The sequence below is a fragment of the Brassica napus genome, chromosome A8 (genome assembly GCF_020379485.1).
Source record: "Brassica napus cultivar Da-Ae chromosome A8, Da-Ae, whole genome shotgun sequence".
Taxonomy (NCBI): Eukaryota; Viridiplantae; Streptophyta; class Magnoliopsida; order Brassicales; family Brassicaceae; genus Brassica; species Brassica napus.
The window spans coordinates 13,021,584-13,092,654 of record NC_063441.1 but is presented as its reverse complement, the minus strand read 5'-3'; the positions used below and the strand labels follow the sequence as shown (position 1 = coordinate 13,092,654).

The 71,071-nt window shown below is 33.0% G+C and overlaps 8 protein-coding genes and 3 pseudogenes across 13 annotated transcripts in view; 4 read left to right on the top strand and 7 right to left on the bottom strand.

The window, feature by feature from the left end:
- Positions 1-4,887: 4,887 nt before the first annotated feature.
- Positions 4,888-8,038, bottom strand: LOC106421710 (acetylserotonin O-methyltransferase). Its single transcript, XM_013862549.3, has 2 exons — positions 7,182-8,038; positions 4,888-5,507 (listed from the first exon to the last, which is right to left on the bottom strand). The coding sequence occupies exons 1-2, from the start codon at positions 7,962-7,964 to the stop codon at positions 5,184-5,186; spliced, it is 1,107 nt and encodes a 368-aa protein (XP_013718003.2). The 5' UTR covers positions 7,965-8,038; the 3' UTR covers positions 4,888-5,183.
- Positions 8,039-20,001: 11,963 nt separating this feature from the next.
- Positions 20,002-23,939, bottom strand: LOC106421752 (annotated as a pseudogene).
- Positions 23,940-24,399: 460 nt separating this feature from the next.
- LOC106421772 (cytokinin riboside 5'-monophosphate phosphoribohydrolase LOG5) lies at positions 24,400-26,433 on the top strand. The gene is made up of 7 exons (XM_013862594.3): positions 24,400-24,581; positions 24,677-24,774; positions 24,885-24,915; positions 24,996-25,095; positions 25,498-25,568; positions 25,690-25,833; positions 25,954-26,433. Exons 1-7 carry the CDS (start codon positions 24,474-24,476, stop codon positions 26,086-26,088), a joined length of 687 nt encoding a protein of 228 aa, XP_013718048.2. The 5' UTR covers positions 24,400-24,473; the 3' UTR covers positions 26,089-26,433.
- Positions 26,434-30,149: 3,716 nt separating this feature from the next.
- On the bottom strand, positions 30,150-32,095 carry LOC125576933 (annotated as a pseudogene).
- Positions 32,096-35,035: 2,940 nt separating this feature from the next.
- BNAA08G10810D lies at positions 35,036-35,918 on the top strand. The gene has a single exon (XM_013862611.3). The coding sequence runs from the start codon at positions 35,075-35,077 to the stop codon at positions 35,846-35,848; it is 774 nt and encodes a 257-aa protein (XP_013718065.2). The 5' UTR covers positions 35,036-35,074; the 3' UTR covers positions 35,849-35,918.
- On the top strand, positions 35,861-37,506 carry BNAA08G10800D. Its single transcript, XM_013862610.3, has one exon. The coding sequence runs from the start codon at positions 36,740-36,742 to the stop codon at positions 37,472-37,474; it is 735 nt and encodes a 244-aa protein (XP_013718064.2). The 5' UTR covers positions 35,861-36,739; the 3' UTR covers positions 37,475-37,506.
- Positions 37,507-37,936: 430 nt separating this feature from the next.
- Positions 37,937-40,817, bottom strand: LOC106421807 (serine/threonine-protein kinase BSK1-like). 2 transcript variants are annotated; one of them, XM_013862628.3, is made up of 9 exons: positions 40,376-40,817; positions 40,167-40,302; positions 39,917-40,050; positions 39,718-39,823; positions 39,517-39,602; positions 39,230-39,418; positions 38,997-39,161; positions 38,806-38,919; positions 37,937-38,366 (listed from the first exon to the last, which is right to left on the bottom strand). In XM_013862628.3, the coding sequence occupies exons 1-9, from the start codon at positions 40,706-40,708 to the stop codon at positions 38,112-38,114; spliced, it is 1,518 nt and encodes a 505-aa protein (XP_013718082.2). In that variant the 5' UTR covers positions 40,709-40,817; the 3' UTR covers positions 37,937-38,111. The 2 variants fall into 2 exon arrangements, with proteins under 2 accessions (XP_013718082.2, XP_013718083.2); XM_013862629.3 differs by having other exon boundaries at positions 39,772-39,823.
- A 1,693-nt stretch (positions 40,818-42,510) lies between these two features.
- LOC106421806 (protein ALTERED PHOSPHATE STARVATION RESPONSE 1) lies at positions 42,511-46,113 on the bottom strand. 5 transcript variants are annotated; one of them, XR_001284254.3, is made up of 5 exons: positions 44,529-46,113; positions 44,294-44,448; positions 43,995-44,218; positions 42,971-43,915; positions 42,511-42,868 (listed from the first exon to the last, which is right to left on the bottom strand). XR_001284254.3 is itself a non-coding variant. In XM_013862625.3 (4 exons), exons 1-4 carry the CDS (start codon positions 45,703-45,705, stop codon positions 43,198-43,200), a joined length of 2,274 nt encoding a protein of 757 aa, XP_013718079.2. In that variant the 5' UTR covers positions 45,706-46,113; the 3' UTR covers positions 42,511-43,197. The 5 variants fall into 5 exon arrangements, 2 of the variants coding, with proteins under 2 accessions (XP_013718079.2, XP_013718080.2); XR_001284255.3 differs by having other exon boundaries at positions 42,511-42,799; XR_007315810.1 differs by having other exon boundaries at positions 42,975-43,915.
- A 1,324-nt stretch (positions 46,114-47,437) lies between these two features.
- On the top strand, positions 47,438-52,196 carry LOC125577386 (annotated as a pseudogene).
- A 7,666-nt stretch (positions 52,197-59,862) lies between these two features.
- LOC106421808 (protein HIGH CHLOROPHYLL FLUORESCENCE PHENOTYPE 244, chloroplastic) lies at positions 59,863-62,192 on the bottom strand. Its single transcript, XM_048738828.1, has 7 exons — positions 61,691-62,192; positions 61,518-61,616; positions 61,242-61,436; positions 60,767-60,859; positions 60,587-60,682; positions 60,362-60,502; positions 59,863-60,262 (listed from the first exon to the last, which is right to left on the bottom strand). The coding sequence occupies exons 1-7, from the start codon at positions 62,075-62,077 to the stop codon at positions 60,086-60,088; spliced, it is 1,188 nt and encodes a 395-aa protein (XP_048594785.1). The 5' UTR covers positions 62,078-62,192; the 3' UTR covers positions 59,863-60,085.
- A 7,916-nt stretch (positions 62,193-70,108) lies between these two features.
- Positions 70,109-71,071, bottom strand: part of LOC106421820 (isocitrate dehydrogenase [NAD] regulatory subunit 1, mitochondrial) — a gene marked incomplete in the record, with an annotated part of 2,129 nt that continues 1,166 nt past the window's right edge. The window contains 3 exon segments of the mRNA NM_001315823.1: positions 70,109-70,577; positions 70,664-70,742; positions 70,827-71,066. Coding sequence (NP_001302752.1) covers positions 70,303-70,577; positions 70,664-70,742; positions 70,827-71,066 — 594 coding nt within the window.

Sequence of the window (71,071 nt, the reverse complement as noted above, 5' to 3'; positions counted from 1 at the left end):
AGTAAAAAAATCTTGGTGAGAAAGTAATCAAAACTTGATGAGGAAGCTAGGTCTCTCTCCCCACCTATAAATAATTTGATTTGGACCAACACAAAGCAACAGAAGAAAATATAAATGGAAATACATAGGCTGTAAGCAAAGGGAAAGAAGACTTAACTCCAACTTAAAGATCAAGAAATTATCAACCATGATCAAAACCGTTCAAGAAAATTTCCGCAACCATGAATCGAGGTATCCACAAATCCTTCTTATAAATCTATTATGTGATTAGTCTAAATGTTAAAGATCTTGCGGTTTATGTAAAATAAAGTTTACACTACTGGCTCTACCAATCGCTTCGGCTTGCTACACCTCTCTTTTCTTCCAGCAGTTTGACGGATGCCCGCCTTGCCGTTGTTAAGTCACTTGCGAACCGGAGAAGTCAAGAGGAGAAAAGCATATGGAGAAGATGGAAAGGAGAAAGATGTTAGAGAGAGGCAAAAGAGAGGACAAGAGAAGCTGGGGTGGCGAAGAAGACCAGTACAGCAAGCTTACCGTCGATCTCCTCCAACGGAACAGAGATCAGATGTTGGCGGCGCAAGGGTTAAAAGGTATTTGGGGGAGAGACTCTAGAGAGAAAAAAATTTCTATCTCTGTCTCTCTTTCTCTATTTTTCTGAAACATAGATACACTCTTGATTACCATTGCCCAAAGTGAACCAATGATACAGTACAACACTATCGTTCACACTTTACATTAGTTGTCAGAGATGTACTACCACTAATCCAATTATCACAAACGTTTTGACTTCTTAACGGAAACGGTACTGGTTTAGCTCTTCCTCAGCTAAGTCGTTTTGTATCGGAATACAAAGATAAAAAATAACTTGTTAGTATGAATTCAAACTCAAATGCAATATAGGACAATCCAGTATATATCATATGTATATTTCTCAAAAATATATCATATATAGTTTAAGAAAAAAAAACAATTAAAAGCAAATTACAAGTGAAACTGTGCAAGTCCGAATGAAGCAATAAGATTTACTAAAAGCATGTGAAAATACAAAGAGAAGACACAATAAACTCAACATGGCTGGTTTTCAAACAAGCCTTGATTATTCTGACAACACAATCACTCAAACTTAACTATAACTCCTCACACTTACTCTCACATAACGATACTCATAACTAAATATATTTAGGTTTAGCTCTTCCTCAGCTTAGGTTCACCCCCTTTCATATCCTTCATCTAAGGATACGCGATGATAACACAGTGAACATCATCAATGTCCCTAACTTCATATCTAGCAAAACCAGCTTCGTTAAGAACAAAGTCCCACTCTTTCAGAGTTCGTTCTTTGCCTGTGGTTGTGTGAGCCATCTGAAAGTTCAGGGACTACCAGATATAAGAACTAAATCACAAGATACCAAGAACGCTTTCTTGTATATTAGAAATCTGTTAAACAATCTTTCTATATCTGTTTAATCCGAATTACTCTCAGTCACACACGACTAGAGATGGACCAATTCCTAATCTATCAGAACAGAAAGCACGAGCTACACTTTGGAGTACTCATCTTTCTTAAGCTCTCAAGAACAAACCTCTTGCTCTAGCTTTTCAATCAATAAACGGCTAACCTCGATCTATCCAAAGTAATCAGGTTAAATACCCTTAATACAATACCCTAGTTGCCTAATTATTGTGATAAGCCCAAATCTTTCAAATCTTCTTTGCTTCACGCCAAAGTAACATCTTGGAACCAATGAGACATTGACACGTCATCGTCTCATAACCGACTTGTAACAGCAAGTTACACTTCCTATATTATGCATAACACATCCTCTGTTTCTCAATTCGACAAACTCCTTTTCTTGAGCTTACACCATCATCGCTATATCAAGCATCAATCTGACATACTCTAACTTTTTATCTCTTTCTTCCACCATCATCGTCTTTTTCGTGTCTCTGATTATAGATTCCACTATAAACACTTTTCCAATATTTGCTTCTTTGCAATTCTTCGATATTTTAATGCAATCTTCGTCTCCCCAATCGTGTAACACCCACTATCATCATTTTCCAAATATTACGTAAATTAGAATTTAGACCACGTATTTGATAAACAAACTAATATCATGCTTTGAAATATGAACAAAGCTTTGTAGTATTTATATTAACAAAATATATATATATATATATATATATATATATATATATATATATATATTTATAACGGAACATATAATTTTAAGAAAATCCCGTTTTATTTTATTTTCACAAAAATAATCACGAAGAAAATGACCAAAATAATTTTTATTAAAGAATAAAATATATTTTTATTTTAGTGTTAATTAACCTAGACTTAGGGTTTATAGCTAAAGAGTGGGGTTTTTGGGATAAAGTTTTAAATTTAAAAAAATAAATATTAAAAATTTTAATATTAAAAAAAAATATTTTGGTTATTTTTAGAGGTTATATTTGTGAAAAAATAAAAATTTTAATATTAAAAGAAATTATTTTGGTCATTTTAATCATATAATTTCGGCGTCCACCAAAAAATGAGAGTAAATCAGAGTAATACTATAAATAATTAACAATTTAAGATGGTCTAATTCAGATGAAAAATATAGTGAACGATTTAAGATGGTCTAATTCAGCTTAGTTTTATGCTGGAAAATTGAATTTTCTTTTGTTTTTTCTGTTTCTTCACCTTTTCGTTATTTTAGAAAAAATGAGAGTAATTCAAAGTAATACTATAAATAATTAACTTTTTCGTCTTTACTTCTTCCATTTTTTGCTTACTCTAAGCTACTCTAATTTTATTACCAGCCACACCCGATATGTAAGAAAATATCAGCTAAAATATCTGCACATCATCAAATTATAAAGAGAGGCTTATTGTAAGAGGGTGGGGGTGTGATCTGCGTAAGCTCGTCGCCGGACGAGAGTTGATTCGTCGGTCCAACAAGAAAGTGGGGGCGTGTGATATGCCTCATTATGAATGGGCTTTTGGGCTTCTTAGGCCATGAACAACAATGGTATCTCAGTGCGTTTCTCAACGAGAATTCGGGCAAAAAACACGAACTTTTCACGAATTGCCAAAGAAAACCTGTACTCGAGCCTGGCCAAAAAAATCATTTACTTTTATTGACTTTTTTAGTTTATTAATAAACTTAAGATTGACTTGCCAATTTAGCACACCGTGAACTCACAGTTAACACAGTGTTAACTAGACGTTAAATGTTAGCGTTAAGTGAAACGACATCGTTTCATCTCATTTGAAAACGACATCGTTTTACATGATTTGAATTTAAAAATATGTAGACCCCTGGATTCGAACCTAGGTTGATTGGTCAAATGGCAAGGTATTTTACCACTGGGCTACTGGCAATTTCAATGTACTTACTAACATGTTTACTTTTATTTGGTACATATTAAATATAAAATATTCTCTAAAAACTTAAAAAGATCTTTAAAATTCCAAAAAATTGAAAAATAAGAATTTTTTTATAAAATTAATTATAAAATTAAAATTGAAAATAAAATTTATTTTTCTTTTTAAAAAATAAAACTCTTCCAAAATTTTCTAAAAAATTAAAACGATCTTTAAATTCCAAAAAATTGAAAAAAATAAAGAATTTTTTTTTATAAAATTAATTTTGAAACTAAAATTGAAAATAAAATTTTATTTTTCTTTCAAAAAAAAAAAATTTTATTTTTCTTAAAAAAATAAAAAATCTTCCAAAATTTTCATAAAATTAATTTTGAATTAAAAAAATTGAAACTTTTGGAAGATTTTTAATTTTTTGAAAAGATTTTTTTTTTATTTTCTATTTTAATTTCAAAATTAATTTTATAAAATATTTCTTTGTTTTTTCAATTTTTTGGAATTTTAAAGATCTTTTTAAGTTTTTAGAAAATTTTGGAAGAGTTTTTATTTTTTTAAAAGAAAAAATAAAATTTTATTTTTAATTTTAATTTCTAAATTAATTTTATAAAAATCTTCTTTTTTTTTTAATTTTTTTGGAATTTTAAAGATCTTATTAAGTTTTTAGAGAATTTTTTATATTTAATATGTACCAAATAAAAGTAAACATGTTAGTAAGTACAGTGAAAGTGTCAGTAGCCCAGTGGTAAAATACCTTGCCATTTGACCAACCAACCTGGGTTCGAATCGAGGGGTCTACATATTTTTAATTTCAAATCATGTAAAACGACGTCGTTTCACTTAACGCCAACAATAAACGACGTCATATTTCTGTTAAATTTGTTGACGGCGTGCTAAATTGGCAAGTCAGCGAAAACATTGTTAATTAATTTTAAAGTCAATGAAAGTTTGATGTTTTTTTGGTCGACCCATAAGTTCATGTTTCTTTTGAGGGTTTTTTTGGCCGAATTCTCGTTTCTCAACATAAAAGTATAATAATTTACTCTGAATTAGACCATCTTAAATCGTTAATTATTTATAGTATTACATAAAATGTATTACATAAAATGAGAGTAAATCAGAGTAATACTATAAATGAATAGTAAAGAAAAAGAATGAAGAACACTTCTTGGTAAGGAGACTTTTAAAAATCTAGAAGAAGTTTTCCTTCCATTTGTTTTCATTATATTGGTTAAATTCTATTTGATTTTAAAATTTATATTATACTACTAATTTTTATTGGTTAATATGGGAAGAATCCTACCACTAATGATGCTCTTATGAACCAAAGGATATAGCACAACACCATCGTTCACATTTTTAGTTTTGAGAGATATACCACTAGTCCAATTATCAGGCATGCCATTTATCACAAATGTTTGGACTTTTCTCAAAGGAAACGGTTTTGTTTAGCTCTTCCTCAGCTAGGATTCAACACTTCCATATCATCCATCTATTAATTGAAGAAAAAAGAAAACTAAAAGCAAGTTTTTTTTTTTTTTTTTTTTTTGAAACAAACTAAAAGCAAGTTACAAGTGCAAGTCCGTAGGCCAACGAGAATATTAGAAATATATGAAAATACAAAAGAGCAAGCAAAATAAACACAACATGGCTGCTACAGTGGTACTGAAACAAGCCTTAATTATTCTGACACAGCACAAGCATTCACACGTAACAGAAACTCATCACACTTACCAACACGATAATCGTTTCTCGAATGAAATTTTGGTTTAGCTCGTCCCCAGCTTGGATTCAACCCTCTCATATCCTCCATTTAAGACCGATACGCGATGATAACACACTGAACATCATCAATGTCTCTAACTTCATATCGAGCAAAGCCAGCTTCGTTAAGAACAAAGTCCCACTCTTTCAAAGTCCTTTCTTTGCCTGTGCTTGTGTGAGCCATCATCACCATGTCAAGCATCAATCTGACATGCTCTAACTTTTCATCTCTTTCTTCCACTATCATCGTCTTTTTATTCTCTCTAATTACAGATTCCACTATAAACACTTTTCCGATATTTGGTGGGACCGCTTCTTTGCAATTCTTCAATATCTTTATGCAATCTTTGTCTCCCCAATCATGTAATACCCACTATCATCATTTTCCATATTTAACGTATATTAGACCACGTATTAGATATACTAATTATTCGTGACAAAAAAAGATATACTAACTAATATCATGCTTTAAAATATAATTGAAGCATTGGAGTATTTATATTAATAAATATATTTTTAAAGGGCTCTCGTATAAAGATATAATTTGGGAAAGAAAGTTCTGTCAAAATAATTTTGGAGCTGTACATTAGATAACCCAATTTCCAATAGACACATATGTACACAGAAACATGTTTCATTGGACACTTGAGCCTTCTTCCAATGGATTCTCGATCTCTGTTTTGACAGATCAGCGCTATCCTATGACTATAGTAATCTGGTTATAGATATATGGTCTACAATAGGGTGTACTACGTTATAATCACCCTTCAATTTGTCAATAAATAACGCTGTAAGATTATTATACTATTATTCTTTTTTCTTTTTTTTTTGAAAAAAACAATAACCATTGGCCCACTAATATTTCTCTATCATTCTTTTCTTACTATTAATATTTTTCATTTATTACATATAATAAAATATTGGCATGAAATTTTTTATAACATATATCATGTTATTATTTCTGATAACACGCGATATATATATGCAGAAAATATATTTTAGTTTACGAATTTTAAACAGATATTTTGACTACCTTGAAAAAGGTGTTTGCTTTTCAAAAGGGTGTCTCTTCGGAGTATTGGTTAGTAATATCTGGGAAAAGAGTGGCATGGTTGCTTTAATTATTTGACACTGGATAGTGGTCGCCATCAATTGACTGGGAAGTTTGGTATCATATCATATTATCATGTCCCAAAGTATTCTTGTTTTTTTTCTTGGAAGATGGTAGAAAATAAATGGATTCTAATATATTTCAATATTTAAGAGCATCTTTTAACGCAGAGATGTTGCACGGTTCTTAACTAAATTTTTAGCTTAAAAAAAATAAAATTAATCAAAAAGCAGGAGAGAGAGAGCAAATATAAGTTCTTGTTTTAAGTTTTTTAGATACTATGAAAAAAAATCCTACAGCTGTCACTAAACTAAAATATTAACTGCTCAGAAAAAATTAAACATAAAAATGCAAATAAAATAATAATAATTTTGTCTTTTAAGATATTATCACGGTCTACAACGTGCTTTAAGATTATCTATATACCAATCAAATAAATAGCAAAGCCTGTAATTAACTTCTTATTGTATGAGAACTAATACTTCTCTCCATGCATGTATTTTAAGTCTGTAAAATATTTAACAAAAAGTCTCTTTAATTCTACAATAGATATACGAATCTAATAAATTAAAATAACGTATATTAATGGAACAAGTATATTAAAGCAAACAGACAATCCAATTACACTCGAAACAATAGAATGCAAACACAAAGGTTATATGTACAAATCATAACTTTAAGCAAAGAAAAAACAAAAAAAACAAATCATAACTAATTTATAGCTTGATTAGTACTCGAGTTATTGCAAAGTGAAAAGAATAACTATATTTCGAACAACAGGATACTTAAAAGATTGTTAATTTTAACATTTAATCGTTTTTTATGTTGTGTAAATTGATTTTGAGCACTAAGTGAGAGTTGTGAGAAAAGGAAAAATAAAAGCACTGAAATGTAATAGTTAACCAAAAGCGCATAGATTATGTGAATGAATTTAACCTTGATGAAGACGGCGTCACACTTTGGAATAGAATCAAACATATCGCCTCCAACATTTTCAACACCATCCAAGACTTGAGCAACGTCGATAACATGAGGAAGATCAAAGTTAAATCCTTTGATCCAAGGAAACTCCTTCACCAATATTCCCACCGCCTCTCCGTTACCACCTCCTACATCCACCACCGTAGCCACGCCGTTAAACAAGTCGTGACAAGCTCGGGCAACACGTGGTACCACGCGTCTTGTGTCACAAGCCATGGCCTCATTGATCATCTCGCTAAAGCACGGATTATCCTCTGCTAAAGCCCACACGTCCTTATTGTGCACAGCATCAAACGGCGGTGGATGTGAACCGTTGACCGGAGAAGAGACAACTGAGCTCAGTCTTAACCACGGAGCTAGCATCTCGTGACTTGTCTCGAAGAGAACAAAAGGAGCTAGCGATTTGCCGTCACGTTTTGTGATCATCATGCGGCGAGAGAGTGGCGTGTTAGTGTAGCCTGTGGTTAGACCATCTTTTATGGGGACTTCTTTGAAGATTCCTTGGTGGACAAGAAACCTCATTATACGGCGGAGATGTGATGGAGAGGCAGAGACTCTAGAGGAGAGCTCAGCTAGTGTCATGGGCTGTGAGGAAGGATGGTTTTCAATGGCTTCTGGAATCTTAAGATCGATGGCACATTTTGCAGCTGCTATATCTGCAAACCCAAAGACATATCTCCATATGTCTAGAGAAGCTTTGGCTTCTTCATCTACTAAGTTTCTTTTACATTCTTCCATTTTGTTTTTAACTCTCTTTTGTATTTTTTTAAAGACTGATGATTTGGGGTTTCAGTGCTTAGGGTTTTTTTATAGTGTGTATAAAACGAGGGCACACTAGTAGTTTTATCATGTACAGACACACAACAGTATTTTCGGGACCAGGAAAGGAACCCACGTGTTTCACGTGGATTTAATGTTCTCGGTCAGTATTGCACTAAAAACTTTATTGATTCATTTTCTTTTAACGAGGATGGAAGATCTGACCACTTGTTAATTTATTTCGTTAGTTAATCACTGGTGTTTGCCGACTATTGTTAGATTGAATCTTCTGTCTTTCAGTCTTTGTTTGGATTTTTGTTAATAAACTGTGAATCCGTGATGTTAAATAAGTATCCCTTGATGAAAAATATTTGTTTTGTTTTTGTTTGTGTGTGGAACTCCTATCAAAATTTATAAAGACTTTTAGTCTCAAGTAAGTTTGGAAGAAAGAAAAGATATAGACATGATAATTTAGCAAAAAAATAAAGATATAGACATGATTGATTGTCAAAATTTTGGAGTTATAGATAATTTAGTTATAATTCTAATAAAATCCGCCTTTTAATAATTTGAGGTTATACAATTTTTTTACAAAAATTAGAAATTAAAATTCAGTGCTTTATATGTAGATAATGATACTAGTCGATACAAAAGGAATCAGCAACCTTTAGTGGGTTACTTAGTCTACGTATAAGTATAACTAATGACATAACGCTAATGATCATGTTTATATTGCCTAAATGAGGCTTCAACCTCGCAACACATCTTCCTACCAATATACCCAGCAAACCCTGCTCAAGGCCTGTCAGCCAATTGAAAACATATCAGTGTAGCTGCCAAATATGGCCGTCGTGATTATATATAAATTCAAGGGCTAATTTTTTTTTTGTTTTTTGAACTAAGGGCTTTCAATTTAAAACTTAAACTATTACAAGATAAGATTGGAAATATTCTTATAGTTTGGAAAAGCTGGAATGAAACAAGTTTCATGTATGAGTGAATCTCAAACCAATGAAACAACAAAGGCTGAGACTTAATAAACCATTAATAGTAAGAAAGACACTAGTTAATGATAGGAGCCACGGCCTCGTCGGCCACGGTTTCCTCTCCCTCGGACTGTTTTTTATTCCATGTTTTGGTACTTGATGGGAGGCTTTGACTCTCTCCCACCTCTAGTCAAGCTGAACGAGTTTGAAAATTCAATTTCAGCTTCATCCACTTCTTCTAACACTGTAAAACGAGAAGGACTCGCAAAGGCACAATGATTAGTTGTCGTGGTTAAAGGATCAATAACAGAGAACTCTAGGACCTTGTTCTTGATAGTACTTGATGGAGATGTTTCCATAATCTGTGAATCAGTGGGAGTAGACTGTGCATCTACTAATGTGGAGAAAGGAGAAACTGAGTTAAGGGCTGAATTGAATGACAAGAAGGAGCAAGGGCTGAATTGAATGAATTCTATTGAAATCACATGCATGTACATCGACCAAATCTATAATTCTAATGCAAGTTGATTTATGAAAATTCCTTTAGTCATTTCAAAATTTATCGCATGTCAATTTTCTTTTGTCCTATATTCAGTAAAATAAATCATAAGCAAAACATATTATTAGATACCAATTTGTTTTGGTCTTTACAAAATTATGCTGTAAAAGTTATGTGAGCAAATCGAATTTGATTCCATTGGTGCTATTTTCATCAAAATATTAAGGGCTGTTTATTAGAGATTGCGCTTAAGCATGTTCAGTTTCCTTCATTATAATTTACTGTAATTATGCTAAGCCTGATATCACTGACACAACTTGTGTGAGATTTTCTAAAAAAGAATGTTTTGCCGTGTTTATTTTCACTAAATAAATGCGTACCTAATTAAACCACTGATTAATTAAGAATATAGTTAACAATTTGCCATCAGATATTTGACGTTTTGTAACCAGATACTCCATCCGTTCCAATATATATGATGTTTTAAAATAATTATTTTATTTTAATTTACATGAAATTTTAAGATTTTTAGATTAACTTTAATTTTATTGGAAATTATTCAACCAATTATATTTTACAGTTTTTTTATAATTGGTTAACTTATTTTAAAATTATATCTTAGAATATTCTTTTAGAAAAAAATGTAATTTTCTTAATCTTAGTGCAATAAGGTAAAACATCAAATATTATGAAATTATAAAAACAGAAGGAGTATATTATTTATGGTTTTATATTGCATGACGATTTAAACAATCGAAGCATTGTATCTGGTTTCGATCCCTGAGTAAATATGTGAAAGACTCGGGAGTTAACCTTTTAAGTTGTTGCATGACGATTTGGAATAATCTTTGGTTTTTGGAATAATCTTTGGTTTTTTAAACCAAAAAAAAAATCTTTGCAAGGTTCAATTTATAAGTTTCATGAGATAACGACACATATTAAATAAGTGAGAAGCATACGAGTAAAATGATATTTCATACAGTACAAAAAAAGACTTAGTTAGCATCAATTATTTTTAATATTCGTATTAATTATAAATGATGTAAAATAATTTTACATTATTTAAATAAATGATTATGAAAGTGGTGATGCAAATAATGTACATCACTTGATTGATAATTGATGTAAAAATATTAAATATTTGAATCAGTATTTATAGGGGAAATTATATGTTTACCACTTTTATGGTACCACTTTTCATTTTTACCACTACTAATGAGACATTTTCAAAAATACATTTTTCATTAAGTGACAAAAGACTTTTATAACCTTGTTATTTATATATATAATAAATTATTATTTAAATAAAAATAAAAATAAAAATAACAATAAAAATAAAAATAAAAAAATAAAAAAAATAAAAAAATAAAAAAAAAAAAAATAAAAAAAAAATAAAAAAAATAAAAAAAAATAAAAAAATAAAAAAATAAAAAAAATAAAAAATAAAAAATAAAAAATAAAAAAATAAAAAATAAAAAGTAAATTTTTTTTTTGAAACATACTTTTTAAAATTCGAATTTTTTTTTATTTTTTTCGAATTTATTTAAAAAAAAATTTCAAATTTCTTTTTGAAAAACGGAAATTATGTTTGAAACTATTTTTAAAAAAATTTTATATATTTTTTAAGTATTTATATATTTATTAGAATCATAAATTTCACATTCCAAAAACCCTACCCCACCCCTCAACTCTAAACCCTAAGTCTAGATTAGTTAACCCTAAGGGTATAATTGTATTTTACCCTTCATTAAAAGTGAAGGTAAAAGTGGTTAGTGTAAACATGAAAAGTGGTACTATGAATGTGGTATTTGTGGCAATTTCCCGTATTTATAAGCGTTGTCAATTTATATCAATTATAATAAAATGATGTTAATACTTATATCAGTTTTTAAAATGAGGCTAGTCTTAACATCATTTAAAATAATCGATTTTAATTATTTATTTCATCTATTAATAAATGAAGCAAAATTAATATTGGATTTTTTATTGATTATCATTTATAATTATTAATTTTAGTTATTATTATTTGTATTTAATTGATGTTAAAATCATTTCAATAGATAAATTTATGTAAGTAAATAATAAATAAAAATATTATTAAATCACCATTTCTTATTTTCTTTACAATGAAGATACAATCTGTTAAAAAAGAAGAAGATACAATCTATTGAAAAAGAAAAAGAAAAGTATAATGAGAAAAATGAAATCAAAACAGAATTCGTCACAAAATTCTTCAATATCTATCTTCTTCCGTTGCGAGCCTGCGCCTACAACACACAAAAAAAAATCGATATTAGTTCCGACTTTGTAACCCGAAAGTGACTAAAGTAACATAACTCACTCTGTTGTTAGTGAATTGGTAATATCTCACCGACGACACAGCACCGGAGTCGTCTTCAAAAAAAAAAGAAGACACAGCCGGAGTTTATTTAGATTCCATCTCTGAAAATTTCCAATTAAAAAAGGTAACAAAGTCAGAATTATAATCAAACGCAAATTATTAATATATATTTTTTTTTTGTAAGCTAACAAATTATTAATATATCCCAACTCAGGGCCGTCTAACAGCACGCGCAAGTGGAGCGGTCGAACAGGGTCCTAAAATATAAAAATAAAAAATTTAAGGATTTTTCAAAATATATAGATAAATTATGGTAAGAAACTTTAAAATTTTAGATATAATGCTAAATTTAGAGCTTATAATTAAAAAAAAAATCAGACGAAGTTATTAAATTTTAAAATTACTTGATAAAATGTACGATTAAAAAAAAATTTGAACAGAGCCTAAAATTAATTTGAGACGGCCCTGTCCCAACTCATAAACATCACTTTTTAATTCCTAGAAGAAACCAAATCCAAAACAAACATCAAATTTGGGAATTCTCATTAACTAACTCAGAGAATGGAAATCACGAAGTATTCTCATTAATTAACTAACGGCCCTGAACCTCCTATTCTGGACTCGGAACCCGAGACAGTCGAATCTCCGTCAAAACATCCTTTGGCTATAGAGTGTGGTGATACACAAGCTCTATCTTGCCACGAGAAGTCTCCATCTGCCATGGCGGATGAAAACAACAACACTGTGACTGGCCAGGAGCAAATGGTTACCCTAACTCCACCGGTACCAGAAACAAACCCTCCCCAGAATGAGGCTAAGCTTCAATCAACTGTGTGGAGAGACAAAGTTAAGGCTGGGTCTCTGTTAACTTGGAACCAGTTGAAACTCCGTTTACACTAGCTTCTGGAGAAGCCTGTGTCCGAATCCCTAACTCGATCATCGAGAAGAACCGCAAGTCATGGGATAGCTTCATCATTGGTCAATTCTACGAGGACGCACCAGCAAGGGGAGCAGTCCACGCTATCGTCAATGGTATGTGGAGCAAGCAGCGTCGGGACATATCTGTCTCGAAAATGGAGGGTAATGCATTCCTCTTTCGTGTTCCTTGTCCCAATACCCGTAGATGTATCTTGGGTCAGTGCCTATGGCAAGTGGACGGGCAAACGATGTTTGTTGCTAAATGGTCACCAGGAACAAAGCCTGAGAAACCATCTCTCTCAACTGTTCCGGTTTGGTTGGACTTCACTGGAGTTCCACTTCAGTTCTTCAATCAAGATGCCCTCAAAGAGATTGCAGGTCTGGTAGGTCACCCGCTATACGTGCACCCGTCAACAATTAACCTTACAAACATTGAAGTGGCAAAGGTCTATACTGTGATTGATCCTCGCAAGCCTCTCCCTGAAGCGGTGAATGCTCAATTCGAATCGGGCGAGGTCTTCCGTATATTGGTTTCGTGTCCTTGGCTTCCATCCCTATGCAGTCATTGTAAGAAAGTTGGCCACACAATTTCTAAGTGTCCTTCCGCTCCTCCGAAATGTCCGGCCTGCAACTCCGTGAAGCATGACATAAATTCTTGTCCAAAGAACAACGCAGACAAACGCTCTGAGGAACGTAAAGGGAAAGCACCTATTCATAGCCAACTTCCGATTGTCACAGGGTCAGGCAACCCTCCCGCTCGTGTTAGTTCAGAGGACCTCCGGAAGAAGCACTCATCAGTTAAGAAGACTTCCTCACAATGGGTCAGAACAAACAGTGTTATGCAGCTACCCAAGGAAGGAATAAACTTGGATCCCCCCTTGGGTTCGAGAAGAAACTCTAAGTCTCTACCTATTTCATCTCAACATCCCTTATCTGATCAAGACAAGGATAACTTCTGTATTGACCTGAAAGCTAGTCTCTTTGATGGCAATAGGAAATGCTCTGTTTCTCCTTCTATTACCTCAGAGTCAGAATCTGAACCTGAAAGTTTAACTAACGATGAGGACACTCTGGATGAGGACCAAGAGCATTACACAACAGTGATTTCGAACAGAAAGAAGAAACTGCTTAGAGCTGCTGCTAGGGCTGGAGGCCCTTTAAACCTCTAAATGTTTCATTTCTATGGATAATTCTCCCTCTATGGATATTTTTTGTTGGAACGTTAGAGGGTTTAATGATAAAATAAAACGTCGCGGATTTAGAAAATGGATGAGGAGTAATAACCCTATTTTTGGTGGTCTCGTTGAGACCCATGTCAGTAGTGTGAAGGCTCCTTCTATCATAGGTAGGACCTTCTCAGGTTGGCGGTATGATTGTAACTACGAGTTCTCGGATTTGGGAAAAATTTGGGTCATCTGGAACCCTTCTGTGACTGTCTCGATTCTCCATAAGTCGTTGCAGTCTATCACTTGCAAAGTCAGACTTCCCTTTGTTTCGACAGAGTTTGTGGTGACGTTCGTGTATGGTTCTAATTGTCGGAAAATGAGGCGTGAGCTGTGGTCTGAACTGGCCTTTCTTTCTTCATCTTCGTGTTCTTCGGGGATGCCATGGCTGATTCTTGGTGATTTTAATCAAGTCAGATTTGCTTCTGAGCATTCTAGATCTGGTGGATTTTCTTCTTCCAGAGGTATGCGTGAATTCAATCAATGTCTGGCCACTACTTCTCTCTCGGACCTTCAATTCTGTGGCAACGCTTTTACCTGGACGAATAACCAAGGCTCCTCTATCATCTCAAAGAAATTGGATAGGATTCTTGTCAATGATGAATGGCTTAATGCTTTTCCAAATTCTCTGGGAGTATTTGGGGATTCAGGGATATCTGATCATACCCCCTGTTGTGTCTTCTTGGATTATCTGAAGCCCAAGCCAAAGAAACCCTTCAAGTTTTTTAGTTTGTTGAATGATAATCCGGAATTTGTAATCTTGCTAAAGGAGTGCTGGGATTCTCTGCAGTTCTGTGGTTCTGCTATGTTTAAAGTCTCGAAAAAGCTAAAGGAACTCAAGAGCATCATTCGCACGTTTAGTCGAGACAACTACTCAGGTATAGAGAAACGGGTTCAGGAAGCTTTGGGTGACCTTATTCAACTTCAGAACACTCTATTCAATTACCCATCTCCCCAAGCTGCAGCAGCCGAAAGGAACGCTCACGCCAAATGGGCGGTTCTTGCTAAAGCTGAGGAGTCCTTTCTCTATCAACGGTCAAGAGTTAATTGGATAGACAAAGGTGATATGGGTTATGCGTTCTTCCATCGTTCAATCCGTTCTAGACTTTTCCAGAATCAAATAATTCTTCTCTTCGACGAGAACAATGGTATCTTGGAGACAAGAGAGGAAATTATGCAACACGCGGTAGCTTTCTTTGAGCAACTTCTCGGTGGGACCAGCTTCCAAACTACTGTCTCTTCTAATGAGATTGCCTCTCTAATAAGTTATCAGTGCCCACCAGCTAGTTTTGACAGCCTTGCAGCTCCTTTTTCCCGTGAAGAGATTAAACAGACCTTCTTCTCCCTCCCGAGAAATAAGTCACCGGGTCCCGATGGATACCCGGCTGAGTTTTTTACGGCAAACTGGAATATTGTTGGTACTGATCTGATTAACGCAGTGACAGAGTTCTTCACTTCGGGTAAGCTACTTCAGCAATGGAATACAACTATCCTCACGCTTATCCCAAAGAAGCAAAGCGCAGTAAAGATTACCGATTTTCGACCCATATCTTGTTGCAACACTGTGTATAAGGTAATCGCAAAGCTTCTTGCCAAGCGCCTGAAGCAGATCCTACCTGATGTCATCTCCAATACGCAATATGCGTTCATTCCGGGCAGGTTACTACTTGAGAATGTGTTGATGGCTACAGAGCTGGTACAAGGATATAACTGGAAGAACATATCCAAACGCTCAATGCTAAAAGTGGATCTCAAAAAAGCTTTTGATTCCCTTAACTGGAGCTTCATTATTACCATTCTAGAAGCTTTGGGCCTGCCTCCCTATTTTATAAATCTGATCAGTCAATGCATTACAACTACCAGATTTTATGTGGCTGTTAATGGGGAGTTAGGAGGTTATTTCAAAGGAACGAAAGGCTTGAGACAGGGTGATCCCCTATCTCCCTACTTATTTGTACTATCAATGGAGGTTCTTGCTCAGATGTTGAATTCGAGCTATAGGACAGGTCTGATCGGCTACCATCCGGCTGCCTCCAATCCGCCAGTCACTCACCTGGCCTTTGCAGATGATGTAATGATCTTTTTTGATGGGCAGGTGTCGTCGCTCAATAACATCTCTCTTACGCTGGATAGATTTTCTGAATGGTCGGGTCTCTCAATGAACTTGAGTAAAACAGAGCTTTATGTCGCGGGCCTGAGTCAGACAGAAACTTGTGACCTTACTTGTTTGGGTTTTTCTCTTGGCTCGCTGCCTGTGAGATACCTAGGTCTTCCTCTGATGCACCGCAAGCTCAGAATCTGTGACTATAGGCCTTTAATTGACCAACTGAAGGCGCGGTTCTCCTCCTGGACATCTAGAGCCTTATCATACGCAGGAAGAAGAGAATTATTATCCTCAGTCATTCATGGAACAATTAACTTCTGGTTCTCCACCTTCCTCCTTCCTAAAGGTTGTGTTAAAACAATTGAATCGCTGTGCAGCAGATTTCTTTGGAATGGAAACATAACCGAAAGGGCAGCAGCTAAAGTATCTTGGACATCAGTTTGTCTTCCCAAGTCTGAAGGAGGACTTGGTCTTCGTGAACTGAGTATGTGGAACAAGACTCTATATCTAAAACTGATCTGGCTGCTCTTTGCTGATTCTGAATCACTGTGGGCTCTTTGGACGAAAGTGCATCGTTTAAATGGTCAGAATTTTTGGAGCATTGATGAGGAAAAACAGTCATCTTGGATATGGAAATCAATCCTTAAACTTAGGCCTCTTGCTGAACAGTTTCTAAGATGTGTCCTTGGCAATGGGATGAAGGCAAGTTTCTGGTTTGATAACTGGTCCTCCATAGGGCCTCTCATAAAGATAACAGGGCCTTCGGGGCCTAGACAACTTGGAGTTCCGCTATTAGCAACAGTGAGCTACGCCTGCTCGTCGTTTGGATGGAGGATCAGACCTGCTAGATCTGCTGAAGCCGAACAAATCCATTTAATGCTATGCAATATTCCACTGCCTTCCATGTCATCTGTTCCTGATCACTATGTTTGGCAGGTTGGTGATGACACCAGCGAGGCTTACTCTACACGTCTAACTTGGGATTCGCTTAGACACCATGGAACTACTCAAGGATGGGAACATAAAATCTGGTACAGCGGTCATATTCCAAGTCATGCTTTCCTGATGTGGGTCGCTCAATTGGACCGTCTACCGACAAGATCCCGCATTGCTTCATGGGGTCAGCAGCTAGACACATCTTGTTGTATTTGTCAGAGTTTCACAGAAACCCGAGACCATACTTTCCTGCGTTGTGATTACAGTGAGCAGATATGGAGATTAGTTCTAAAAAGACTTGGATACAGACCTGTCTTGTTCCACACTTGGACAGCTCTGCTTGAATGGTCAGTCATCAGGGACAACACAAGCTCTGTAACTCTTCGTCTCTTGGTAATTCAAGCGACCATCTACAGAATCTGGTATGAGAGAAACGCAAGGCTTCACGCCTCACCAACCGCCACTCCTCAAGCAGCATTCAGGAGCATAGACAAGACAGTCCGACAAGCTATTCTAGCAAGGAAGTCCAAAAAGAAATTTCGAACTTTGCTAGGACAGTGGCTGAAATTTTCATAATTTCTTGCTGTTGGTAGCTTGCTTACTAACTATAAGCCTATCGTTGTTTTTTCCTCTTTTTTTTTGGCAATGATTAGTTTAACTGCTTTTAACCTTGTACAAGTACAATCTGCTTCATTTTAATGAAATTCATATACTTATCAAAAAAAAAAAAAAATCACGAAGTATTCAGAAGATCTAGTCAGATTAAGAAATCACAGATTGGGAAAAAGGATTTAACGTACATATCATATTAGGTGGCAGAAGCTATGTGTCCAGTGACGGAAAGACGACGACAACTAAGACCTGAAGTATATGACATCGAGAATGGAGTGTGTGTGTCTATGCTGCAATCTGATTGGAATTAACAAAAACAAATATTGCTATCTTAATGGATCATTCAGGATTGGCATTAGTTGTGATGATACAATTATCATCGAGAGAGAGAGGGAGACGAAGGCATGCTTAGTTGAGATGAGACAGTTATGGAAGAAAAGATCCACAACAATATTAAACCCAAAAAATCGTAACCACTCCTCCTGATCTTGGGTTCTTTGAAGTTTGAAGTTTTAGGCTAATTTTTACTGATATAAATGAATTTATATTACATTAAATGATTTAAATGATGTAGACTAACATAAAATAACATAACTTTTATTAAACTGATTTAAATGAAATACAGTTACCTATTTTTTGTTAACATCAGTTTTTTATTGATGTAAATATTGTATCATTTTAATAAATGATGTTAACTACTAATAATATATGCATCAGTTATTTAATCGATGTAAATGTCAAAATAGTATCAACTTTAGTGAAGTGATACACAATCAATTTTCAACCAACATATTACACAGAAGACTGAATATATATATCAGTGCTCTTGATCAGAAAATTTATTGTAGCGACAAAACGGTCCAGACGTATCTGTACAGCTCCCTTGATATTTCCGGAATTACATTTGCCCCTGGACATGAGCTAACATACAAAAATCTGACTCAAAAAGGTTGCTTAACCGATTCCGATAACCAGACCAGAATCAAACCCAACTCTTTGCATGAAATATTTTCAAGATGTTTCTCACAAAACGTGTAAAATTAAGAATGAACCAGATGATTTGGACCAGTAAAATATTTCCGATTTTTAAAGCGACTTTAATGTTGTACTTGCAGGATATTATTTTGCACCTGATTTTCTAAAAAGTTATTTTCTTCAAATTAGTGACATAGTTAGTTGACTTTGTATTTCCACTAGGAACAAACTAAGACAATGTTTCCTTCAAACACTAACTATATATAATATATAGACTGCTCATCGACCATTTCCATTTCGTCTCTCCCACAATTTTGACCCAATATTCAGAATCGGCTCAATATATTTATGTGCTCTAGGAAGAAAAAAATAACCTTACAACTTATGTTTATTTGATTTAAATAATTTATTATTATTATCATTATTGTTTTTCAAATAATAATTTGTTTTAGTCAAAAGAGAAGTTTAAATAATATAATTTGTTATTTAAAGGATTTTTCATTAATATTTTGTAAATTTTTGATGACAATAAAATTATAGATAATATACATATAAAATATTTTTGAGACTTTTTCTATCTAGTTTACTCAAACTTCAAAATTTTATAGAAAAAAAACTCAGAACTCTTTACTATTAAGATATGAGGAACCAAGCTAGTCACACTGGTTGTCCCTGATCAGTCAACCCTGATATTATTATAATACATGAGTTTTGTATATGATATAATTTTACATTTTAAGATGTGAGATAAATTGTATAATTTTTGAGGTAAATTAAAGGGCAATTGTCAATAATAGCACCTTTTGAAGTTTATGTCACAAAAATAGCACTAGAAGGAGAAAGTCACAAAAATGACATTCATTAAAGGGTAAAATATGCCTAATACCCTTGGTTTAAAATTAAATAAACAAACAAAAATAAATAAAATAAAAATAAAAATAAAAAAAATGAAAAAAAGAATTTTTTTTTATAGTTTCAGATTATATTTTTCAGATTCGAAATTTTTATAATTTTTTTTTGAATTTTTTTTTCGAAATTTTTTTTTATTTTTTTTTTCAAATTTTCTTTTTATAATTTAAAAATACTTTTTGAAACTGTTTTTAAAATTTTTTATTTTTATTTTAGTATTTATTTTTTATAAAATTTTAAACCCTAATTCCAAAATCCCACCCCATTAACTCTAAACCCTAAGGTTTGGATTAATTAACCCAAGGGGTATAAGTGTATATTTACCTCTTTAATGAAACCTATTTTTGTGACTTTGAGTCTTGAGTGCTACTTTGGGAACAAAAACTTGGTTTGGTGCTATCCTAGTATTTTTCTCTAAATTAAACAACACTACCAAATACATGTCATAGTTATTATTATTTTTTTGAACGGAGGCTTTACATGTCATAGTTCGATCGAATAAATATATGAATTTTTAACTTCCGGAGTATCAGATGCAGCATCACTCTTAGTGTGGATCGACTTGGCAAGAAACATGATTTCTCTAAGTCTTCTCTGATCTTTGACAGAAATGAGCAGCCGAATCAGTTCTTTTTGTTATTTCTGTGAGATATGCATGTAAAGGCCTGGACCAACATAAATACGGTAGTCATTACTTTCTTTACACTACTAGATTTTATAGAAATAATAATTTAGGAGGTCTGTCAAAATGGCTTGCTACAAGATAGATAGAGATAACCACTATGAGTAGATCAGAAACTCAGAAACAATGCAACATCCATATAAAATCATATTGTTTGAATCAATTTAACATTGTTTAAAATTCTTTCTTTAGATTTCCTCTTTCTTGTGAGAAATACTTATTATGATAAGTACAAAGTATGAATATTTTAGATTTCCATTATTTTTTATCCATAAGTGATTTTTTGTGTGTTTAAATCATGAGTTGGTTTAATCCAACTCTCCAACTCCTTATAAAATGTTAAGCGGTTCCGTATTATCTGAATGCCATTGATCGAGACTTATTAATCCAAGTTTAATACGCTGCTGTTTTCAGCTCCAAGCCTCTCGTGATTAAGTAAAGGTGCTTCCAAGATTAACTACTTGTACCAGAATTTCATATTTACATGCTAGCAGTTGCAAGAATATATATGCTCTAGGGTTTAAAGAAGTTTGCATGTAAACCCTTATCAGCCAAACGCAAAGCCGACGCAACCACATGCAAAACGCTGGGAGACGCGCCTAAATTTCCCACCAAAACATTAAGCAACCACATTAAGCTTTTTCATTGGGGCTGTTTGATAGATATCCACATGAAACACAGGTACGTAGACGTAACAAGCAAGCCTACTGCTCCGATAAGAACCGCTAGATAAGGCAAGAACGAGAATCCAACGGCTACAAAGAAACAAACCAAACCCAACAACACGCGCAACATCATCCGAACAAAGAAGGAGCAAGGCTTTTGTGTCTTGGTTATGTACACCATCTCCGCGTTATCACATGCTGGCATTGAGTTTATGGGATATGAGCATAAGCAGTTGAAGATGAACGTGAGGTGTATGAAGCAAGCGGATCGTTTTGAGTAGTCTTGCTCAAAAAGTTTCAGGTAGTTTCCTATTGGACCTCCCCAGCCGGAATCTACCACATATATACGAATTAACATTAACGCATCAATTGTTTCAAACACAAGATTTAACGCCATGGCAAAAACAACAATATACTATATTAGTGTTAGATTTTATTGGGATAACTTAAGGAAAAAGATATGCATCTTGCGTACTGACTATTATGGACGGTTAAAGTCTGATCATGAAGTGAAGTCTGTAAAGGTTACACAAAAAAAATATACTCATCCGTTTCAAATTTATTGTCATTCTAATTTTTTCACACATATTAAAAAACAATTAAATATTTTTTTACTTCTAATTAATGTATAAATTTATATGTATTTGATAACTAGTGAAGTTAAGGATAGAGATAAAACTGGAAATTTAACAAATATATGCATTGAAAATATAAAATGACTCTTAAAATGAAACAAAATTTAGAGTCTAACTAAAATGAAACAGATAAAGTAATAATTAGACTTTAACGGTCCATAAAATTATATATATCTTGTTTCTTAAGTTATATACAATAGATTTTGACATACCTTGTCACCATATGCCCAATATACAACAATGGTGACTAGAAACATGCAAACAGCGATTATGACATGAGAGATCATCACGGCTCTCCACATCGTCTTACTCGAAGGATTCTTTGAATCCGACGGGAGAGTACCCTACAAATATCAGAACAAGACCATGTCAATGCTAACCAAAAGAGAACATAATTAAGTTCAAAACGTATTAATCAGTTTTAAATGTGATTTTACTCATTATGATCTTAAGACCTGTATCTCGAGGATGAGGTTATTCCCGCGAAATGCAACAGCTATCAATCCAATGGCGTTGAAAATGTTATCGAAACTTGTATCCTTTGTAGCTTAAGAGACACTGTTTTGATTCCTTTCACTAGCTAGAGGTAAAGTCCATACTGCAGTGGAATATGCGACGGCCATAACGCTACCCACCAACGAGAGTCCAAAAAGAGAGTTCATGTTCGGAAACTGAGACATGACGATTGCGAGGATGCTGAAGATCAAGAAGCATTGCAAGGTAGTAAGTGGCACTGTGTCATCTTCAGACATAATATGTAGAAGTTGTTTTATCGTTTTCCCTCCGGTTATAACTAGAATTGAACAAGCTCCTCCTGAGAGATACATCACAGGGAATAACTGATTTCACTATATTTATAGTTAGATTATCGTTATGCATAGAATTGAACAAGCTCCTCCTGAGAGATTATAGTTAGATTATCGTTATGCACGCACAGATAAATCAAATAGTTATGCTTTATTTGATTTCACTATATTTATAGTTAGATTATCGGCAACGTGCGTGATTCGGAAGCTCCGTTATTAATTTATTGGGAGTATTTTGTAGGGAGTCTTTTAAATTTTCTTAAATATTAAGGATAATCTCAATAATTTAACGCATAACTATTTCATATCCTTACGATCTTAACTGTGAATACTGTTTTAATTAAAGAGATACATAGCACTAAAACACAATTTTGTTTTTAAAATAACATATAAGAGTAGAATATCCAAAAACAGTATTAATTATTTAAAAATATTTTATATTTTTAATTTAGTTTATTGATTTTTGTTTAAAATTTAATATTTTGGAGGTGAGATTAAGGTTAATATTTTTGAATGAATTAAAGTTGGTACAAGGCTGGCCCTGAATTTTAGGGACTGTAGACAATTTAGTAAAAAAATTTAAAAAATTTATTTTTACAAGTTTAGAGATTTTTATCTATATATATATATATTTTTTTAAATTGAGGACTATATGCCAATGTTTCACTTGGCAATGCCTATGGCCGATCCTGAGTAGATATTGCACATAGTTTCAACTGATTCTCTGTTTTTTTTTTTTGAAGCAGTAATGTTTAAGCTTTAACTTGTTCTTATGTTAAAATAGAGAACAATTTCAAAATGTAATACTATTCAGGGGCGGCGAAGTCAGGCTTTGTACTACGGGGCCTGTGCACCCATAATATTTATATATAATTTACATTTGGCAATGGAAAATGTAAAGGATCTGATAGGTTAGATGGAAAATTAAAGTTGTGCACCCATAACAAATTGGGTTCGATCCTTAAGCTTAATCTTTTTAGGTTCTATTATTATTAATGCACCCAGTGGAAACATTGCCTAGATTCGCCCCTGATACTACTCTGGGTTCCAAGTTTAGTTATATATACATAGAATAAAAATATATTCTTTGATTAGAGAAAAGGTGAATAATCATGCACAGATAGAAGACTCAAAGATGTCTTTGTATCTAATCACAAAGCAACCAACTTTGCAGTACTTACGGGCAGGACTGCTTACGGGTTAACTAATCTTCATAGTTCTGTAAAGAGGGGTCAATGAAAGTTTGGTAGATGATATTGATGATGGTGACATTTTGGTTTAAGTATATGAAAGGTTGTTAAAAGGGCGTTATCATTTCTTTGACCGAGTCAAAGTTAGGCATTGACCCAATATAAGCAGATAAGAACTGTGTGTTGTTTTGGTTTCAGAAACACGAACTACTTGTCGGTTGAGTTGCAATCTACCATAGTTTCGAAGTATGTAATGTGTAAACCCAACAAACTAATAATGGAATGTTGTGTCAGGAGAAGTACACTCCTTACATGTTGACACATATACACCAAGAGTATGGGTCATGATGTCGGACCCATGAAAATTTAGCCACATTAGTGTGGATCAACCCGAACTCGACACGTTGAGCCAAAGGACGAAACATTGTATGGAGAAAAGTGGAGACAAACGGTTCGATGATATGATGAACCATCTTGCTAGAAAAAGGAAAAATTTGATAGACCTAACACACAAATGTATTATGACATCATCACACCAACTTTGAATATGAAGTTAGGAACGTGAGAAATCAATCTGTTATTTTGATTATTATAAAACAAAGAGTTCTGATTGGTTTGTTATACTTGTTTAAGTTCCCCTCCAAAAATTTTAATTTTATTTTTGAACAATTTTAATTTTTGTTCTATTCTTGTAATTTCTTTTGAATTTTAGTTTATATCCTAAAGTGTTTTCTTTATTTTTTCAAAAACGTTAAAAGCAACCACTCTTTAAACCATAAAAAGAAAAAGCAGAAAGCTTGTTACTTGAATGCAATTGGATATACGTGGAACAGTACTGTCTTTGTTGCTTTGTTGTGCGACTGTATCTATATAATTTCTTGTCTCATTGTCTAAGTTGCATCACAAAGTGAAACAAGAAAGAGTTAGCTTGAACCACACGTTCTTCTTCCTATAAAGAAACTTATTTTCTTCAAATCCACAAGACAAAAACTGTTTTGGTTGAGAGAATGGAAATAGTGAAGTCGAGATTCAAGAGGGTTTGTGTGTTCTGTGGAAGCAGCAGTGGAAACAGAGAGTGTTACAGAGATGCTGCCATTGATCTAGCTCAAGAGCTGGTTCGGTTATCTTTATGCTATAATGAGAGTCTTGAAACCTTTGAAAAGGGTCTTGATTTTTTTTTTTTTTTGTCTTTCTCTGTTTTATGAAACAGATTAAGAAGAGATTGAATCTTGTGTATGGGGGAGGAAGCATTGGCCTCATGGGTTTGGTCTCACAAGCTGTTCATGAAGCTGGATGTCATGTGCTAGGGTATGCTCCTTCAATCAATAATCTCTTCTTTAGATGTGTGCCCTTCACTGCTTAATGATTTGATATTGTTGTGTGAGTTGCTTCCATCTTGCTTTGCTTTTATGGGTTAGGATCATACCAAGGACTCTTATGGACAAAGAGGTAGGATTAAACTACTTTTTTGCTTGAATGAATACTTAGTGTTCAGGTAAGTTCTTTAAAACGTGATTTTTTTATAATAGATCACTGGAGAAACATATGGTGAGGTAAGAGCTGTGGCAGATATGCATCAAAGGAAAGCTGAAATGGCAAGCCACTCCGATTGTTTCATCGCATTACCAGGTACGAAGTAACTAAGTAGCTTATATACTTTGTAGACCTTAAAAAGTGTTTGTTACTCGTTAGGCTCTGTTATAATAACTCTTAGCCCATACCACATCTAACAACTTCTATAAATGGAGAGTGCCCATAAGAAGGTATTGTCAAACTAAGGGTGGCCATAACTTAACAAGAGATTAGTTGTGTCTGGTTTGTAAATTTGTAATATAATCTCTATGTCAATTTGGAACATAATACTATTCCATTACCACTGCAATTAAATGCAAAAGATGGGTTCTTACTTGACAGTTAAGAAACAAGAGACTATAGCAGTTATATATGATCAAATAATCCTTGTAAAGTTCACATCTTTCTTCCAAAAGAAGATTTATTAGTAATTGATCTGTTCATGCAAATTGATATCAGGTGGGTATGGAACACTGGAGGAGTTGTTGGAAGTAATAACATGGGCACAACTTGGAATCCACGACAAGCCTGTAAGTAATAAAAGACGACACTTCAGTTTTCACTGTGTGTTGCTCTCTGAATCACTAACCAAAATCAAAGTATAATAGTCTTGATATTTTGTGTTTCCACTTTGGGGAAAAAAAACTGTAGGTGGGTTTGTTAAATGTGGATGGTTATTACGATTACCTCCTCACCTTCATTGATAAAGCCGTTGATGATGGCTTTATCAAGCCATCTCAGCGTCACATCTTTGTCTCTGCCCCTAATGCCAAAGAACTTGTTCAAAAACTTGAGGTGGGTGCCCACCAAAACTTTGCTTTGCCTGCTTTTCCCCTTGAGATTCTGACTTAGTCTTGTAAAGATGAAGATAACAAAGACATCACAAAGTTGACTTTTGTTTTTGATTTTACTCAGGCATATGAGCCTGTGAGTGATGGAACCATAGCAAAATCAAAGTGGGAAGCTGAGAAGAAAGTGCAACAGGCGCAACAACAACAACAAGTAGTGTTCTGTTCTAACACAAGCATCCAGACTGAGATTGCTCTTTAGACTTTTAGAGGGTCTTTTGTCGAAAGAGTATTCAAGGTCCAGGGATAAAAGTCAGTGGGAATTATAAAGTTTGTTGTACTACATATTATTTTGCTTCTATCAATTAAACTTCTAATTTAGATTAAGAAAATGCTGCTACAAAATTCCAATATTCAGAAGATTAAACTAAAGTTGCAGATGCCCTTAATTCAATCAATGAAAACTTTTCTTCAGAGCATTTATATAATTTATGTTAGTTAAACCTTCACTTGGAATCAGAACTTGCATCTACTACCTGAGTTTTTTTATCTCTTGATTTTTTGTCTGTTCTTATGTTTAGGAAGAAAGAAGAAATGAAAGAAATTAGCATATGAAATATTCTTCCTTAATTAGTTTATGTGTAAGCTAGCATTTACATCTCCTATATTGTACAAAACTTTGTGGGCACAATGACCTATTAGATGTTAAGAACTGAGACTCTGTATTTAATTAAGGATTTAGAGAGTGACTCAATTCCATCGTCAAGATCTTGAATGCATGTCTCTAAGATCGGCCACATCCTCCATCTTCAAGGACTTTGAAGATTGGAATTGCGAATCCACTTTTGTGAATTCATTTGCTTCAGCTTAACGTGTAGCTTTGTTCTGGCTCATCAGCTTTGAGACCAATAACCATTTTCCAAAACCCCCTGATCAGGACATGAAGCTAAACATAGATTCAAATACACACAATTGTTGTGGCTTTTATTTATCCAAACATAACCAAAACCAGAAGAACTTAAAGACAAAATCAGACGAGGAGTGCGACAGCTCGACGGCCAGCTTGCGCCCTTGCTCAAGGAAGAAATGTGTTGACCCGGTCAGCGAGTATGGGTGAAGCAGTCTGACCAGTATTTAATGTTGGGACGAGCGACTTGCATCCGCATCGCATGGAATATATGACTTCACCTCACAAATCAAATATGTAACCTCATCAGCAAGGACAATGAGCTGTCTTTTGTCTCGCAACTATAAAAGAGGCCCTGTTGATCGAACAAAAGACCGACTTTTCTCCCAAGGAATCCTAGAGAGAGAATTTAGAGAGATGACCTCGATTCATTGTACGTTTTCTTCTTGCTTCAGAACCGGAATTGGAATCAAAATTTGTGGAGGTTTATATAATATTGCTTCCAAAACGCTTCTAAAATAACCTATTTAAAATATGTTAGAAGCTTAAGATTCTATTTTGGAATCACGCTTCTATTTAAGAAAACACAACGTAAATAAAAATAAAAATTGTTTTTAATATAAAATCTGAAATTAAATAGTATTAAACTAGCGAGAATAGAAATATGCAAATATTAAAACAAATGCTTTTAAAGAAATATGTACAAACGTTATATACAAAATATAAACGGAGTTTTTGTTTACATAATAATCCTTTAAATTCTATATTTTTTTTTTTACAATTATAGCTAAATAAAGTAATTTTAAGTCAATTTTTATTTAGAAGATGATTCTTTATAGGTCTGTGATGATTTTACAAAAGTAAAAGGGAGTAGAGATTAAAAAAAAAACTTAGCTATCATAACTAAACGGTATTAAATGCAAAATCACAATAAATATGGTACTAAAATTTAGTGGGGCACTGCGATAAGAAATAGCGAGTTGAAGAAAAGAAAAAGAGAGTAATTCCACAAGACGATGGCCACTAAACAATTCATTTGGTCACACATATTCATTTGATATTGAAAACTATTCCGCGTATTGGAGCCACCTTGGTAGGGAATATACATGTTTAGACCAAAATGCATAAGTTTACCATCTTTAATTACAGACAAAATTCCGCCAGTCTCTGATCACATGTTTAACATTATCCCATCAATTCATTTCTAATTTTTCTCTAGAATATATATTACCGTTTTTTCTCTATATCTAAAAGAAACAAAATACATTACTATGTAAAATTTTAATAAAGGAGTGTGTTGGTTGGCCATATTAATTAGGGTTGGACAATTTATCTGTTAATTTTGAATCGATTCGTTAGTCATTTCGATTCAAAAAATACGAATATCTGCGAATTTTCGAAGTAAAACAAATATTAAAAATTAATATCCGTTAAAATCGAAACAAATTACAAATACTAAAAATTTCAGAATCGGATATTTAATCCGCTTCGATATATATATATGTGTGTGTGTGTGTGTGTGTGGGCGTACAATTGTATATAGAAGTATAAATGTATAGTTTTATATATCTATTATTGAAACATATAACTTTATTAATTTTATTTAAAAAATTACTTATTGAAGTATTAAATTAAGAAACGAATATAAAGTCTTTATAAAAAAAATATAATTTTCCAAAATTTTATGTTTTATAAGAACATTTAATTATTTTTAAAAAATTATGAAACATATAGTTTTACTAATCTTTATTTTATATAATGTTAAAGATATTTTTGAAGATAAACTTGTATGTTTTTCCTGAATTTATTTGTATTGAACAAAGTGGATGAGATATTCGTAAATATCTGTAAATATTCACAAATATTTGTAAAGTTTCTGAATATCTGAAAAACCGGATATATCTATTTTTTCGAAACAAAGAAAATTGGAAAATTAGGTATCCTTAAAATACGAAGCAAATCTCAAATAGTTAAAATTACGGTAGTATTTGATCCACGCCCAACTCTAATATTAATTCTTTGGGGATGTCGATTAGAACAGGTCCGGGTCTAACGGAAGTGGCTATTTCCAAACCAGTTTCCGTGCTATTTCTTTTCAATAATATGGGGTTTGTCCCATTTTCTAAATGCCTTTTATTTACGTACTTGTGACTTCTCTTGTTGTTTGCTTTTCTCTTTCAAGTAATACTAGGTGGTTGTTCGCAAATTTACGGATATAAATATTATATGAAAATATATATTATGTATAGTATGTCGTAAAGTTTCCAAGAATTTAATGTAAAAATAACTGATTAATATTTAGTAAAAACAAATGCTTGTAGAATTATTTATGTTTTTATATCATTAACTTCTCCAACACATATTATGCATCTTTTTCGGCATCTTCTTATTTTGTTCGTTATCATTTCTTTTTTATTAGATTTTTGAAAATGTTTTTCTAATTTCTTACATATCTTTTCCAAATATTTATTACGCTCTCTAAATAGTAAATCAAACCATATAATCAATGAACCAAAAATCCATCTTACAGTACTTTTCGGTTATAAAATTATCTTATTCACTATATTATTTGAGTGAAATGCAAAAAAAATTTTAAATCAAAGTTCTCACTTGTTCTGTTAAATATAATCTGTCCATTCTTCAAAGCTTAATTATTTATAAAGCATATTTGGACATTATAAGAGATTAATAATTATTATAGATATGACTATATTTTTATATGAATATTATATCGATTTCTATAAATTGTTTTCTACTCACTATTTTATGTAGTATATAATATAAAAAGATCTGATAAAACATTTACACTTTCTATAATATTGAAAATTAGCTACCATAAACTATTATTTGTAATATTATTTAGGTTATTTGGCAAGTAATGATAATTAATTTTAGACTTATCTTTTATTTTAGATCTTTTTAAAATAATTAAAAATTATAAAAGTTTTGTTCAATATGTTATGTAGTTTATAAATATAAAAAAAAATTGATCAAACGTTATGATTCTTTATATAATTTCAGCAGTTAGTTATCATAAATTATTATTTGTAATATAATTTATATTATTTGGAAAGTCTATATTTGGTTCGGGATATCTTATTTGTAATTAATATATATGATTTAAAATAAAGATAAATCTATGACCAATTAATATCACTTGCCAAATAATCTAAATTATATTACAAATAATAATTTAAGGTAATTAATTTCTGAAATTATATAAAGAATAGTTATGTTTGATCAATTATTTTTTATATTTATAAACTACATAACATAATGAACAAAACTTTTTATAATTTTTAATTATTTTAAAAAGATCTAAAATAAAAGGTAAGTCTAAAATTAATTATTATCACTTGCCAAATAACCTAAATGATATTACAAATAATAATTTATGGTAACTAATTTTCAAAGTTATAGAAACTGTAATAATGTTTGATCAGTTATTTTTATATTTATATACTACATAAAATAATGAATAGAAAACAATTTATAGAAATGAATATTATGATTTCATATTCATATAAAAATATAGTTGTATCTGTAATAATTATTAAACTCTTATAATGTCGATAAATGCTTTATAAATAATTAGGCTTTGAAGAATGAACGGATTATATTAAACGGAACAAATGAGAACTTTGATTTTAAAGATATTTTGCATTTAAGTCAGATAATATAGTAAATAAGGTACTATTATGATCGAAAAGAACTCTAAGATGGATTTTTGGTTCATTGATTATAAAGTTTGTAATACTATTTAGAGAGAAAAATATATATTTGGAAAAATATATATAAGAAATTAGGAAAACATTAGCAAAAATCTAATAAATCAAAACAAGGGTATTTTAATAATTTGTTTTATTAAACTCATTTAGATTGAAATGGAGATTAAAAAAAACATAAGCCTATTTAGATGAATTTAGCTAGATGAACCATATGGATGGACAAACAAATTGTCCCATAAAATCTGGATGGATCATATAAATGGATCAGCGGGATGGAGATGGAGATGACATATGGTGAAACAAATAGCCCCCTACTTGCTAACAATTGCAAGAATATGCTCTAGGGTTTAAAGAAATTTGCATGTAAACCGTTATCAGCCAAACGCAAAGCCGAGCCAACCACAAGCAAAATGCTGAGAGACGCGCCTAAACTTACCACAAAACGTTAAGCAACCACATCAAGCTTTTCCTCTGGGGATTTTTGATAGATACCCACATGAAACACGGGTACTTAGACGTAACAAGCAAGCCTACTGCTCCGATAAGAACAACAAGATATGTCAAGAATGAGAATCCAACGGTTATAAAGAAACCAACCGAACCCAATAACACACGCAACATCATCCGGACAAAGGAGCAAGGCTTTTGTGTCTTGGTTATGTACACCATCTCCAAGTTATCACATGATGACATCGAGTATATCGGATATGAGCATAAGCAGTAGAAGATAAACGTTAGGTGTATAAAACAAGCGGCTTGCTTTGAGTAGTCTTGTTCGTAAAGTTTCAAGTAGTTGCCTATTGGACCTCCCGTAGCCGGAATCTATCATATACAAGAATTAACATTAAAGCATCAATTGTTTCAAACAAATAATTTAACGCAATGGCAACAAAAATATATACTACTCCAAATTAGTGTATTGGAGATATCGTAGGGAGACAAATATTTATCTTATGGATCATAAGCAAAAAAAAAAAACTATTATGAAGTGAATTATGTGAAACCTACACCAAAGAATATTATATAAATCATAATCATACTTTGACATACCTTGTCTCCGTACGCCCAATATACAACAATGGCTACTAGAAACATGCAAATCGCGATGATCACATGAGAGATCATCACGGCTCTCCACATTGTCTTACTCGAAGGATTACTTGAATCGGAAGGTAGAGTACCTTAGAAATATCACAACAAACCTTGTCAATACTAACCGAAAGAGAACTTAAGTTGAAAAACGTAAAAAAACAGTTTTAAAATGTGATTTTCTCAATCTTAAGACCTGTATCTCTAGGACGAGTCTTGTTCTTTTAGAAGACGCGTTGCGTCAGCGTCTTGCAGCTTAATTATAACTGCTTTCTCGTTCACGCGTCTGGACATAAACACTGGCAGCGGTGGTTTTGGCTATCAAAAATAGTTGCAGCGTCAACATAAATACCGCTGCTTTTAACAGCGTCAGCGACTACACTGAAAACCTTTGCAAAAATAATAGCAGCGTCAACTTAATTAAATTTTCCATCGTCTTTTTGTTCGTTTTTTGATCGTAGAAGCTGACGCAGCGCGTCTTCTAAAAGAACAGCCCTGAGGTTGCTCCCGCGAAACGCAAGAGCTATAAATCCAATAGCGTTGATAATGTTATTTGATTAATTATATATTTTCTTCTTTAATTACTTTACCTAAGAAGACATATCTTTAAGAAAAAAGGAAACTTAATAGCATATCACATGCCATCTCTTTTCAATACTTAATATCTTTTTCTGAAACCATATCTATCTTATTAAAACTCAAGTACAAATTAGGTTTGTTTGAAAACATGGATAGCATTTTAAAAAAAAATGTTTGGAAACATGGATTACAGTTTTAAAAAACAGGTTTGTTTGGAAACATGGATAGCAGTTTATTAAGAAAAAAAAGTAATGGACTTATATTTTTAAGAAAAATTAGACGTCCATTATATTATGAGAAACTATCTATCTGGTACCTAATCGGGTTCAGTTCATGTTTGTTTGAGTTCGGGTTTCCGGGGTCAAAGATCTCAGTCCCATTCGAATATTTCTAAATTTCAATTCGGGTTCACTTCAGATTTTTGCGGATTCGGTTCGAGTTCGGATGACCCATTTAAATTACTTTTAAAATTTTAAAATTCATTATATACTTTAAATTTCTCAAAAACTATAAACAAAATAATATATTAAATATAAATTTGAATAATATATGTCAGAATACCTAAACTTAACATATAAATGAGTTTAGTTCAAATATTTAGATAGAGAATCAATAATTATTTTAAGTATATACTTTTACTATTTTAGATATTTACTATTGATTATTTGTATATTTTTTAAAGTATTTAAACCAGCTTAAAAGTATCATATATATATTCTAGATGTTTTCATATACATTAAATCTAAAAATAATTTTTATATATCAGTATATAAATCTATTTTGGATACATTCGGGTACTCGAAATACTTCGGTTCGGATCGGATTCGATTCTTCAAAAACCAAAATTTTGAATAATTCAGATATTTAATCAATTTTGGTTCGGATTTGGTACTATTTTTTCGGATCGAGATCGGTTCGGTTCTTCAGATTCAAATATTTTGCTCATCCCTTATATTATTGACATGAAAAACAAATAGAAACTTTGAAAAATACATCTGTGCGGGTGCGCGGGTCAAAGTCTAGTATATTATTATAACTATAGTATTTTTTGGTATTGTTTGAAAACAAGCATAGCAGTATAAATGAAAATTGTTTAAAAGCATGGATATCAGTATAGAAAAGAAACATAGTGTCATTTTAGTAATTTTATTAATATAATTTATATTATTTATCTTTCCATATTTCACTCAATTTAATAATTTTATTAATTATATTACCTTAACAATACATCACATCATTAATTATATTATCATAATAATAATAGTGCATATTTTTACTTATTAGTTAATCAACATTAACTTTGTGTTAATTATAAAATCAAAAATATAAAATAACTAGGCTTTGCATATGGTTAAACATCCGGTTTAGTTTGTTTTAGTAAAACTTTTTATTTTAGTTTCAATCAGTGAAACATTATGTAGTCAAAAACATAATTCAAAGACATATTTTTATGAATAAAATAACAAATTAAATAAAAATAATAAAAATGTATTATATTTATTTTCACTTAAATATAATTATTTTACTAAATAAAAAAATCTTTCTATTTCACTTAATTTAGCCAAACACATTGAAATAGTCTCTTTTATTAGTTTATAAAATCAATTAGGCATGAACATTGGCTATCCATTTAGGTATGAGTTGTTCTTTTTGGGTATCGTCTTTTTTTTTGAAGTTAGGTCACGCTTGAATATTATAAATTTATGTGAGTTTTGAGTTGAGTCTTTTTGGGTCTGGATGAGTTCGATTCTTATGTATACAAACCTACAAAATATCTAAATAACAAATGTATCTGAAACGAGTGCGGATGTTTATACCAAAAATAATCATATTACCCGATTCGGTCTAGATCTTTTTGAATACAATTAGTTATATTACGACTCATTTAAAATATATAACACTGATTATGAAAAATAAATATCAATATATAAAAATGTAAGAATTAATATCAGTACCTATCAATATCTAGTGTTAATTATGAATTAAATCTTAGTATAATCTTATTTATTTTGCTTCTTCACATGCATTTAATCAACGAATACTTCATCATACTCATATTTCATCATGCATCCTTACTTTACAATAATTCTTATTTTATTGATTTTATACTCTTCCCTGTTTATTTAAATTTACTCTGTGTTGCTCTGTTTTACTCTTTTTGCTCTGTTTAGGTTTGTTAGTCCGGTTTATTAAATTGTCAAACTTCTCTAGTGTCGCTGATATCATATGCCTTAAGGAGACAAGATCTGATGGCTTTGCATTACAATCTTTTATAAAATGATATTTGGTCATTCATGAAGGGTTAGTTGTATATAAGATGTGATTGATATTCAAGAAAAATGCAAAATAGTATTTAATATAAACCAAAAAGATGAATGTGCACGAGGGATTCTGCACCTTATTGGTTTTGTTTAAAGCAAATCCAGTAAGGCTTGTCTACTTTGAGTTGATGATAACAGCACCATTCATGCATATATTCACTCTCAAAACCTCATGTGCAACCAGTAGCTATTAAGTATATTACAGATCATGACACAACTAAAATACTTGAAAGAGATCAAATTCTGCAGTGTAGGAGGCAGACAAGATCTGCAGCAGCCTTCAAAAGATCAAGATTATAAGCTGGTGCAACAAGTGGTGCTGATACCATATGCCTCAAAGAAACAAGCCCAGCTGACTTTGCATTACAATCTTTTATAAAATCATTTCATGTGATCAAATCTGAATCATATATTTCTCTTATGCACATTGGATGATGCGTTAGGGTGAATGGTTGGAGGGAGACATTTCACAAACATCGTTTTCTATGATTCAAAATTTGAACTACCTAAAGATTCCTTATGTCTCTCTTCCTTAACGTTGTATATATTCATTGACCAGAAAGCCAATGAAAACAGAACAACCATTTCTTCATCTCAGGCAAGAGAAAGAAAGATCAAACAAAAATGTCTATTTCTTTCCATGCTCGTTCTAACAGTGTTCCCTCTATGCAACATCCACAAGCTGCTCATGTTGATGAGCAGTTGACCAGATTGAGATCTTCTGAGGCAGCCTCTTCATCTTCCAGCTCTTCTATTTACCAAAGACTAAGCAACCTTCAAGACTTACATGACTCTCTTGACAAGATGCTTCGCCTATCTATCACCAACAAGGCTTTATCTCAGGTTCAGGTTGAGAAGCTTCTTGATGGATCCCTCAGGATCTTGGATTTGTGCAATGTGGCCAAGGACGCTTTGTCACAGATGAAAGAAGGTCTCAAGGAGATCCAATCTATTCTAAGAAGAAAGCGTGGAGATTTATCAGCAGAGGTCAAGAAATACTTAGCCACAAGAAAGTTCTTGAAGAAATCATTCCAAAAAGTAGTCAAGAATTTGAAAGTGAGCCAAAACAAAGAGAGCACCGATAAATCTTTGGTTGTGTTTGGAGAAGCAGAAGCCATAACAGTTGGTGTCTTTGAACGTATGTTTTGCTTCATGTCCGGATCTAAGGCTTGTGGAAAATGGTCATTGGTCACAAAACTCATGAGCCAGACCAAATCTACATGTGAAGATGAAGCAAATGAATTCACAAGATTGGACTTTGTGTTTGAATCCGGGAAGTTACTTAATATGGAAGATGTGCAGTTGCTAGAGTCGTGCATTCAAGATCTTGAAGATGGAACTGAGTCACTCTCAAAGTCAATGATTAAATACAGAGTCTCACTTCTTAATATCTTATAGATCATATCGGCTATAAAATTTTGTACAGAAATTTAAATGAGATCAGAAACAAACATAAACTTTTTTGCCATATAACCTTTGCTTCTATTATCTATGTTTATTCATATTTTTGCTTGAATAATAATTTTCAAGAAACAAGTGGTATCATTATCAGACCAAAGGGCTTGTTAGTTGTTACTTCCACCCCAAGAAACTACAGACACTGGAATCTTCTTGATTGTGTTCTTTAATTATAAAGCGTTATGTATTATGCAACTCTTGTTCTACAATTAAAAGCCACAGCAAGTCCTTTATTATAAGTTGATACTCTTGACATACCTGGAGGAAGGCCTATGCATTGTCCCCTTCTCCAAGCAACGCTGCATATGCCTTCTTGATATGATTTCATATTTTATCATCTTAATATGAATTTTATATGTTCACATATCAATTAAAAATAATAAATGAATGTGCAGGAGGTGATGGCAGCAGCACGGTTCATGCATATATTCGCTCTCAAAACCACTCTGTACTTCCAGCTCATGTCATTAAACTCATTACCACTAGATTTTTATACAAACATATAGAAACAAAAGTGTGCAGTGTAGGAGGCAGACAATATCTGAAACAATTTCCAAAATATTAAGTTTATATTTTACCAAAAAAAAATATTAAGTTTAAATTGTACACATGAATGTATTGACGTTAATATCATATGCTTCAATGAGCTGGAGGGAGACATTGCAGAAACATCATTGAACCATCTTTATTAAGATTCCAAATGTCTCCCTTCTCTAAAGGTGTATATATATGTACTCACCAGAGAGCCAATGAACACATAACAAACATCTTACATCTCTCTAAACCTTCTCTGAATCTGAATAACAAGAAACCAAAGCTAAACCAGAAGAAATGGCACTTTCTTTTCATGTTCGTTCTAACAGCTTCCCTTCAAGACAACACCCTCAAGCCGCTCATGTCGATGAGCAATTGAACCGGTTGAGATCTTCAGAGACAGCTTCTTCATCTTCAAGCTCTTCTATCCGCCAAAGACTTAGCAACCTTCAAGATTTACATGATTCTCTTGACAAGATGCTTCGCTTGTCCATCACTCAACAAACTTTATCTCAAGAACAAGTTGAGATGATTCTTGATGGATCTGTCAAGATCTTGGATTTATGCAACGTTTCCAAAGACGGTTTATCACAAATGAAAGAGAGTCTCAAGGAGATCCAATCTATTTTAAGAAGAAAGCGTGGAGATCTATCGGCTGAGATCAAGAAATACTTAGCTTCTAGAAAGTTTATCAAGAAATCATTCCAGAAAGTACTCAAGAATTTGAAAACTGGCCAAAACAAAAACAAAGAGTCTTTGGCTGTGTTTAGAGAAGCAGAAGCTGTAACAGTTACTTTGTTTGAATCTATGTTTAGCTTCATTTCCGGACCAAAGTCTTGTGGCAAATGGTCACTGGTCTCAAAGATGATGAGCCAGAACAAAGTTGCATGTGAAGCCAATGAATTCACAAGAGTGGACTTGGAGTTCCAATCAGAGAAGTCTTTGAAGATCGAAGATGTGCAGAACTTAGATTCATGCATTCAAGATCTTGAAGATGGAATCGAGTCACTCTCTAAATCATTGATCAAATAGAGAGTCTCAGTTCTTAACATCTAATAGGCCATTGTGCCCACAATGTTTTTGTACAAATAGGATAATGTAATTGTTAACTAACTCAAAACTAATACAAGAGTCTTTCATATGATTAATGCTATCTTTTCTTCTTTAATTTCTCCACATAAGAACACGCTATCTTTAAAACAAACTGGAAACTTCAGTATCATACCATATGCCATCTCTGTACTTCAACATGTTCTTCAATACTTACAAAATTCTGAAACCATGTTACTTATGAATTAGTTCTTATTTTACTCTCACTTCGTTTGCTTCTTCACATGCTTTTAATCAACAAATGCGGATCTTGATCATACTTCATCATGCATCCATACTTTAAGATAGCCAATGAAGGCAGAACAATACATCTTTCAGCTCTCCTAGCATCAGAGGAAGAAAGCTCAAGCACAAATAACATCCAGCGAGCTTGGCTGCTTTGGATTCTGATCGAACATTCTTATAAGATGTATATATCATTACAAACAAACATTTAACATTTTTTTTCTCCCTCTATTGTTACATTACATCCCCAGTCAACAATCACAAGGACAAGAAAGAATCTCTTGATGCTCAACAAACTTTACAAGAAGATGTAACACAGGTCTTGTCTCAAGAATCAAGATCCTTTTCCACCTCGTTGTCTCTTCTCTTCAAGCTGAGCTGCTTCGTTCAACATATCAGCTGCGTCAGTGTTCATGTTCAGCTTCGCTAATGCCACAGACTGCATGTAGAAAGCCGTTGGCCAGTCAGGATACACGCATTGCGCTTGCATGGCGTCGCGTAGTGCTGCGTCTGGTTGATCGCATAGTAAGTAGCATAGACTTCTCCGACCAAACACAGTTGGCGACACCATTGTTCCAACGTCTACAAACTGTCCAAAAGCAAATGTAGGTAAACCGATGTTGAAGATATCGCTAGGCAGTAATTAGATGCTCCGTCAAAGACTAACGACTAAGCAGATTATTCGGAGTCACATAGGCATCACCCAAACGTTATTGAATTATTATATATATGTTTACATTTATATAGAATATTTTAGTTTTGAGATTAATTTTAAATTATTTTGATGAGACAAAAGAAATTAGACAAACTTGTTAAATTTTACCAACACTACTGCATAGTTTAACATGTTTAGACTAATTGAGATTGATGTTAACCGATTTTAACCGACTTGAAACATATAAATCAGATTTTAAGAAAAGGATCAGGTTGGGAGGCGCTGCTACCTATACGGATTTTTAGAACCATGATGTAATAACCATATGAGTTCTAACACTATCCAAAATAACAAATAAGGTTTTAATCGATACCTGTGAGTAACAGTCTATGGCGGTTTTGAAATCTTTCTCGCGGAAAGCTTGATCACCACGTTTCCTCGCATCAAGCATATCTTTTATCTGTTGAGTCCATTCTTGGAAAGATAACTAAAAACCATAGATAAAGAGTTAGCTTCTTGTACACGCAATGTTGTATCTGAAACCTAGCCATATCATTTGTTTACCTCGTTGGTCCCTTCATCGTCTCTGTAATGTGCCATGACCAAGATCTGATGAATAGCTGTGAGATCCAGTCTCGAGCAAGCTTCACCTAATGGCGAAAGTGGCTTCTGTGGCGTTGAAGGTGCCTCTTCCTGCTTATTTATTCCAAGCATTATACAAGAAGCAACCTGTATTCAAAATGTTTTAGCACGAACTCAAGAAGAGGGAGAAAGTTCAAGAACTCGATCACACTTGCCTCTGATTTAGTTTGCAAGGGTGCAAGTGTGGCGACGAGATCTTTTGTGTTAGGTCTCTCTCGAGGCTCATATTGCAAACATTGAGAGGCGAGTTCGACAACTACGGTCGCTTCTTCTGTTGAGAACTTTCCCTCGAGGTGTGAATCCATCAACTGAATAATATTCTTGCCACGTATCATATCCAGAGCCTAGAAGAAAGAGAACATCACTAAGTTAATATCACAGAACCTATCCACATATCTATGACATGGGAGTGAAGGAGCAGCATCATAGATAAGGAACTAACATGGCTTGGAGGGATGTGTTTGCCGCTAAGCAAATCAAGAAGCACAGTTCCAAAGCTGTAAGTAACACTTTCAGGTGTCACTCTTCCTACAACACATAAACAATTTGATCACACAAAGACTTTTACTATATAGATATACCTAAACATTTGCATATGATGCTGACTGTGATAATCTCAAGAGAGATACATAAACTGATTCACCATTTCTTAGATATTCAGGTGGTGTATATGCTAGATTTGTGCTATAACTTTTACCATCCCGGCTGTTCTTCATCAAGCCGAAACACGAGAGACGAGGATCACCATCCTACAATATCCACTCAAAAACTCACCTTAGATCATAAGGATGTATTAAAAAAAACTTGTAAGCATGAAATGAATCTAGAGAAGAGAATGTTACCTCATCAAAGAGAACCCTGTAAGCATTTAAATCATGGTACAATGGAAGACCCTCAGTACTACAATAATCCAAAGCTTCAGCTATGTAATACCCAACTCGCAACCTCATAGCCCATTCAATTGTCTGATTTTCCCCTGTGGATATTAATAAAAAGAAAAAGATTCCAATTAAATCAACTGAAACAACACAAAACATTAATGCAAACTCTTTGCAAGACAGAGACAGACAGGGTATCATCAATAAAGCATACAATGGAACAAATGCTTAGCGAGAGTATCATTAGGCATGAACTCAGCAACAAGAAGCCTTTCATCTCCGTCACAACAATAACCAATCAAATTCGCCAACCGGTTATGCCTCAGCTTCCCCACACCCCATGCTTCTTCCTGAAAACATTGCAGGATTCCATTAAAATGAATTGAACCATTGAAGAAGTGTGTTTTCTATTTTTTTTGGTACCGCGAATTGTTTAGGATGAGGCCAAGCCATCTTAGTAAACTTCTTGACGGCGATCCAGCGACGGTTCTGAAGTCTGCCTTTGTATACAAGATTCGGGGCTTTCTCTCCGCTTTCTGATACGATGTTGTCTGAGCTGAAGTTGTTCGTGGCTGCTTTTAGGTCGGCCAAAGAGAACTCTGAGAAAGACGGGATTACTCCTCCATCTCCGCCGTTATCGAGTCCAGCAGCCGTCGTAGCGCCGCCGCGGTGGGTTTGAGCCGGTTGTGGCGGCTGAGCTCCATCTTTCCGAAGTGGGTTTTGTTCATCCGGACACAAGGATTGACAACAACCCATGAAATGAAGGTTCCAATCTTTTTCTCTGGCTTGTCGGAAAGTGTTTATCTTTTGCTTCTTGTAATAGAGAGAGAGAGAGAGAAGAGAAGATATTAATGGAAATAAAATAAAAATTGTTCTCTTTTTTTAAGTTTGTCTTTTTGACTCCTGTGGTAAGTTTCTGAGACATTGTCTCCTACTTGTCAATATGGTACCACTACAAAATAAAATAAAAAGTTGGGAAAACTTTATAATTATAAATTTAATATATCAGCGGTAAAAATAAGATTTTAGAATTTATAAGGTCTATAAAACAAAGATTTTATAAGGTCAACTCTGAAGTATGCATCTCTTTATGTTTTAGTAGGATTTATGAGTTTCTAAATGTTTAACCAATGGATTTGAAAATTGAAAAGGCAAAAAAAAAAAACAGCACAAGTCAACTTCTTTTCTGTATATACTATACTATATTACAATATAAATTGATTCCTATGTTATTGATAATGATAAACACTTTGTGGTACCAAATACTGTAAGATTTTTGGGAAAATATCATTATCGCCAGCTCAATGTGTTTTGTGATTGGAGTGCCTTATCATCAACCATTCCTACTTTCTTTCTCGCTTTTTATTCATTTTTCATTTAAGATTCTTTTTTTATGTAGCTGACCTATGAAACCGTGTGACATTTCTGGATTATTGACGTGCCTTCTAATTAGAGTAATGTGAAAATCAATTTTCTTTAAAGGGTTTGAACAGACTGTGACATATTTACATTTTAAGAAGTTAACTTTTGAAACTCTGAAACCAAAAAAAAGTTCTTCACTCTGAATGTGTTACCATCTATTTTTGGAAGCCACATAAACTAATATGGCTAAGTGTTAAAATTTTATTTAAATTGTGATTTGTTTACAGTTAAAACGCATATTGCAGATTACCACATTTGAGTTAGATATGGTTATACAGTGCTTTATGATATAGACCGCTAGACTAAAATTCATGGTCAAGAAAATGGATCAACGGCGAGAAAAGTAGTTTGTATATTCTCAACGTGGATGTATGCCAATGAAAAGTTCTTGCAATGTTTGTTTCCTATTATTAGCTTTGGAGAATGAAACAGAGAATCAGGCTTTCGAGGACACAAGAGCTGTCTCTTTTGTGTAGAAAAGGAAGAGAGTGAAGTTATCCAAAGATTCTCCTATGTAATTGCATTTCTTATATGATTAGATGCTCAAGCACTATCTCTAATTTGTAATAAATACATGGTTCTGGTTGGGTCACAACAATAACTAATGGCACTCTTATTCTCTTCATGGTACATAATTTTTTCAATTTATTACTTTTGCAACAAACAAACAGGACATATAGATTGACACACGAGACGTCAAGTTCACGCTAATCATGTTTGGCACAGCAACACAAAGTCGTTAACTATTGGCGCAGGGACTAACTGAAAAAAAGAATGGACCATTGGGTGGGTTTATTATACTCCCTCCGTTTCAATATAGATGATGTTTTAGAAGGTTTGTTTTGTTTCAATTTACATGAAGTTTTGAGATTTTAAGGAAGTTTTGAGATTTTATGGTTAACTTTAACTTTATTGGAAACTGTTCAACCAATTAGATTTTACAGTTTTTTTTATAATTGGTTAACTGAATTTAAAATTATATCTTTAAAATATTTTTCTAGAGAAATGTAATTTTCTTAATCTTTGTGCATTATTACAAAAGATCAAGTATTATGAAACGGAGGGAGTATAGTTTACTCACATGAATCATTAATGTTTAAAGCTGGTCAGGTAAATGATTGGAAATAGTTTGTAACTTCTCATAAAATGATTATGTCTTTATTCTTATGCCTAGTAACTTTTACAGGCATGCATAATTTGCATATTATCAAACAAAAAATTTCTTACAACGAGAAAACGTAAATCATTCACCCATTTTTCCCACTTCATGATAACTTTCTTCTTTTTTTTATACAAAATTTATCATGTGAGCAAAATACATATACAGGGAGAATAATGCGACAAAACAAAAGGTCACATGTTAAATACTAGTACTAATAACCTGGATTAGTGAGAAGCTCAATGCTGCTTAGGGTAATCTAGTTTCTGCAACCAAAAGGTCACATCTTTAGTACTTCAAAAGAAAGAGAGACTTCCCTGAGCTACCCTCGGATTCTACAAAAATAATTGCTGAGAATCGTCAAAAGTTTAGTCCTAAACGCCTAATGTACATTGCCTGAATATAAAAATTATTAGAACTTAACTAATATATGCTACCTGCCTCATATATGGTTTATGTTAACCATCCGGTTCAAAGTCAATTTGCACTAAACCGTATCTCTTAACCATAGAACTGGCCGTCTTTTTACAAGGATTATGCCTCCTCTTAGATCATCATCCACTTGTGGGGCTCTTCATGCATGAGGCTCAGAATGAGACGCAGATGATTCTGGTTGGTTCCACCATTGCAAGATCAAGCAAAGATCTTCCTCTAGTTTTGTTTATCATTCCTCACTTTCTCTCGGAGCAGTTACTTCTTCAGCACGCACCAAGAGATCATCATAAGCTCTCATACACTCATCAGTGAACCTCTCCATAGCTTCAAAAATCCTCTGCAAACTACCTTGTAAACTATCGCTACTAGTATCACTCTGGTAAACAACGTTCCCAGATACCAAAAGACCATCACCAGGTGCAACCAGAACCATTTTCTTTTCCAGCGCTTGAATCTCCCTGTGTATCCTCTGCTCTTCCCGGTCCATGCTCCTAACTTTCTCCTGCCCCATCACCGTCGTTTCTAACCGATCTTGTTCCCAAAGCTGAAGCACACTCGTGGTGAAGCTACGCATTGCCTCAATCACTTCCTTCTCGGAGATCCTGTCCAAAGCTTGAGACCATTGGTTACAGATCACAAAGATCGGTGGAGCACCAAGCCGACCAGGCGAAAAAGGAGCGATACCATCGGCTGTTTCCTCAGGTTCATAGAGAAGACACTTCATGAGCCATTTATTCAACTCCCTTACATAACATTTCTGCGCACTAACCCAGCTAGAGAATCCTAATATCCAGTTTATAAGCTCATGACCAAGCAAACTAGTTGCTTCAAGATGCTCATCGCCTAGCTTCTTGCTAGCTCTTATAGACCCTAGCCCTCTAGCTTCCTTTATAGCCTGGCACTGACTCTGATGACACTCTAGCATCTCTTTCCACATCCGTGTAAGCCTGAGAAGCAAACCAAACACAGAATCAACATCTCCAAACGCAAACATCTAAAAACATGTAGAGGCAAGGTTATTATTACCCTTGGATCAATGCGTTCAGTTGCGGCCATAGATCTTCATCTCTAATCTTATTAATCGTCACGGAGATTTTATCCACAACCTGAATCGCAATCCGTATCTTTGTGTTCATGTCTCTTACTAGCTTCCTTGTTGTATCCACTTTAGTTGCTTCAGCACCTCTTTCATCTAAACGCTTTAGCTTCCTCACCTTCTTCTCGTGAGCTACACGCAATTTTTCCTCAGCCTAGAAAAGAGTAGAAGCTTTTCTTCAGACAAAGGAGCTAAAACACATCGTAGTGTTGTAAGAGATTAACGTTACCTTCACTTCTCGGTAAAGCTTCTTCTCCCAGAGATGGAGTTTGTGCAATGTGGAAGAAAGGTTCCTTGACCTTGAAGCAAGCTCTTCTTCAATGTCTGCATACGTTGGCGGCTCAGCAACAGAAGGAGTAACCCCGTGCAACAATTTTGAAGCTGCTACAAAACAAAAAGTTTCATTTTTTAATTAATTATTGAAAGATCACAATCATTCGGACAAAACTGAAAAGTTTTATTACCGTGTTTCCGACCATAAGGACGCTTCCCAACTTCAAGTAACTTAGCGATCTCACTTCCAGACTCCGCAGCTCTCACGAACTGATTCTCAATCTCTTTAGCAACCTCAGGGACCGCACGTGGCCCACCTCCTCCTCCTCCACGTGTCGCCGTGGCATTGCTCTCGTTTCCGCCATCTTCAACAACCGTCTTCTCAACGACGTGAACTTCGTACTCAACCCCGTTCTTCTCCACCGACACGCTCGGCCTAGTCTGATACATAGCCGCATCTCCACCACTAGTACTAGCTCCAGATTTATCAACAGACAGCCGCGGAGACGGAGACGGAGAATCAGACTCTTCCCTGTAAACAACAGCAGGAGTCGGCTGATTATCACGACCGTGAACTTCCTTAACAACCTCGTACTGTGAATCGTCGTCTTCCTCCAGCTCGGGTATACCTTCTTCCTCTCTAAGCTCCCTCGAGTCTCGACTCGGAGTATACGAAGGATAGTAAGTATCGAACGGGTTTAGAAAATCCCACCCGTTGGATCTAGGCGGGGACGGAGGAGGCGGATCATCAGTTGAAGAACCGTAGTATCCGGGTCCGGGTCCGGATTCGCCTATGTAGACTTTTTGAGGGCAACTTGGTCTTTGCTCGTAGATGAGTGAAGGAGGCATCGAACTGTTCTTCATGTAGTTCATGTGCATATAAGGAGTACCCATCATTTCCGGGTTCGGGTACCGGGTATAACCCGGTTGGGATCCCATATAAGGTCCGGTTTCAAAATTTCCGAGATGGTGGTGGTGGTCTAAATCCAAATGGTCTTCTTCATCATCGTCGTCTTCGGAGTCCGAATCGAACTCGAGATGACCCGAATCAGTACCCGAACCCGGATGGTGAGGAGAAGGTAGCTTTGGTTTCTTAGGGGAATTTTCTACTCCTTTGGTTTCTTGTTCTTCAGGGTGGCCTTTTCTTTGAGGAGGAAGGTTGAGTCTGGGAGAATCTCCGACGCAACGGTGGTGGTGGTTGATGAAGAGGTGGAGTGAGTGACCTATTCCTTTAAGCGAGTGTGTGTACGCCACGTGTGATTCGGCTAAATCGTAACGTTGCTGAATCGCCGCTTCTAGGAAATTGCAGCGTTCACGGCAGAGAGCAACCGCCGGAAGATCGTCCAGCTTAGAACTTGTACAACCCATAACAAAAATAAATAAATATATTAAAAAGAAAGACAAAGGTTTGAGAGAGAGATAGAGAGAGTTGAAAGGTAGGTGAGAGGAAGAGGAAGAAGAAGAGAAGGTGTGTGTTGATAGTGATAGAGAGAAAGAAAGAAAGAAACAGTGAAGTAGTTGTTTTCTCGAGAGAGTATTATTTCAAATCTAGGAATTAAAGAAAGAGAGATCAAAATGAATGATTTAGTTGAGGAAGACGAAGAAGAAGAATGAAGAAAACAAACAGCAAAAGGACTGTGAAGGAATCTTTGCCAGCACCGAGATTTTCGTCTGTTTCTCTCCACAGGATATATATCACTCGGTGTTTTCTTCTTTATTTTCTTTTTCAACTAATTAATTACTATTAATCTCACCAAATTAAACACCCAAATCCGGAAGAAGAAAAAAGTGAAAACCTTATCTCGGATACTACTTTGAGAGGTTCAGACACAAGACATGAATCTTAAAACAAAGACTAGATTTTGACCCGCGCAGGCGCGCGGGTGTATATTTTGAAAAAGATGTTGATATTTGTTTTTCATGTAATTATTAGGATTTGGAAAAATGAATCCGAGGAACATAACCGATACCGATCCAAAGATATAGTACCAAACCCAAACATAAATTGATTAAATATTCTAATTATTCAAAATTTTGTTATTTAGAGAACCGAATCTGATCCGAACCGAAGTATTTGGGTATCCGAATTTATCTAAAAATAGATTTATATACTTATATATATTAATTATTTTTAGATTTAACGTATATAAAACATCAAAAATGATACTTTTAAATTGGTTTAAATACTTGAAAATATTAATAGATAGTCAAAAGTAAATATCTGAAATAGTTAAAGTATACTCAAATCACCAAAAATACTTAAAATAATTATTGATTTCGTATCCAAAATTTTAAATCAAGCCAATTGATATGTTAAGCTTAAGTATTATGGCATATGTTATTCAAATTTATACGTAATATATTATTTTATTTATACATTTTGAGAAATTTAAAATATATAATGATTTAAGACTTTAAAAATAATTTAAATTAGTTATCCAAACCCAAACCAAACCCGCAAAGATCCAAATCGAACTCAAACCAAAATTTAGAAACATTCTAATAAGGCTGAAATCTTTGACCCCGAAAACTCAAAATACAAACGATCAGAACTAAACCCGTATGGGTATCCAAAAGCCCATCCCTAGTCATTATTATATATCGTATTTTATCATCATATAATTAATCGTATTTTATATGTACCATCATATAAGTAATCATATAATTAATAGTATTTTATACATATCATCATATAAATAATTACATATATTATATTTTAAAAACTTAATATGAAATATGAAAACCATAATTTGAGTTGGTATTTCAAATTGGGCTTTGTATTATATTTTTCTTATATATATTGACAATATTTTTTTATAATGGTTATTGAAAAATAGTTTAGTAAAAATCCATTTTTGAATATATGTATATTTTTGAATCAATTTTTGATATAAATCAAATTTGAATTATTATTTTGATTTGAAATATGTATATAAAGTTTAAATTTTGTTTTATGGTTAGTTTAGAAAAAAAATTTTTAGGGAATTAGATTGACCCATTTTGGTATATTTTAAAAGTGGCCTAGATAACTTTCAATTTTTTAAAAAAACATAAGCCCATTACTTTTTTTTTTAATACTACTATCCTTGTTTTCAAACAAAAATATTTTTTTTAAAAGACTGCAATCCATGTTTCCAAACACTCCAAATTTTTAAAAGTCCTATTCAAGTCTCCAAACACTCCAATTTTGTACTTGAGTTTTAATAAGATAGATACGGTTAGTTCTGGTCTTTTAAGTACACTACTACTCTAACTTTGGCTTTGTGTTTGATTGTAACTTTGACCCGTTTTGACAATTTTATCATATTCTCCAGAATACCCTTATCTTTATTAGTCTCTAATTACGTAACGACAGTATTTGATTTGGACACTCATTATTACATGATGGTAACGGGTAACGTCAGAAAATAAACGAGGAATGTACATGACTTCTTTTTCTAATAAATGAATTAGTTGTTTGGAAAGTCAAGATTTGATATTTATTATGGTTTTAGGGGGAAATAAATTATTCTTTTTTAAAAGCATAGTGTGTAGTTGGTTTGGGTGTTCAAACTGAAGACGTAACTGAATGGATGTTGTTACCAAAACAGATCTTCAGGCTTCAGGTGTGATGCTCACGTCGTCATGGTTTGTTCTTCTCTCATTGACTAGACTTTTTGTATTTTACTTTATTGATGTTTCATATCATCTGAATATGTATATATTAGTAATTAGTATTTGTGTTTCAAAAAAGTAATTAGTATTTAAAGGTATATATATAGGTAATGGTCAATGAAATTTTAGTTGCACGAGTCAACCATTCAAGTGTGGAGAAAAACATAGGTGGGTTAATTTTAGACCATTAAATTTTAGATTTTCGATAATCTTTTGGGGGTAAGAAATTAATGATTATATCTTAAATACATTTTTTATTAAGCTGTTATTTATTATCTTCGTAATCTGGAGAGACACGAGAATTTTATTTTCATTATTATGTTAGGACATTTGCATTAAAAATGCAAAATACATGTTTTTATCTCTTCAAAATATATGCTTCAATATTCTCTTATACCTTAAATCATTTCAAAAAAAAAAATTTACTGAAACTAACAACCCTCATATAGTTTTCTTCTCTCATATATCTTGTTTCACCGGATTCACACAATACTACTAGGTGTTTTTCTTACTTGACGTCGACTAATAGGAGACTGTCCAGAACACGAGTACGCACATTATCACAACAAAACAAATCAGTTCCATTGCGACTTGCGAGTACATGTGGTGACGAGTTTATATCACAGCAATTCAAACAAAACCCCAGGAATCAGAACTCGTAGAGATACTTAGCATCGAAGCCTTGTAACTGATATCTAGATGCTATTTTAACTTGGTGCAGAAGCAACCCATTTTGTCCCTTCTGTTTTCTTTTTACGTTTAATAACAAACTCTTTCTACTTTTCATGATTTTCTTATATTTTCTACCTAATATCACTAAATTTTAGACATTTGCCAAATAATTACATATAACTTCTCTACTATTTTGGATTTTCAGGTAAAACATGCATTGCATCAAGTTTGAATCATATAGGTTTTTATTAGTGAGTTGATTATGTTAATATACTGGTTCAAACTCGCCCCCTCACTTTATGAATTTATGCAATGCATGCATTATATGAAAATCCAAAATAGTAGAGAAGTCATATGTAATTGTCTGGTAAATGTCCAAAATTTAGTGATGTTAGGTGGAAAATATAAGAGCACCATGTTGATTCAGAGATAATGATATTATGAGAACTTTACTTTGGTCCCGCCAAACTTCAATTAGTCAATTTATTGTTACATTTTGGGGAAAGCTTGATGAAGTAAATTTTAAATAGTCAACTTGAAGTGTAGTATGTAAATGAAAATGTAAAAATAAACAAAAGAAAGATGGAATAATTAAACATTACAAGTACTAAGACATCTAACACTACTAAAAGCAGAATACAGAGAGCATACAGCATGCCACGTCAGCTTTTTTATTCAGGCCAATGAGTACATTAGCTTTAGCCACGTCACCATCCACTTCATCTTAGCGTTTTCGTGAGAGAAACAAACCAAAGCGTTCTTCAACTGAACCGTTCTTCCACAATAACTCTAGCCTCCAACAACTAATTCTCATTAAATCCCCTTTCTTTCAATCGAAGACATGGAAGCGTTTTCACTTCCTTTGTTTCTTAGCTTATATAAAATCATATTGATTTCTCTGCTAAATGAGAAACCACGCAAACCCTAGAAATCATTTCCGAAAAATCTACCTGGAGGCTGCAATGGCTCAATTTTTTTCTCACTGGCTTTAGCTGTACCAGAGCTCCATTTCCGCTTAGTACATCTTCTGAAAGCAAGAAACATAACTACAGGGGAGGTTTAATTGGGCTGGAGCTGCTGCTGCTTATGATTGTGAAACAGGTATGAGAACAGTTACCTACAACGATTTAAGTTATATTTTATTGCCAATCTAATCGGAGACTTCTCTTTCTGGTATATAGTGCTTGCAGTCGTCGACATGTTACTCATCGGGTCAAGGGTTTCTTCGATCCAGTCCCATAAACGTGGATTAATTTGTCACCCAAGAAGATTCAGTAACGCTGCTTGGAGTGGGAAGTTCGTCGTAGATTGTTCTTCCTTCTCTTCTGGTATGTATCTCTTGCAATCCAATTTCTCTAAATATATTTGCTTCTCTTATTTTTCAAAACTTTTGAAAGGTGCTTCTTTCTCTGTTTGGAATGTGAAATAGATAACAAAGTTTCCAGCTTTTAAGTGATTATGCTAATGATCATTAAAGAGATCAATGAATCTGTACCCTCAGTTAATAGAAACCTTTCTTACATTATTAACAGATACACTGTTGCTTAGCACTGCTAAAGGGCAAGCAGGAAAGTATACCGCTGTTTACCAGAAGCTCGCTCAGAAACACCCTTCCTTCAGAGACAACACTGATCTTATCGTGGTAATCTCTTTGCAGCTTTGGCTTCCGTTCATACCAGACTATGTCATTTATTTTCTCTGGCATCCTCACTCCTATACCTGCCTTCGGTTTCCTGTTTGACAATGAAGAAGTTAAAGGCCCTGTGATCCAGTATCTCATCAGACCTGAAGAATGTTTAAAGAAATTTCATCCAATTGATCTTGAGAAACTTCAGTTCATTGGAGACTCTCTCAACATTCTGAGACAAGAGGCCGAGGAACATGCTAAGGTATTGGGTTTTGTTGGAGCTCCTTGGACACTGCACCAATTGTACTGAGAGCTCTAATATCTAATATAACCAAAGTCATCACAGAGTACGTTGTGTAAAAAGTTGAGCACGTAGCTCACTGCATTCAAATATTCGATTCATGGGGGTGGACAGTTGACTCCCGAGATGTGGGAGCCTTGGATCAAAGAGGTATAGTTTAAGTACTTTCCATCTTGAGTACTTGGAAAGATTCTCTTTTGGTGTTTTAACGTTTCCTTTTTCTCATTTGGCTTGCCTGATCATTCATGCTGTAAAAGAGAAGATATTCAGACACGCCTATTGTTTTCTACACAAAATGGAAACATGGGTCTTCTTCAGCAGATGTTATTGGACTTGACTGGACTGTAGATATGGCTGATGGAAAGAGGCGACTGGGGAGCAGTGTTAGAGACTTAAGAGTCCATGGAAATGTTGATCCATCTAACCTATTATCTCTGATTCCTGCTTTAACTGAAGAGATTTATAGGTGGATAGTTTACTTTGTTGAGCTGAAGGTAATAGTTCTTTATATTTAATTCAAGAAACTGAAAGAAAATGTCTTTCTATGTCAGAGTAGTGAAGATTACTGGACCTATCTTCACGGCATATACTCAAACCTAGGACACAGTGTCTTGGTAGGGACGCCAGAGGAAGCCCTGGCTCATTTCTTTGAAACTGCGAGGAGCTTGGCTTACTAAACACGTTTCCTTTTTCATGTTCTTCCTAGAGATTTTAGTTCTATGTATAGATTGTATTATACGTACTTATATCAACAAGTATCCACTTAAATTGTTTGTTTCATAGTTTTGTGTATATGAGTCTTAGGTAGATTAAAATTCACATTTAATAATTTAGTGTAATGCAGATGTTATTACCGAATGAAAAACAAAGAGAACATTAAACTTCCGGATAAATCGTAAATTTGTGTTAAATTATATACAAATTTTTAAATTGACAAGAACCAATAAAATGTTATTTTATACAATAATGTTCATTTGAGGTGGTGTACTACGTAGAGATGCCGTAAAAAAAAGAAGTGTACTTCGTAGAGAGGTTTATGCAAAACATTTCCAATATTATGCTATGATTGACATGTCTAAAATGATAATTTTCTTTGTCAGATTTAAACCTAGATTTTGCATTATCTTACATTGAGACGTATGTAATTAAACTACACAATTTCCAGCACATATGGTAGTTAGTTCATCAAAGCATATAATTTTTTAGGCCTGGACATTTCATCCGGACCTGGGCATTTCCAACACAATTACCTTGCTAAGTACATATTGGGTCTTTTTTTTTGACCCACAGATCTCGGCTCGGATCCGGGTCCTACCCGAGACCCGTTCGGGTACCCGAAGTACCCGCAAATAATTGTATATACTAGGTATATTTGGGTGATTGGGTATATTATTGGTATTTCAGATTTTTTTTTAAAGTTTTGGGTTTGGATTTTTGGGTATAATTGTAGGTTTATGGTAAAATTTTAGATTTTTAGAAAATATAATTCGGGTATTCGGGTATGTTTTGGGTTTTTGGGTCTGATTTTAGATAAATTTTTGGGTATTTTTTGCGGTTCTTCGGGTATTTTTAGAGTTTTCGGGTCCAGTTCGGGAATTTCGGGTCTATTTCGGGTCCTAAATCCGACCTGGATCCGAAATATACCCAAACTTTTTGGGTATTTTACGGGTACTAAAATTATAGACCCGAACCAACCCGGACCCGATAAGGCCCAAAAAATTATAGGTACCTATAAGGGTCTAAATTGCTAGGACCCGAAGGATCCGGATCCGACGAGATCCGACCCGAATCCGACCCGAAGACCCGGATGCTAAGGCCTGGAATTTTTTTTAAATTATATAATTTATGAACTAATTTATTTGAGATTTGAATGTATGGTGTTATGTAACTCTTTCTAGGTTTGGACATTTTATATGGTTCTAAAAACTGAATCGAAACCGACCTGAAAATACATGTTCAGTTCAAATCCAAGTCTAGGGTAAAGTATCTATTGAGTATTTTTCGGATCCGTAATCTCGGTTTGAGTTTGGATTCTATCAAGACCCGAATGGGTACCCTAACTACCAGAAATGTTTTGAATATATCATGTATATTTTTCTGTCTCAAAAATATTTTCTGATATCAAGAATATTCTTTTAAGTTCCAGGTTCGGGTTTTCAGGTTTCAAGTAAAATTTTAGATTTTTAGACATATTTTGTGTATTCGGATAAAATATTGACTATAATTAGAAAACATTAAAGTATTGTTATAATAAAATATGTTTTATATAAATTTTTACAATTCTATGTATAAAATGTTTTGGTTCAAAATAATATGTTAATAAATGTTGGATCGGCCATATGTTCATCATAGCCACAAATATGTTGTAAAAGGCTTTTGTGATTTTATTTTTTGTGACTGTTAAAGATAAAAAAATTTGCCGACAAAAAAGTTTATATCTAAACATATCTTTCCATTCGTTATTTGAAAAACAATGCTAATTTTAATATTATAGATAAAAGAGTCTAACAATCTTTTTAAAGTAGATTTTTGGAGATGATTCCCTTTTAATAATATTGATAATGTGCAAGATTTCCGTATAAAGAATGTCACAAACCTATGAACATCCTTATAATTTCCGGACAGTAAAAGAAAGCAGAAAACTGAAAAGTACTTCAACAAAATTCATACCCTGTAAATTTTTATTGCCCTATCATTGACTGATTTCTGAATAAAATCCTCATAAATAAAATCATGTTTGTAAAAAATATTGATCCAAAATATATAGAAAATTAGAAAAGAGAAATAAATTTTAATTTCTATGTATAATATTTTTAATTGTTTGTGTCAATAAATGGATTAACTTAAAAAAAAAAAAAATTTTATTTCATCAACAAGAAGAAAAATTACCATAACTTTATATGTCTTTTGGAATTAACATAAGGATATGAGTCGAGTGAAGAAATAAAAAATTTAAATTTGTGGTGTTATCCAATCTTTGGTCGAATATTATGTAAAAAATATTTTAAGTTTAAAATAACTTAAAAATAACAAATTTATAATGTGTAATCCGCGCGTAGCGCGGACGAGGCCCTAGTTGAATTAATGTATTGCCATGTCGCCTTCTTCTTGTCCCTTTCACCTTTTTATCTTCCTCACTTTCTTTAGCTTATCAGGTTTAGCACGTTCAAGTTCTAACACCATTTAATTTGCTGATTCTAGAATCTAGCTTACTGTATTGTTTGTATTTTTGTTTTATTTTTCTGGTTTGGAGATGACAGTATTTGAAAATATCTTCTTCTTCTTTTTTTGTTAAAGGACATGAAGTTATATTATACTGTACAACGTAGCTATGAAGTTTGCTAAAACTAACTAAAAAGTTTGTAGCAACATCCTGTCATAGCAAAGTTCATCGCCAAATTGTATGTATGGTTTTATGAGCATTTGCTAGTGATAAGTTGCTATCTTTTTATGTGTTCAAAAAAGAAGTTGCTATCTTTTCAGTCGCCATTTCTATGGCGCTCATTATTTTAAGTCACCGCCAACCATTGGTCACCATAATTAAACTTTTCCACTTAGAATAAAGTTGGGTTAACATAAATTATAAATTTGCAAATTAGCTACAAAATTAAGAATCATGTCGTAAAATAGTCTTAGTTGTTATCTTAATTTTACTTTCTATAGCGACAATTACCCACTATGACAAAAGAATAAGAAAATTTAATAACAATTATAGATCATTAATTTTTATCTCATCTGCCAAACTTTCTCGACTTTCAATCAAATCTATTTCAAATTCTGGTGACAGACGGCGCGTAAACGCGCGTTCCGACGCCATAGGTAATCTGCTCTCTCTCTCTCCCCCATCTCTCCTTTGTTTTTGCTTCGTTGCGGTCTCCTCTCTCTCTCCATGTTTTGCTCGTGGTTCTGTGTCTGAAAGCATATCCGGTTCATGATCTCTGCTCGCGAAAGGATATCTCCAGTGTGGTCTTGCTAGGTTTTTGGAGTCTCAGCGCGGTGGTTGGTATGGGAGATGTCAGCGAAGTCGACTTTAAGGGGTTGGCAGCCAGTCCTTTAAGCCGCTTGTAGAGTCATCTGTGCGCGGAGTGGGTTTAACGAATCTGGTTGCAGATATGGGTTGTGGTCTCGTACTGCTTTTGATTTGTAGTTGAGTCGCAGCTGTGTGGTTTGGTGTCTCTTCCTCGGCATCTTGGCTGAGCCACATCCTTACACCTTTGCCATGGGTGCTTTGAAGGTCCCATAGTCTCGAAGGTGTGCTTAGCCTAAGGTATTGTTGTGTGTTGTATCTCTCGGTGTTGGCCCGTTGAGTTTTGAGGTGTCGGAGAGTTCGTCTATGGCTTCTCTGAGGTGGTATCTCAAGCTCTCTCTCTCTCTCTCTCTCTCTCTATCTTTCTCTATCGGCGCTTAATTCCAGGTTCATCATCGATACTTGTCACAAGTTATATGGTATTATGCTCATGTTTCCTCTGTTTTGTTGGTTCCAATGTCACCGGTTCCATTGTTAGCGTCTCAGATATAATCACACCTCGGTTCTCAAAGGTGGCGATCTCGTGAAGTTTGTAGTGGCTTCAGGTGGTATGCAGTTCTTCTACTTTCCCTCGGTGATTCCTTGGTGCTACAACACATCCCAGTGTTGTGAGCTCTCAGTTGTTTTCCCATGGTAGTGTTTCCGCTAATACTTTTTGCAGGTCTTAGAGCATGCATGGTTCAAGTTATAGTAGTCCTCTCGTGCCCACCTTTTTGTTACCTTCGTGGTTTGGAGGTGCTTCAGTCCTAAACGGTTTTGGCGTCAGAGGCGACTTATATAGCAGGGATATTGGACTAGTGTCTTCTCGCTCTTTTCTCCTCTAGTTCTGCTAGCGTTTCATCTATGGTGATGGTTATAAGCTTCGTGGCGTTCATCGGAAGCCATCTACTCTTGAAATGACACGGGAACTTCCGATATCCGAGAGAACAAGGAGAACCTCACTTTTCCGTGGTCATCATCGAAGGTTGAGAATGAATACTGATTCCTAGATATCAAAATACAGACTAGTTGAATGTGTCGAGTTTAGTAAATGGACAAAGTTAGTTTTGTAATAGATTAATTTGTGATTTTTTTGTTCAAAGCGGGTTACATCAGATATGATTTACTAATGTTTTCTGGTTGAATAAAATTTATATAATTAAAAAAAATTATAGATCATTACAAGTAGAATTTGTATCGCCTTTTTGAATATAACTACAAAAAGTTAACTACAAAGTTGTCAAGATTGAAGAATTTCTTTAATGATAATGGCATAGATATCCTCCTTATTCTCTGATTTATTTAGGTACCAAACGGTACTAACGTTTCAGCTTTTATAGTTGAATGACTGATTTTTATTGAAAAAAAACTTTCTAAAACCTGCTTTTTTCATGGTACCTTAATTGATGATTTGGCTGAAAATTCAGAGAAAGAAAACGTCAAACTCAGACCAGCACAAAAAGAAGAAGACGTCAATCAATTGTGTAAGATTTTTGTTTTTCCTTTTTTATATTTATAAAGCATAAAACATCATGAAAGTAGGACCTTTAAGCATATTCCCGGAAATTGTAATTGTTGTTCTCATATTCAATTAGGTTCAAATATTCATATGTAATGTAATCTACACAAATTATGTAAGTTCTGGCCAATTATGTATATGCCAATGAATATGTAACTCTCATCTCACTATTTACCCTTTACTTATGCTTTATTTAAACGTAGATGCCAGTTGTGCACCAAAAAAAAAAAAAAAAAAACGTAGATGCCAGTTATAGATTAGGCCTTATCCATTATTAACGTGTATACTCTAAGACAAATAACAATACTAATTATACTATGATACAACTATTTTATTCCTCTGCTATTTAGTGGGGCTTGGAGCAAAGTTCTGGTCAGTAAGATACATTTAATGTTTTAAATATGGTGTTCATTGGTGGAAGCTGATTCAATTTAGGGTTTATAGAGGAAGCATAAACAAAACACAGAAAGGCTTTGAAAGATGGGCAAAATTCCGCAGGCACTGAATAATTGGGGACGACAGGTCACATGTGCTACACATTTCACTAGTGAAAAAAGGTTCACCATACACATGCTTTTCATTTCATATTTTCACGTAGTATTTCAAATGTGTATTAGTGTATATAATAATGCACAGTCTTAGGTTTACGACGAACAAAATTTTACTCATCCAGATTTTAGCGAGGAAATTGTAATTTTTTTGTTTATCGTTTTCTAATTGAATTTATTAGGAATTGTTAGAAAAGAGTTTTGTTTCTTGCTGGTTCTAGTTATAATGCCATAGTCTTTTTTTTTAAACATTATTTTAATGCAATAGTTAATTAAGATCTAAGTTGATCGAGGCAACAAAAGAAAAGTGGCTGAGCAAACTGAAGATGTATTTTCCGAAGATGTATAACCTTTTTAACATATGAAATACTAGTATTTGTCTTGCGTTTCAAGAACTTCAATGTACTATGATTTCGTGGTGTTACTTTTTTCCAGTCAATATAAACCTTTAATAATGAAAAAGAGAATAGAAAGCATCAAGTGTTGTAAATCAAAAGGGAAACGTTTCTGTGGGTGTGTGAAAATTTTGGGTGGCTTGTTGTGACATTGCAGAAAAAAAAACACTCTCCTAGATTTGACCAAAAAAAAAAAAACACTCTCCTAGATATGCTGCCAATAGTGGACGAGATGTTGTTAGGTAACTTTTACTTGTGTAATAAAAAAATATTTTTACTGTAAAATATCTTGTTTAATACATACAGAAATATTTTAAAAAAATACTGAAGTGGCTAAAGGTTTAACTTGGGATTACCGTGAACAAAGCTAAAAGTTATGTAGAGTTTTATTTTCATTGGACCATGGTGGTTATTCAAGTCTCAATTTGGGAGAGAAACTAAATCCATACCAAAGTTCAAGCTTTACCACTTCTGTCTTTCTTCGGTGATTTAGTAGATTTATATACGAACCTTTAAAAGGACATTGCATCCAGTAACCAAAACTACAACAGTTAACAAAGTAACTAGAAAGGATTTCGTTATAGTATTCTCTGTATACTATATAATAATTTTTACTAAGCTCTTGTGACACATTCATACTTGCATATATTTTTTCCTTATTTTTCTTCTTAATTTGTTGGTGCTTTATTTTAGGGGGGTTATTGGGAGATGAATTTGTGTAGAGTTTGTGAATTTTAAGAGTTGATAGATTTTAAAAGTTATGTGGATTGTGAAAATTTATATACATTGACTTATGAAATTTGATCATAACTTTTTTGGATTAGTATAGTTTTTCATGAATTTGTATTACCTATTTTCTATCATTCTTTTTGTAAAGTAAATATATAATTTATTTATTTTCTAAATCATATAGCATTATTTTTTTTATCTTTTCTTTCAAATTAAAAAGAAAATAATAGTGATACATAAAAAATTGGACAGTTTTTCTTAAATAACCATTTGAATGTTTTTTGTCACAAAAAAGAGCATTCAAAGAGAAAAATGACCAAAAAAATTTCATAAAAAAAAAGACAAAAGACGATTTTACCCATTGCTTTTTATATATATATATATATATATATAAGTAATAAAGTATTAAAAATTAAGAATAAATAAGTTTCTTTTATAATATCGAATTATATGTTTTCAAATTAATATTTTTATAATTTTGGATTTTTTTCAAAATATTTTCTAAACTCCGATTTGTTCGCGTAACCCAAGATATGGCTCTCAATTTTTTTTTTTGAAATTCAAAATTTTTTTGAAATTATTTTAAAAATTTTATTTTAAAATTATTAATATTTATAAATGTAACTATTAATATTTATATTCAAAATGATAATTATATATTCTAAATTGTAAAAGTATATAAATGTAATAGTATATATAAATATTTATAGTTTTGGACATATAATTTGGATTTAAGATGCAACTAGGTTAAGATCCGCGCCTTGCGCGGGATGAACATTATATATATAAATTATTTTATATATTATATGTTTATAACATATTATGAAATAATAAATATATATTGAATAATTAGAAAGTTATTATCTACTACTTATATAACTAAATTGGTGTGAACATATAAATAAATTTTATAAATCGAGGAAATATTTTTTCTATTTGATATGATATATAATTAAATTTAAATGATAGTAACATATATATGTTATATTTTAATATTAATATTTATTAGATGATGCTTTTTGCTCATATTTTTATTATTATTTGTATTTGTTATAGCAAAAAGTATAAATTAGTGATAACAAAATTTTCACTGTGGAATTAATGGTTTAAGTAATTTATAATATTTTAAAAAATTAAGTTGTCAATATTTTTTCAAATTTTTTATCAAAACAATGTTCAAAGTAAATTTCAAAATTAAGATATTTATGTATTTTTATATGGCATATAGTTTAAGATACATATATTTATATATCTTTTATTTTTGATACTTATTAAATGAGACTTTCAACTTATATTATTTTTTAATTACTTGTATCATGTCATAAAAAAAGTTTTAAATCATAGATCACAAAATTTGAATGTGAAACTTTTAACAGTTTTAGTAATTTATACTCGTTTTAAAAATTCAAAATATAATATATAAATATTTTTTTTTTAATTTTTATTATATGGTTACTATGATTGTTTAATTTATTTTAATAGCTTAAAATTAAACAAATATAATTATAATACACACTTATTTTTATCAAATATTTATTATTCAAAATCATTAATGGTCATATATACTTTAGCCACATTAGACAATTCCGTAATCTTATTTAAGGAAATAATGAAGCACATTAATAACGTATTTCTTGTGGTTTAATAAAAAGCTTATTATATATTTAGATGGACCAACCTATTTCTCTAAGGATTCTAAGAATCATTCTAGTGATGACACGTGGCTACAAAAAAATGTTGCAATGCTTCTCAAATAATATATAGGGGATAGATATTTGGTAAGAATAATAATTTTGTTTTCTAGTTTTTTATCACATGAATTTTGAAAATCACAAGATTACATATGTTTGAATGAGAACCCCTATGAAACCTTTCATTAAAGATGATCTTAGACACTGACTTTTATTTATTATTTACCATTCCTTTTGAAAATAGACAAATAGTTATCTCACTTGGTCACTTTAGCCAAAATAAGAACCAATGAAGTAGTAGACTTGAAGATGAAGAAAAATATACCAAGTTCACAGCCCTAACTTGTAACAAAAGCTTAACAGTAACATACGTACAGAGATGATGGTTCACAGAAATCTCATTTTCTTTTTTCACCTGCTGGTTTCACCTCAAGGGAACAAAGAATATGTATGGTAAGCTACATATATTACAATAATTCTCTTTAATTACAAGAAAAAGTACAATAACTTATGGAAAAACAAAGCACCGATGAAGCTCACAGTGACACATTATGGATGCAAGTGCAGTTTATAAATAGCGTTGAGACACTACAAGGTCGTCAGAACTCAGAAGTAGATGTCTGATTGTTTGGATTGTGCCTTAAGATCCTTTAGTTTCTTCAATATGTTACTGAAGTAATCTTGCAAGTACTTCTCTAGAGTCACCAAATCCTTTTGATCCACACCTAGTAGACTATTAGTCTCGGTCATCGGAACAGAGAAGACTGTGTCACTCGACAGAACCTAAGCCACATAAATGTTAAAAGCAATGATTGTTCAGTTGAAATGAAAACTAGTATGAAAAAAAAAGCATCATTTATCATGTGAAAAAGCCAGGTTTACCTCTGTGAAGGCCAATCTATCTGCAACATCGTTTGTCCACTGAAAAAACCGAGTTAATTGACGTGTGACTCTCAATACAGAAACTGGAACCGTTGTGACATTTGCATCTTGCCCAGCAAGTCTCTCACATAATGTTATTACCTGACATGTTAGTTATGCTTTCAGTAACATTTCTCTGTTATCCATTTCATTACACAATAACTACTAATATAATCTGGGGCTTACTTCTTGAGTTGTCCATGCACGAGGGCCAGCGAACGTTAGAAGCTTTCCGTTGACTTTCTCGTTGCGTAAAGCAATAAGTGTCAGCCTAGCAATATCCTGTTATAGCCCATGAGGAACCTGTTACATCATTTTGTGTGCTACACGAAGGAAATGAACTACATCTACATTGTTTAATTTTACCTGTGTGTCCATGTAAGCCACACGCGTTGGTGCATCTGTTCCCCACACAGATTTTTCCTCCAGAATGGGGACTGCATATTGACCGATTAGACCCTTCATCGATCAGGCAAGAATTAGTGTTGTTAACAAAAGCGAATCAAGTAAAAAGCAAGAACACTTAGAGAGAAAAACATTGAGGACCTGAGGTAGGTACCTATTTTAAGATTTGTATATTGACTATGTGAATGAATAATTTACAACACTTAAATCCATATTTCTACAACGTTAAAACTCGATACTCTTTTTTCTAAAACATCATTGTCAACAAATGTGTACTTTTATTGGTGTAATAAGATTTAAATCAGTTTTAAAAATCAACAATTAGCTATAAACAACATTCAATGTTGAAACTTATGTACTTAATCTCTCATCAAGCAATACAAGTGAATGAGGATAGCTAAATGCATTGTAAAATTAAAAGAGATGAGGGCTTTACTTGCATGAAACCGCATAACCGGATTGTAATGTGGTTTAAACCGGATTCTTGAAGGAATTTCTCGGTACAATACTTAATCTCCATGAGAGGAACCTCGGGGTGCTTATCGCAATTATGGATTGAGTAGAAGACGTACTTCTGAATCCCCATAGCCTTTGCACATTGTATAAGAGCCACTTTCCCTTCCCAATCTACCTAAACCGAACACAAACCAAGCAAAAGACATGAGACTAACTCTTTAGTCTTTAAACACACAAACCAAACATTGAAGCTTACTGTCTTGATGGGTTCTTCAGGACGTCCCGTGGCACAATCTATTACAGTATGGACTCCGACCAAAGTTGCCGGAATTGTCTCCGGTTTACTAAGATCCGCCTGGTCCAAAACAAAACCCGGTTTAGTTATTTTTTCTGAGATAAAGTCAAAGACTTGCAATGTGAATTACGTACATTGACGACGGTGGCGCCCCAATCACGGAGGAAGTCGGCGGGAGCTGGTCTTGGTCGGACTAAACACCTGACGTCATACCCTTCGTCTAAAGCTCTCCGGACGATTTGTCTTCCCAAGGTTCCGGTGGCACCGACGACCAAGATGCTCGTAGGTCGGACTGGAGTCCCCGGAGCAAGGTTAACCGCTGCAGCACTGCATGTAACCGGCACTACCGTCGATGGTTTCCGGTTAAGGGGTGAGGAAGATGGGAGGTTGGGAAATGAATTGTCCGGTGTGAGAGATCGCCGCCACGAGAGGCTAACGCAGGGAGCGGCGGAGGAAGAGGAGTTATGGTGGTTGAGAGTGCCACGTGTAACGAGCTGAGCGGGGAGTCTGAGAGAAGCCATCGTGAATTGGAGAGGAGAGAGAGAGAGAGAGGTGAGGGAGACAGAGAGATAGAGAGAACACAATTGATTCGAGTTAGGCCACGTCAACTTGTCTTCAAACTGGATTGGGTTTCGTTTGTTGCCACCAAATTTTAATAAAACTAGTTTTTAATTTACTAAAGCAATTTTCAGGTTTTATATTTCTTTTTTTTTTTGATAATCCAGGGGTTCCCCACTTACGTGGGTCATTCCCCTGGGCCCGGTTAGGCAGCGGTCCACTTCACCCGGGAGGGCTTTACCTGGGCTGGGGACAAGGCCCAACACCCAGTACCGCATTTGATGACAGAATGGGTAGTTCGCCTCCGCTTGGCGTCGAACCCGTGAGCATGACAATTGGCCCACAAGGTCCTTACCAAGTGAGCTACCACATCCCGTCAGGTTTTATATTTCTAAAAACAAGTTTATCTAATTAAATTTTTACAGTATTAAAATTTAGAAAACTTTGGGCTTTTCTTTTACGAACAATGTTATTTTTAAAAATAAAAAATGCATGTCCAATATTTTACGTTTCACTATACAATTAATAACGAATATTAGTAAGGTGGATTAGATGTTTTTAAAAGAATCATTACAAAAGTATTTATAACCGGGTGTTTTGCTCGTAAATACAGACATAATCATAATAAAAATACATATTATTATATCTATTATTAATTCAATTGCCAATATTAAGTTTTTATAATTAAAAATATTATTGTTTTGATAACAAAAAAATCTATATTATCTTTTGACTGTGTAATAAATTCATTATCTATACTATACTAAAAGTTCTAAAACTAGAGCAAAGAAGGCATCCACGTCAGCCAGTTAATTGTGGCCAATAACAAGGAGACAACTGTCAAAAAAAACCAACTCACTCATATTATTTGTTAAAGTTACACTACCGATGGAGACAAAAATGATCCGCGGAAACCCATTTATTCACATGAATTTATATTACAGTCCACATTAAAAGCCCAAAACTGGTAAATTTAACTCATCTCCTCATTCTCAATCTCACGTTCCATCTTCCTTATCCTGAAATCAAACCTTAATAGCATGAAATCTCTTAAGCATCAATAAATATGTAAACACTAATAGCCAGACAATTTAATTTCGAATGGAATAGGATGTGTAACGTCTCCCTCCATTACTAACTGCCATCAAAGATTTACAGAACTTATGACATCCAAACTCTTCACCTCCCATCAAACTCGAGCTACATATACTCACATGAATGGGAAAACTTTTCTCTTCCCAAATCCCCTTACAAATAACCAATCGTACACACCGCTTCAACGGATACGAACCATGAGATTTACAGTGACACCGGTCCGGCGAAATCAAACACCAAAACCCAGCCGAAATACACCACCAATTTACATGGAGACGATTCGGTGAAATTGACTACCAATGTGATGGCAAAATGGACCACTGATTTAATGGAAAAAATCGCTCTGCAAATCACAGCTCCGGCGAAAGTGGTGCCGAATTCACGGGCTGTTTTGTCCTCCAAAGCGAATAAAGCTCTGAAGAACGTAGAGATGATTTCTGCTTGGCTGCTAGCTGTTATAGATTGAACTGGTCAGCTGATTTTTATTTTTTTTTTTGTATTTTTATCCGTCATGTTCACTTACCTCCACTGTTACCAAATCTTTTTAGCTTCTTTTGGATTTTTACTTGAATCTCTTTTTTTTGTCTTTCTTAATCTTGAAATTCATAGTTCTTATTTTGCTAATCCATTTGTAGAATAGAGATGTATAACAAACCATTGTCATACCTGAATTTCTCTAATTTCTAGGCACGAAATCTTGCAGATTTATAGCTAACCACTTACTTTTCTGAGTTTCCTGCCAAGGTCTGAATGAAGATAGGGAGATGAAATGACCAGACAAGAAAACTCATTTGTCCACCTTCCACTGAATGGATGCATCATACAAGAGAGGATTCTCCTATCCTCAAAGATTCCCGAGACAGTGTTGTATCCTAAGGGATTTTTGTTTTACTTTTGTTGCCTTCTCCACCATGAGCTCATGCAGGGTTCAAGAGTCCAAAATTACAATCAGGTTGGTGATTCATAAGAAGCTAACAACTTTTCTTTGATTACTATTAGATTTTTGTCTTTCCTATACGTTTGTCAACATATCCGTATGAATATCAGTTTCTCAAAAGATTCATGTGTAACAGAACAAAACAACAGTAATTTTCTCCCAACTTTGTGTATAAGAAATATCTTGACGTTCGTTCTTTGGGTTCTGCAGTTATTTAGTGACTATGATTCTCTATTACGGATTATTATATGCGTACATTTAGTTTATGTTGTAGTATTGTAAGTACTTTCAGGCTTAACATAAGCATGTTATTATTTTTAAAAACATAATACAAGCTGTTTACGATTTTAAAATACATAAATCCATGCTTTTTGCTATTTATTTCATGTTAGAATTCTTTGTTTTAGTTTGAAATACACAAGAGATTCTCGCCTTTCTAGCAGCCAAGTATGAAACTCCAGATCATTTCCCGCAAGAGTTGTTAAGACCGCTTGAATATTTTTAAAAGGACTTAAAGGAAAAAAATAAGAATTGATGCGAACAAATAAAAAGGATTGTAAGAAAATAAATATGACTTAGGGGCGACTGGTTTTCCCGCTACCACCAGCAAACGCAGCTTTTGCGGTTGGTAGCGGTTGTCGCCGGTTTGCAACAATCACTCAAATCGCTCTAAACCGCTTCAAACCGCTCCGAATCTCATAAATTCAAAAGCTGGCTCCAGCTAGCGTTTGCGGTTGCGGGCGGATGCGGGAGGATACAATTTTTTCTTTTTTTTTAAAACAATATATATACAAAAGTAAAAATATTTTATAAAAATGTAAAATTGAAATTATGAAAATATTAAAATATATCTATTATATTTTAATTAATATTATAAAATTTTATAATAAAAACAATTTTAATAAATTTTCAAAAATTAAAATTATAACTTTCTTAATAAAAATTTTATATTTATTATAATTTTATGATTTTTTATATTTTTATAATTATATTAAATGTAAATATTGTTAATTTATTATTTGTCTGTTACAGCATTTGGTAGTTAACCAGTCATAAGTCACCCGCAAACGCATCAATTTTTAACCGCAGTACCAGTCGTACAAATCTCTTAAAACCGCTAGAAACCGCAACCGCCCGCATCCACAAACTCCCGCAACCGCAACCGCAACCGCAACCGTTGCGTTTGAACCAGTCAGACCCTTAATAGGGAATATGATGGTGTTGGGGATGTGGGTAAAGCAGTTGAAGAAAAAAAATACAAATTGGTCGATGAGAGCCCCTCAATACTTAAATGACGTTGATGGCCAATATCTGAGAATAATTGTAAATAGCTCTGTTAGCCAATGTAAATGCCCCCTTCACGAGAATTTTTCTAACTGTTATTGTTTGTTGATAAATCAATGACTAATAGCTTAAATATTTTTTTTTAGCCTTATATTTTTTTCAGAGCTGGCTATGGAGAGAGTATATATTATGCAAGAAAAAGGCGAAGATGATTGACACCAACAGTGTGAGCTCACCCATAATCAAGTTGGAAATGTATAATATAGCTGATAGGAACTCATTTTTCACTCAATGTGAGATGAAGATGACCAAGTTTCACAATAGTTTGGATGACTATAAAGTTAGGTGATCAAAAGAAAATGAATGCATCATAGTGAAAAGTGTCTAGATCTAAGGACGTAGAGGAAAAAAAGAGAGGGAAAGAAGTATGAGAAATAATGAAGCAAACAATTAAATTCTTTTGCGTTGATAGTTTTAGATATGGGGACCAACTATTAGTGAAATAAATGTTGATCAAAAGAATACAAACATGGATATAATTCTTCTATTAAAAAAAAAGCAGCTTTTGTTTCTCCATGCTCCATAACAAATTGTGAGATATTAAAAACATGTAAGGACATCATAGTGAAAGTTAGGAAGTTTAATAGATATCCCAAAGAGTAACACATACTACAGTTTTATCATCATCAATTTGTTTAACAGAAATAAATGGTTCAATATCTTATCAGCACAATAGACTCGAGATCGGGGAGGAGGTGAACAGTCCAAATATTAATAATCTATAATATAAAACTGAGTACACAAACCATTAAAAGTGTACACATAATGTTTAAAAGACCAATATACTATTTTAATTTTATATTTTTTAAAGTGTCAAAAGTTTATAAACATATATTTCTTTTAAATAGGATAAAATAATAAGGAAGCTAAATTAACAAAAGAAAACATGAGAATTTGATTGAAAATACAATAAGTTGAATATCAATTTTCAAAAATAAGCTAATCAAAAATATACTAAAATTTGGGTTTAGTGATTATTTCTTAGGATTTAGTATTTAAGGGTGACTTGGGTTTATAAACTTCTATAATTAATTCTTAATTACTTATAAATATGTATATAGCAAATCTTTGTAACATTAGCATAAATATTAACCAACAAAAAGAGTAATTTACTTTATAGAATGTAAGCTTTTCCAGCAATTAAAAAAATATATATTTTAAAGTTTATGATATATGGTATTGAAAATATTCCAAAAGACTAAATATTTGGAAATAAAATGAAAATTAATATAAAATAAAATAAATTAACAGAAGAAAAATATTTTAGATAAAATAGCTTAATATCTGTAAAAGAATATTTGAAACACTAACATAGAAATTAAATAACAATAATAAAGTTTAAAGAATTCAAGCCTTTCAAATAATTAAAGCTATATAAAATTTTAAGATCCGGAGATTCCCGAATAGGTTAACTTTTTGAATTTCTGCTGAATCCATGGGCATGCAAGAGACAACATGGAACGATAATTTTAAATTTTTTGGCTAGATACAATTGAAATTATTCAAAAAAATCTAGAATATAAAATTGATTTGAGGCTATAAGCATTTAATGGTGTCTATATATGATTTAAAATAACCAATTAAAAACAAACTAAATTTCTTAAAATAAAATTAATTGAATTTAGAGTTTAGAGTTTAGTATTTAGGGGTGGGGTTGGATTTATAATTTTTTTATAAATAATTCTTAAATATTTAATTTCTTATTATCTAACAAAAAAACTATTTAATGTCCATTACTTTTTATAAAATATTATTGTGATATTGAATTAAAATTAAAGTTTTATATTTATTCATATTTAAAAAATAAATAAAAACATGTATGTACAAAAGTGAACAATAAATTATAAAAATCAATATCCGTTAGGAGTCTTTGCAGAAAAATCAAAACTAAACAAAAACAACAATTAGTTACCCACAAATTGACAGACTTTAAATATATTTGAAATCATAAAATAATTAAATCTAGCATTTAAATAAAAACTTGATCAATGTAAAAATGAAAATAGTGGTCAAAAATAACTTGGAAAAAAATTAAGCAACATATAAAAAAACTGAATTTAATAGCTGTATCAATTCCTTAAAACCCAAGTTGAAGAAAATTAATTAATTACACATAATATCTATCAAAAATATACACTCCCTATAAATAACCACAGCCAAAACACAAAAATAATAAATAGCACACCACTCTATAGATTATTTCAACATCATTCACTCATAAACTTTATAAAATATAACATTATGTAACAAAACACCAAAATTTGAAAAAATAACACGGATCAAACATAAAATATAACCTATAAAAATGAACTACTTTAAATAGAAAAACACCAAATTATGAATACTGCATGCAACCACACTTAAAAAAATATCACATAGCAATTGATAAAAAAATATATAAAACAACATTTTGTTTTAATAAATAGAAAATATCCAAAAGTTATTAATATACCTTTAATAAGAAACGACAGTTAATCAACCAATTACTATTTTGTCTTAAAAATATGTTAAATTTTTAAACGAAAATATGGTATCAGAAAATCAAGCAATCATAAGTTGACATTTCAAAATAATAAATAAAAATTAAAAAATATAACAAAAATGAATTAGATATTATATGATGACAAAAAAGAATTAAATATTACATTAATATAATTTATAATGTATTTTATATACTTCTAATTCATTTCACTTTACAAATTCTTAAATCTGATTTACTAAATTCAATATTACACAATCAAACATATTAAAAATCGTTGTAGATATTCCATAGTTAAAAAATTGATATTTCACATTAACAACTTAATCTATAATATTATTTTTAGTGCATTATTTGAGAATTGTGTTCTTCCTATTCATTTATTTATGATATAATTTATATATTTTTCAATTACGATGATCTAAACTGCCTACAAAAATGACACAAAATTTTCAAATTAGTTATAAAATTTTAAAAATATAATATAGTATAATATTCAATAAATCACATGCACATAAAATGATAAATTTTAAAAATAAATAAACCGCGCGTAGCGCGGTTAGAATCTCTAGTATAAGTAATATGTTATTATTAAGTATCTATAAAATAAATTTATTTACAATAAAAGTATTAACGATATTAACCAATATAATTTTTAAATGAAAGCTCGAAACAAAATCAGGGAAATTTCATATTTATCACTTTTTTGGTATCCACCACTGAATAGATAATTTCAAAAATATTTTTTTCATTAAGTGGTAAAAGACTCTTATACTTTTATTCTCTCTATATAATAAATAATTTTTTATTTTATTTAATGTTTCGAATTATGCTTTTTTTAAATTTGAACTTTTTTTATAAATATTCTTTTTTGATTTTTTTTGTCGAATTTTTTTTTCAAATTTTTTTTTTCAAATCAAAATTATTTTTGAAACTATTTTTTTTCAAATTTTTAATATTTTTTCAAGAATTTATTTATATCTATATTATTAAAAAGGAAGCAATCTTTAAAAATCTACTTATAAAAGGTTGTTGGATCCTTTCATTAAAATGCTATATTTTATATCACATAATACGTTTAATATTTGTGCGGTTGTGCCAAACTAAAAGATTTTGTGACCAGATTTTGTGCTTATTAACATAAAATAATGAGAGTAGCATTTATTTTCAAATACCAGAAAGATAGTGTTTATATATAGTTTTTATTGTCAGCTATGATGATCATTTATCCGACCCATATAAAGGTTGATTTACAACAGTTATTAAGATATTATATGAACCAAATTTTTTTATACACATAATGTAAATTTTTTATGTAAAACATAATGTATAGAAGCATGACAATACTTTAAAGTTTTTTAATTATATTTAAAATTTTATGCGTATACACGAAATATGTTTCTAAAAATCTAACATTTTATTTGAAATCTGAAACATTAACCGAAAACCGAACCTGAAACACAAAAGAATAATCATGATACCGAAGACATATTCGAAACAGAAAAATATATTTAATATACACAAAACATTTTAGATACTCAGGATACCGGTTCAGATCTCTGTAGAATCCAAACCTAAACCGACACTATGGGTCTGAAATATACCCAATATATACTTTGCCGTAGATTTGGATCTAAACCGAACATGTATATTCGGATCGGTTTTTATTCGAACCAGACAAAATGTTTGGACCTAAGAGAGAGTTACATAACAATATACATACAAAATTTTAAATAAATTAATTCATAAATCATATAATTTTATAAAATTATATGTTTTGATATAATTCAATATTGTAACATAATAACATACAACAATCATTAACATTATTAAACTTTTTATTGTAAAAAAACCCGCGGTTTTAAAGCGCATGTCAAAATCTAGTATTTATTCGAATACTAAATTTCACATTCCAAAAAACCTATCACACTGTTCAACTCTAAACCATAAGCCTAAATTAGTTAATCCTAGTGTTATAAATATCTACTTTTGAGACCAGAGTGCAAATAGAGAGTTATGATTGACTAGTGGCTTAGTGCAAAGTTTCTCAAGTGATGGTTATGCTTTGAAAAGAAGTAAGAACTGAAAACTAACAGGTTTTGTTTGAACATTTGGCACTAATATATCACCAAGCTTTCATTCAAGCTGAATTATTTGGAAATTGCAAAATCTGATTGAAAGTTTCGACGATTTTACGCCTAAAAGAATTGTATGAAACTGAAGAGGTACAAAACCAGACACCGTGGATCATACCCATATAATTTTGTCAACACAAAAACTTGATGATTTATGCAGAGAGAGAGAGAGAGATAGATTAAGTGTTTTGTCACAAGTCACTCCAACTTTGCAATGACTGCGTCAACGACCTCTTGAGTAGTGCTTTGTCCACCAAGATCTTTAGTCCGGCACTTTCCTTCAGAGATCACTTTCTTCACTGCTGTTTCGAGCCGGTCAGCAAATGAAGGAAACTGAAGATGTCTAAGCATCATGGCTGATGAGAGAAGCAACGCCACTGGGTTTGCTTTGTTTTCCCTTACTATCGAGTCTTTCCCGACATTTCCTGCTGATGCACCTTGCTCAAACACCGCATGGTCAGCCCCCACGTTTCCTGTTCATATTACACAAGTCTCAGAACTTTTCCAGTACTGTATCTAGAGAGGGTTAATGAGAGTATATTGAACATGCTAATTTTACCTCCAGGCATGACTCCGGTGCCTCCAGCAATACCAGCGGCAGTGTTTGCAACTAAATTACCATAGAGATTGGGTGTTACCTGCAAAACATTTAATTTCAAGAAAAGAAAAACAAGGCAATAATATGATTTGTTATAATGAATTTTCAAGATATTTGAACATACCATGACGTCAAACTGCTCTGGCTTGGCTACAAGTTGCATGCAGCAGTTATCGACAATAATCTCATTGTAAGTGATCCCTGGATACTTTTTAGCAACCTCACGACAAGACTCCAAGAACAAACCATCAGCAAGCTTCATGATGTTAGCCTTGTGCACCGCCGTCACTTTCTTCCTGTTGTTCAGGTAAGCATACTCAAAAGCATACTTCGCTATACGCTCCGAACAGAACTTCGTGATCACCTAAA

Excerpts from the sequence above, each read along its gene's own strand:
- LOC106421808 (XM_048738828.1), bottom strand. The coding sequence starts at position 62,077 with ATGGCTTCTCTCAGACTCCCCGCTCAGCTCGTTACACGTGGCACTCTC. Across the intron at positions 61,617-61,690 it reads GGGGCGCCACCGTCGTCAAT|GCGGATCTTAGTAAACCGGA; the intron begins GTACGTAATTCA and ends GTTTTGGACCAG. Across the intron at positions 60,263-60,361 it reads ATAGATTGGCCTTCACAGAG|GTTCTGTCGAGTGACACAGT; the intron begins GTAAACCTGGCT and ends TATGTGGCTTAG.
- LOC106421710 (XM_013862549.3), bottom strand. The coding sequence starts at position 7,964 with ATGGAAGAATGTAAAAGAAACTTAGTAGATGAAGAAGCCAAAGCTTCT. Across the intron at positions 5,508-7,181 it reads GTGACGCCGTCTTCATCAAG|TGGGTATTACATGATTGGGG; the intron begins GTTAAATTCATT and ends AAATGATGATAG.
- BNAA08G10810D (XM_013862611.3), top strand. The coding sequence starts at position 35,075 with ATGTCTATTTCTTTCCATGCTCGTTCTAACAGTGTTCCCTCTATGCAA.
- BNAA08G10800D (XM_013862610.3), top strand. The coding sequence starts at position 36,740 with ATGGCACTTTCTTTTCATGTTCGTTCTAACAGCTTCCCTTCAAGACAA.
- LOC106421807 (XM_013862628.3), bottom strand. The coding sequence starts at position 40,708 with ATGGGTTGTTGTCAATCCTTGTGTCCGGATGAACAAAACCCACTTCGG. Across the intron at positions 40,051-40,166 it reads CGCTAAGCATTTGTTCCATT|GGGAAAATCAGACAATTGAA; the intron begins GTATGCTTTATT and ends TAATATCCACAG. Across the intron at positions 39,419-39,516 it reads AACACATCCCTCCAAGCCAT|GCTCTGGATATGATACGTGG; the intron begins GTTAGTTCCTTA and ends TCTTTCTTCTAG.
- LOC106421806 (XM_013862625.3), bottom strand. The coding sequence starts at position 45,705 with ATGGGTTGTACAAGTTCTAAGCTGGACGATCTTCCGGCGGTTGCTCTC. Across the intron at positions 44,449-44,528 it reads TCCTTATGGTCGGAAACACG|CAGCTTCAAAATTGTTGCAC; the intron begins GTAATAAAACTT and ends TTTGTTTTGTAG. Across the intron at positions 43,916-43,994 it reads CTGAACGCATTGATCCAAGG|GCTTACACGGATGTGGAAAG; the intron begins GTAATAATAACC and ends TTTGCTTCTCAG.
- LOC106421772 (XM_013862594.3), top strand. The coding sequence starts at position 24,474 with ATGGAAATAGTGAAGTCGAGATTCAAGAGGGTTTGTGTGTTCTGTGGA. Across the intron at positions 24,582-24,676 it reads TTGATCTAGCTCAAGAGCTG|ATTAAGAAGAGATTGAATCT; the intron begins GTTCGGTTATCT and ends TTTATGAAACAG. Across the intron at positions 25,096-25,497 it reads TTGTTTCATCGCATTACCAG|GTGGGTATGGAACACTGGAG; the intron begins GTACGAAGTAAC and ends AATTGATATCAG.